General features: G+C 43.5%; 1 long non-coding RNA gene across 1 annotated transcript; it reads right to left on the bottom strand.

The window, feature by feature from the left end:
- Positions 1-12,528: 12,528 nt before the first annotated feature.
- On the bottom strand, positions 12,529-43,218 carry LOC310827015. The gene is made up of 3 exons (XR_014556135.1): positions 43,150-43,218; positions 13,794-13,916; positions 12,529-12,937 (listed from the first exon to the last, which is right to left on the bottom strand). It is a non-coding gene; the product is annotated as an uncharacterized lncRNA (long non-coding RNA).
- Positions 43,219-72,089: the final 28,871 nt, after the last annotated feature.

Below are 72,089 nucleotides of genomic sequence, written 5' to 3'. Positions count from 1 at the left end.
GAGCGCCGCAACCCCAGAGTCAGTCACGACTGGACCTAATGGTCAGGGGTCCCTTTACCTTTACCTCGGGTTACATACGCTTCAGGTTACATATGCTTCAGGTCACAGGCACCGCTAACCCAGAAATAGTGCTTCAGGTTAAGAACTTTGCTTCAGGATGAGAACAGAAATCGTGCTCTGGCGGCACGGCAACAGCAGGAGGCCCCATTCGCTAAAGTGGTGCTTCAGGTTAAGAACAGTTTCAGGTTAAGTACGGACCTCTGGAACGAATTAAGTCCTTAACCTGAGGCACCACTGTATTTGAATTTCTATACCGCCCTATACCCGGATGGTCTCAGGGTGGTTCACAAAATAAGATCAAGATATAAAACCACAAAATACATAATAAAAATAAAAACAACAACCCAATAGCCCCCCCCCCAAAAAAACCCCACATTTTAAAAGGGCATAGGATGAAAATTAGATCAACCAAATGCCTGGTTTAAATGGAACGTTTTTGCCCGGTGCCTAAAGGTGCATAATGAAGGCACCAGGCAAACTTCCCTGGGGAGAGCATTCTACAGACGGGGAGCCACTGCAGAGAAGGCCCCGTTCTCGTGTGGCCACCCTCCAGACCTCTCGAGGAGGAGGTGCATGAAGGAGGGCCTCAGAAGATGATCTCAGGGTCCGGGTAGGTTCATATTCTCTAATCATACACTGCGCCCAGGTCTGGGAGGCATTTCTGTGAAATGGAATATAATTTCAGCACTTGAGCACTTGAGCAAAGCAAATGTTGGCTTTATTTAGGGTTGCCATATTTCAAAAAGTAAAACTCCTGTTGTTGAGCACTTTTTCAAAGGAAGAACCCAAAATTCTTAAGCTTCTTGCCAGAACAAAACCAAATTGTTGTAATTTTAAGCTTTTTGAACTGCTTCCGCTGCTTTTCCCATCGCGTTGCCATCCATCCAGGTTTTTCCTGACAGTTTGCTGATTTGGCAAAATCCCCCCGTGCCATTTTTGCACCCGAAAAACAGGACATGTCAGGATTTTTCCAGACATATGGCATTTGTACGTGTTCCGCTCTTCATACAACCAGCTTATTGTTCTTATTACTGTGCTCTCAGTGCTAGTTATGACCCCGCAAAGTAATTCAATATCCCATTCTCATGTAGATAGCAGTCGCTTTTAAAATAAAATGTGTGCAGAAGTGCACTCCGGTGCTATAAATATAGCTTTCAGAGTACTAAAGAAAAGCAAAAAAATAATTGTAAGGCCACTTAGAAATGTGGAAAGAATGAGGTGTTGTACATCATGTATTTTTTTTGGTGTGTCTCATGCATTAATTGATAATTGTTTTCTTTCTTTTACGTTCCTTTATGTAATGCCTTTGGAAATCTAGCCATGGAGTGGGGAACATTACTTATGAAATAAATGGAAAAAAATAAGAAAAAAGTTGAAAAGCCAAAGGTTTGTGGGAAAATACAGAAGAGGGTCACTTTTTGGTGTTTGGTGTTTAAAAAAAAGAAAGAAAAAAGAAAAGACTATATTAAGGCTCCTGCAATGTTGTGGCAAAATGGGAAAGTGGAGATCAGTGCAAAAAACTACTACAAAAATAAACTTTTTCAAAAGGTCAGGAAGTGGCGTGAGTGAGGGATTGTGTCCTGGTCTCTAATGATGTTACAGAAGTTATCCTATATGTTCCAGCGAGAGTCCCTCAGCAATATTCCCCAAGGCAATCACAATAGATGTAATAACTGGGGAAAGGACTTACATTTTTCTCAGCGACAAAATTATGGGAAAATACTGTATCCCTGCGGCATGAGGGCTTCCTTATGTTTTATACAACAAACGAAAAAGAACTGTGTGTTTATTATGTGATGAAATTCATCCGTAAAAGCCCTGAGGGAGACAATGAGGAAGGCCCTTTTCAAACTATAAATACCCAGTTTTCTACATGGCAATTAGAAGAATCCAAAGAAATTACTCTTGCGTAAGTCTTCAGTATTCATAAATTCCATCTAATCTGATTACACACTTAGATGCCTCTGGTGCAGAAGGAGCCTCCGCAACTTTATAAATTAGTCATTCTTTTGTTTCGCTCGAGAGGAAGAAAACGCTTTTGTGCAAGCTTCCTTGTTTGGGTGCTTCCTTGTAACTGAAAACTTTGAAAACGTACGTGGGCGATTGGGTCTGAAAAGAGACATTTGTCGAGTGTGCAGCGTGTTAATGTATTATAACATTTTGAGCTGGAACCAGAGAGCCACTTGTCTTTGCCTAACAATCCTTGGGGTGACACCCGAACTGCTCATGTGACAGCGCTCCAATATGAAAAGAGACAATGGGCATTGTTGGGCGTGCATATTAATAAATAAAAGAGACACCGTGTGGGCAAACAAAGGCTGCTTCCTGGAACACTGTGTCACAAGATTCCCAGGCCGAAAGCCTCCTTGGCTCGCTCACATAAGAGGCATCATAGAACTCATAGAACCCAATGTTTGGTTCTCTATAGGGGCTGTTCCGTGTTGGCTAAAGTCAAGTGATCATTGTCTGATGTTTCTGCATGTTTCTTTGCAGCTATTTGACATTTGCAGCACAGTAGGGCTCAACAAGCACTCCGAATCCTTCACAAAAGAGGTGAAGACTCTCCCTCCACAAGTTGGAGGGGTAACATCTGAGGAAGGAAGCCAAAACACGTCTTTTTCATGGGAGCTGAATAGGATTTGCCATTAGCATGCATGCAATAGCGCCACGGACATTGCCAGCTCTCTAATGTATTCCCAAACACCTGTTTGTCATTACAGTGGTACCTCAGGTTACATATGCTTCAGGTTACATACGCTTCAGGTTACAGACTCCGCTAACCCAGAAATATTACCTCGGGTTAAGAACTTTCCTTCAGGATGAGAACAGAAATTGTGCTCCGGCCGCTGGGCGGCAGCAGGAGGCCCCATTAGATAAAGTGATGCTTCAGGTTAAGAACAGTTTCAGGTTAAGTATGGACCTCCGGAACGAATTAAGTACTTAACCCGAGGTACCACTGTATTACCATCTGCATCAGGCCCCTCAATTCAGCTTTCAAGACTCTTCCCAAGCCATGTCTTTCTTACACGGTGAGAAGCTTTCTATACTGGGAGTCTTGAACACCTGGGGAGGCATCATCTTCATTGCTTTGAGCCTCACAATGGTGGGTGGACCTATCAGTGATTGTGTGCTTGTTTATTCAGGACATGGGTGGAGCTGTGGTCTAAACCACTGAGCCTCTTGGTCTTGCTGCTGAGAAGGTCAGCGGTTTGAATCCCCACGATGTGGTGAGCTCCTGTTGCTCTGTCCCAGCTGCTGCCCACCTAGCAGTTCGAAAGTATGCCAGTGCAAATAGATAAATTGGTACTGCTGCAGCGGGAAGGTAAACGATGTTTCCGTGTGCTCTGGTTTCCGTCATGGTGTCCCATTGCACCAGAAGCGGTTTAGTCATGCTGGCCACGTGACCCGGAAAGCTGTTTGTGGACAAATACCAGCTCCCTGAACCTGGAGTGAGATGAGCACTGCAATCCCATAGTTGCCTTTGACTGGACTTAACCGTCCAGGGGTCTTTTACCTTTACCGTTTACCTTGTGGCAGTTATTCTATACATCAAAACAGCAAAAAAAATCTCTAAATTTCTTTATAGCTTAACCTTAAATATGCAAATAGCAAATTGAATGGAAGGAACATGCAAGCTGTTTCACACCTGCCTGTTTTGCTTTGGAACAGTATGTTGGAAACATGGCAATAAGGACTATTGCTACTTACACTTAAATTTTGTCCTTAAAAATGTAGTCATGTCGTCTATTCATAGAAAAGAGTTACTTTGAGATGGGCAGTAGCGTTTTAACATGCAACTTATATTAAAATCTAAGTTCCATGCTACTTCCAATTAGAGCTCATCAGACAGTATTTTGGTGAGCATAAAGAAGCACGCCAGTTTCATATGAGAAAAATGCTCTTAATTTGAGATTTCCAGCATCTGTTTCTATTGTATGTATGACTTTGGAGATATTATAAACATGTTCTGATAACATTGTGCGTGAAATGTTGCATGTTTGTTGTATGATAAATCGGAAGAATATGCTGTTTAAACTAGAAGCAGTGTATTGAACTAAGAAAGGTTTGACGCACTTGCGAGTGAAATGGTCCTTTTAGATACCATACTGCATACCTTGCAGAAATATTTCTTATAATTTTATTTCCTGTTTTTATACGTCAAGCACTTTACAAGACATTCCTTTCGCAGGCAGGGATTTTCCATGGCTGGCGTCAGTGACATATAGAAGAAAGTTTAAAGGAACGTCTTGCCAGCAATCAAAGAAAGAAAGAAAAAGAGAGAGAGAGAGAGAGAGAGAGAGAGAGAGAGAGAGAGAGTTGTGTCTCTCGTAACTTTGCACATCACAGCCAATATACAGTGGTACCTTGGGTTACATACGCTTCAGGTTACATACGCTTCAGGTTACATATGCTTCAGGTTACAGACTCCGCTAATCCAGAAATATTACCTCGGGTTAAGAACTTTGCTTCAGGATGAGAACAGAAATTGTGCAGCGGCGGCACAGCAGCAGGAGGCCCCATTAGCTAAAGTGGTGCTTCAGGTTAAGAACAGTTTCAGGTTTAGAACAGACCTCCAGAACGAATTAAGTTCTTAACCCGAAGTACCACTGTACAAGGGTTGCATGAGACTGACATGTGCAACTGTAATCTACATAGTGATGGCAGTTGTTGTGCTGTTGTCGTTAAATCGTGTCCGACTCTTCGTGACCCCATGGACCAGATCACGCCAGGCACTCCTGTCTTCCACTGCCTCCCACAATCTACATAGTGATGGCGGTTGTTGTAGCTATATGCTATTTGGCAGAAGAATCTCACTTCCCCCCATATAAAGAACTGTGCCTAGAATATCAGAAAGGTGAAATGTGAGGGTTGTTGATTTTATTTTTGTTAAGTTGTGCGTGAACATATCAGACGACACAGCGATTCTTCAAACAGCTCTTCTTTATTCATATGCCAGAACAGAACTGAACTGAAGGGCTCAGTCAGCCTGCCTATATAGAGCTCCAGTACCATGTTATTGTAACAACTTTCTAAAACTAACCAATCACTGAACGTCACTTTCGATCCTTCATTTGCATAACTATCTACAGTATCCCCCTGCTGGCCCAGGGTGAGAATTTTGATTATAAATTTTGTGGTTTTATATTTTGATTTTGTTCTGTGGACTGCCCTGAGACCTCCAGGTATAGAACGGAATATAAATTCAATTAATAATAATAATCATCCTCCCCCCACACAGAAATTATTCTTAAGAGGATATGCTTGGCCCACGTGCTAGAAGAATAAAGATATAGCTTGAGTGCCTCACTTGTAGTTCTAGAAACCATTTAATGTGTCAACACAATGGAAGTTATTAATATTGCAGTTGTTGTATAAGGGATTATTATTTTGACCGGAATGTAACTGAAATTAGTAAGATTTTGGAACGCAGAAATAAAGAAAATCATCAAACCATCAAATCTAGCACGTGGGGAGCCACCTAAATTCAGTATTTGAATGATTGGTATGAGTAATTGTATTACAATTATGTATTGTTATAATGAGGCTATAATTGGATTGTAATTGAAAATAATAATAATAATTCTCATAAAAAAGAGGAGATGCTTGGCCCATGTACACCAAAAGAGTAAAACCATTGTTGGATTTAAACATTTTAACGGAAAGTGTGTGTTAGGACAGGAAAATCAAGTTTTTGCGTGTTGCAAGTCAAGTTCATAGTGTCAGATCAGAGTTGGTGACCTCAGGTCTTTAAGTTTGGCCTTGGGGGCTCTCTCTAGCCCGCCCCTGTCACCACCTCCTGTGTTTCATACCCTTTGAGTGTTTTTGCCTGGCTGGAATGTGTTTTTCATCTCTGATAAGGATTCCTGCTTGCTTGGAGGGATAGAGGCAAGAGTGTCTGACTGTGCATAGAAACTATGCTACTATACAAAGGCAAAATTTGCCTTCATTTCTCTGCCTGCTTTTGCCTCTAGACACATCCTTCACTCCTCTCTTCCTGTATGCAGGATGCCAGAACCCTACGCCCACCAGATCTGTTTTTCACATGTGGTGGTCCTGTAAAATAATTCAGGAATATTGGGAAACTATATATCATGATTAGGGATGTGGGTGGCGCTGTGGGTTAAACCACAGAGCCTAGGACTTGCCGATCAGAAGGTCAGTGGTTCGAATCCCTTTGACGGGGTGAGCTCCCGTTGCTTGGTCCCTGCTCCTGCCAACCCAGCAGTTCAAAAGCACGTCAAAGTGCAAGTAGATAAATAGGTACCACTCTGGCGGGAAGGTAAACGGCGTTTCCGTGCGCTGCTCTGGTTTGCCAGAAGTGGCTTAGTCATGCTGGCCACATGACCCGGAAGCTGTACGCCGGCTCCCTCGGCCAATAAAGCGAGATGAGTGCCACAACCCCAGAGTCGGCCACGACTGGACCTAATGGTCAGGGGTCCCTTTACATTTATATATTATGAATTTTAAAAGATACTTAAAAAAGCTTTCCCCCAAACACCCGAGACTTTCCTCTTGGGGATGGTAACAATGGAGGTCCCCCCAAAAAACAATAGAGTTTATTACTGTACGCCACTGCTCCAGCTGGAAGCTTATTGGCACAAAGGTGGAGAACAAGTATAGTACCCACCAAGGAAGAATGGCCGTGTAAAATGTTTGAATACAGTGGTACCTTGGTTCTCAAACTTAATCCGTTCCGGAAGTCTGTTCCAAAACCAAAGCGTTCCAAAACCAAAAACCAAGGTGTGTTTTCCCATAGAAAGTAATGCAAAATGGATTAATCCGATCCAGGCTTTAAAAAACAATTTAACAGCAATTTAACATGAATTTTACTATCTAACGAGTCCATTGATCCATAAAATGAAAGCAATACAGTGGTAACTCGTGTTAAGTACTTAATTCGTTCCGGAGGTCCGTACTTAACCTGAAACTGTTCTTAACCTGACGCACCACTTTAGTTAATGGGGCCTCCTGCTGCTGCTGCGCCGCCGGAGCACAATTTCTGTTCTCATCCTGAAGCAAAGTTCTTAACCTGAAGCACTATTTCTGGGTTAGCGGAGTCTGTAACCTGAAGCGTATGTAACCTGAAGCGTATGTAACCTGTGGTACCAATGTAATGTACTGTGCTATAAAATAAATAAGAGAAGTATTGTAGATGATAAAAATAAAAATTAATTCTTTTTCTTACCTGCACTGATGATAGTCATTGTTTGGATGGGGGGGGGGGGCTTTTATCCATTTCTGCATTCACACAATCAATCAATCAATCAATCAATCAATACTGTAGCTGAACTGGGTTCCACACAGTCACAAAAACAACTTAACCGAAAAAGCCTCAAAAACAAAAATGCAAAATAAATAGCAAAAACAAAAGTGTGAAACTTCATACAAAGTCCATTTGACTTCCGAAATGTTCGAAAACCAAGGCGCAGCTTCTGATTGGTGCAGGCGCCCTGGAAATAATAGCCAACAGCCGCATCGGATGTTCGGCTTCCGAAAAACATTCCAAAACTGGAACACGTACTTCCGGGTTTTCTGCATTTGGGAACCAAGGTACCACTGTGGATTACGCGCAGTTGTAGAAAAGGAAAGGAACTAGGAAAAGGGTGGAAGGGAAGTCATATGGTATATGTATACATGCTGTATTTGGTACAAAGTTGTCAGTGGGACAGGGACAGGGGGGTTAAATATGCTCTCTGCTCCTGTTTTTGAAACGGCAAATAGAATATAAAATAGAATAAAGGACCCTACCCCCACCCAACATTGTTGCTTGACCATTGTGGCACCCATGAAATTAATTTATTCCACTCCTGTGACATCCAGATATTCACACCATGTCTGATTATAATATACCATTGTACTATTTGCTGTAATCTTCCCCTAGGTTGTAGTACAGTGGTACCTTGGTTTAAGAGCAGTCCTGTTTACGAACGATTCGGTTTACGTAGTAATAATAATAAAAATAAATGTTATTTATACCCTGCCGTCCCCAGCCAGAGCTGGGCTCAGGGCTGCTAACACCAGTAAAATTACAATAGAAACATAATAGGGGAGGGGGGGACCAATTTAAAATACAGGTTAAAATGCAATTTTAAAATGCAACCTCATTTTAAAAGTAGCCCATAGATCAAAACTGTAAGGGGAGGGAAGACATGAGGGTCAGACTGAGTCCAAACCAGCTCTGTCTTGCAGGCCCTGCGGAAAGATGTCAAGTCCCGCAGGGCCCTAGTCTCTTGTGACAGAGTGTTCCACCAAGTCGGGGCCAGTAATGAAAAGGCCCTGGACCTAGTTGAGACCAATCTAACCACCCTGCGACTTGGAACCTCCAAGGTATTGTCATTTGTGGACCTTAAGGTCCTCCGCAGGGCATACCAGGAGAAGCGGTCCCATAGGTACATGGGTCCTAGGCCGCATAGGGCTTTAAAAGTCAAAGGTAAAGGTAAAGGGGCCCCTGACCATTAGGTCCAGTCATGACCAACTCTGGGGTTGCGGCGCTCATCTCGCTTTATTGGCAGAGGGAGCCGGCGTACAGCTTCCAGGTCATGTGGCCAGCATGACTAAGCCGCTTCTGGCGAACCAGAGCAGCTCACTGAAACACCGTTTACCTTCCCGCCGGAGTGATACCTATTTATCTACTTGCACTTTGACATGCTTCTGAACTGCTAGGTTGGCAGGAGCAGGGACCAAGCAACAGGAGCTCACCCTGTTGCGGGGATTCGAACTGCCGACCTTCTGATCGGCAAGTCCTAGGCTCTGTGGTTTAACCCACAGTGCCACCCACATCCCTTAAAAGTCAAAACCAGCACCTTAAACCTGACCCTGTACTCCACCGGGAGCCAGTGCAGTTGGTAAAGCACTGGATGAATGTGATCCCACGGCAAGGACCCCGTAAGGAGCCTCGCTGCCGCATTCTGCACCCGCTGGAGTTTCTGGGTCAGCTTCAAGGGCAGCCCCACGTAGAACGAGTTATAATAATCAAGCCTGCAGGTGACCGTCGCGTGGATCACTTTACCTCAGTCTACAAATGGAAACTGAACAGTGGAAGGGCACCGGCGGCGGGAGGCCTCATTAGGGAAAGTGTGCCTCGGTTTAAGAACAGATTCAGTTTAAGAATGGACTTCCGGAACGGATTAAGTTCATAAACCGAGGTGTCACTGTATATCATAGCAGCTCAGGTGCCCTGTTTCTGTCTCTGTGTCAAATCTGGCTTTTGCGCGGCATTATCGCGGACAAGTAAGAATGTTGAAAATGCCTGTTTATGTCATGACAATGGGGCACTGGTCTTAAGGGGAGCTTTACAGACTGGCTGGTGGAAGTATTCTATTTAGGTCAGTGCCCATTTAGATTGTTTTCCTTATGTTTCTTTGCAAACTCGACTCTATGAAAGCCACAGGATATTTCAGCTGGTGCATTTCTAGAGGATTATTGTCCTTGCTGGGTGGTTAAACATCATCCCAGGCATGCAATAATTGCCCAAAAATGCATTGCCTATTGTGTTTTAAAAAGAAAAGCAGATCTAGTGAGAACAACTTTGTTTGAAGTTGGGTATTCTCAGTTAGAATATTCAGATGTGAAAGCAGCATTAAGCATTCTTTTGTTCAAAATAATGTTTCCCTGGTAGCATTCTATACCGATATTTAGCTGGGTGGAGAATCGCAAGAATTCTGGATGTTAGACATGGAAAATACCCTAATAAATCTAAGCTTATTTCCCAGTAGCAGCGGAAAGCTCACTACAGATTAATGTTTTGTGCAGAATTCACTTATGCGGCTAAATTTACTCACAGTGGGATCGTGCAAAAGTTAGCCCTGTTGAGCTCCAGGTAATTAAGTATCAGATTTCAGCTTAAATGGCATTTGTATTTGATGCAAACATAGTTACATTTTATTTTTGCTGAATGGGAACAGGCAGACAACCCATAGGAGATGCATAGGCAAAGAATGTGATGGATTCCTTTTTTTAAAAAAAGGCTATTTTGAGAATATTGCATTCATTTTTTTTATCCTTACCATGAAAGTTGAAAGGTTAAGGACCTCTGGAAGGTTAAGTCCAGTCAAAGGCGACTATGGGGTTGCAGCGCTCATATCACTTTCAGGCTGAGGGAGCCAACGTTTGTCCACAGACAGCTTTGCGGATCATGTGGCCAGCAGGACTAAACCACTTCTGGTGCAACGGGACACTGTGACGGAAACCAGAGTGCCCAGAAACACTGTTTACCTTCCCGCTGCAGCGGTACCTATTTATCTACTTGCACTGGTGTGCTTTCGAACTTCTAGGTTGGCAGAAGCTGGGACAGAGCAACGGGAGCTCACCCCATCATGGGGATTCGAACCGCCAACCTTCTGATTGGTGAGCCCAAGGTAGTTTAGACCACAGTGCCACCTGTGTCCCACCTTACCTTACCTTTTCCATACCATGAAACCAAGAGCAGGCAATATAGCAGACAACAACACATAAAAAGATAAGATAAAAGGATACATGTGACAGTTGCAATGTTTCATATGCAATATTTATACCAATGAGTTATATTATTATTAGTAACTACTACTACTACTGATAGTTGAAAGAAAGGAAAACCAAGCCAATGCAATTTTTATTTTGCCGTTTGCATCCATTTATATCTGACGTACATTGCTGGTGCCTAACTCACATCCACACTGAATTGTCTCGATAGACAACAGGAGTATAGACAAGGGCCTTACTGAATGGGGGAAAGATTGACTATTGCACTAATCTGTGGCCTCCACACCAACGTGTTGGCATAGTCCTAAGATCCTGTGATCTGCATAGGAGTTACCAGGAATGTTGGCACAGAACTTTCTGCGTGGGGTGAAAACTAAGGGATGGAGAAGGCAAGTCAGGAAGAGGGCAGCAACAAGCTCATGTGAGCATTTTGATAGGCTTTTTTCGCTAATGGAAGAAGTTTAGATTGGGATCGTACAGCTTATTACCCCTCTGGCACAGTATGAGCATATACAAACAAAAGCAGATTTCTGGATCGTTTCCCCATCAAAACATGATTTCTTAGTTGAGGGTTAGGGTTAGGTGTTTTCCCCCCCATTTAATATGCCATGAAACTAAAGGAAGTTTCCAACGCAGCACTATGACAAACATTCCATCTGTGTAAGCCGCTCTGCTCCCCCTTTCTTCCTTAATGTGATTTTCTGGGGGTTCTCGTGACCCAATTTGGGGTATGCAATGGAAAGGGACGCGGGTGGCGCTGTAGGTTAAACCACAAAGCCTAGGACTTGCCGATCAGAAGGTCGCAGTTCGAATCCCCGTGACGGGGTGAGCTCCCGTTGCACAGTCCCAGCTCCTGCCAACCTAGCAGTTCGAAAGCACGTCAAAGTGCAAGTAGATAAATAGGTACCGCTCCGGCGGGAAGGTAAACAGCGTTTCCGTGTGTTGCTCTGGTTCGCCAGAAGCGGCTTAGTCATGCTGGTCACATGACCCAGAAGCTGTACCCTGGCTCCCTTGGCCAATAAAGCGAGATGAGTGCCACAACCCCAGAGTCGATCATGACTGGATCTAATGGTCAGGGGTCCCTTTACCTTTACTTTAATGAAAAGGAGAGGGGCAAAGAACCCCACTGCATTATAAGAAGTATTTGTACAGGCTCCCACTAGCAGTACTCATTAGCTGACTCCATTCCCTACTGTTTATATTTTTTAGGAACTGAAAACAAAGTTTGGGCAAACAAACGAATGGTTGGAAAGGAAGAAATGGTGGGGAAAGGGGGAAGAAACATGTACTGTGGAAAAGACAGTGGAAAAAGGGACTACCCACTAGGGATGCTAGAGATTGCATCAACGATTTGGATGAGTTTCACTGGACAAACAGAGATTTTTTAGATCAGGGGTCAGCAAACCTTTTTAGCAGGGGACTGGTCCATTATCCCTCAGACATTGTGGTGGGCCGGGCTATATCTTTTGGGGGGAAATGAACGAATTTCTATGCCCCACAAATAACCCAGAGATGCATTTTAAATAAAAGGACACATTCTATTCATGTAAAAACACGCTGATTCCTGGACTGTCTGCGGGCAGGATTTAGAAGGTGATTGGGCCGGATCCGGCCCCCGTGCCTTTGTTTGCCTACCCATGGTTTAGATGTAGAATTCTCTGCTTGAGCATCTGAGCTTGGACTAAGCAAACCATGGGGATATCGTTCAACTATGGGCTGTATTGTTGAAGAGGTTTCATTCATCCTTAACCAACAGCTCTGGAAAATAACTAGCCCAAGTAAGTCCTGGAGAAGCTTTGGGTAAATAAAGACTTTGTGTTTCAGAGGATCTGGCTCTACTTAATTTGCCCCTTTATCTCTCTTCCAAGCACAATGCTGGCAATATTTGGACCATCACATGAAGCAAATGGAAACAACAAATATCTGCTACAATGACATTATTGTTATTATTATCAAACCGAAATGGTGTTTGAGAAATGTATGAGAATGGAAACTTGATTTACCTGTGCAAGCATGGTGAACTTAGAACAGGTATTCTGAAGCATGAACTGTTCATGGAAAACCTATTAGTCTAAACTTCCCATTTTTACACGGAGGCATGCCTTTTACAAACAGGTCATCTATTTTGTAGGGATATTGTTTTTATTACCCAAATAACTCTGTAATCCATGAAAGATAGTGCCCTTGAGTAAATAGCATCATAAGGTGTGCAGTGACCAAAACGATAGCAAACACAGTATTTGATTGTAATATATCAGTGGTTCAGTGCTCATTTCTTCTCTTTCCAAAATGGATTATTTCTTGAAAAATTGCAAACGAAGTAATAAAGGGTCCACTTGTGATATACCAGTGGTTCAGTGCTGGGACGTCGTTCCGGTAATCCGACTTTTCGACGCTATAGAGTTTAGTCATCGAGCTGTCAAAATCAATTGTAACAGAATTGCACTGAATTGACAAATAGAATAAGGAAAATTACACTTAAAAATACATTGAGAATGCAAGAAGTAGAATAAGGAAAATTAAAATTAAAAATATGTTGAGAATGCAACAAGTAGAATAAGAAAAATTAGAATTAAAAATACATTGAGAATGCAACAAGTAGAATAAGAAAAATTAAAATTAAAAATACGTTGAGTGCATTCTTTCTTGGTCTGTCAACACTGCATTGCCTGCAGCTTTGATACAATTAGAGCCACCCTCCTCCTTGCCTGTCTGAGCCTGACGGCTGCAAACGTCAGACATGATGGGGCTTTCCCTACAGCTGTATCCTTAGCTGCCCCCTCTCTCATCCTCAATCCCACGCCATCCTCTCAGTGTTTCTGTTTTATCTTGCATGCTAAGAGAGGAGGCATGCCCTCCAGCCCAAACATGGTTGCTGGGGAAACTTCCGGCAAATACTGACAACATCATGAGCTAATGGCAGGCACCTCCTCTCAATGACCTTAATTAGACCCAGCTCAAATGTTGGCACATCATACAATCATCACCAGCCTCTGCAATCCTCACAGACCTCTACCACCTCCCAATGCATGGATAGAGATCATGTAGAAATGAGAATCTACCATTTTTTAAAAAAAGTAAGCTTTTTTCCAACTGCACCATCCCTCTGCAAGCAGAAAGGTGGTGACATGAAGATATATTTAAATATCTAATCTTTCACATGTATTTTGAAGTCGTACAATCTTATGTGGGGATGAGTGATAGGTTTTTAAGACACTGCGGTGGTTAGAGTGTTGGGTTAGGACTGGGCAGACTCAAGTTTGTATCAATACTCAGCCTTGTAGCTCACTGAGTAACCTTGAAGACTTGCCGTCTCTGCCTTAACCCACCTCACTAGGTTGTTGGGAAGATAAATGGCGACTAGGGAGAGTTGCCATGTTCACCTCTTTGTGCTCCTGTATAAGCAACATGGGGCATAAGTGAGTATTTGCAGCTTTTACTTAAAAAATGGGAAGAGTGTGAGGACTCCTTAACACATTTCATATTTCATTAAATCATAGACTCTTAGAGTTGAAAGGGATCCAACGGTCATCTAGTCCCACCCCCTGCAATGCAGGAATCTCAGCTAAAGCATCCATGGCAGAAGGCCATCCAACCTCTGCTGAAAAACCTCCAAGGAAGGAGAATCCACCATTTCTCATGGGAGTCTGTTCCACTGCCGAACAGCTCTTACTGTCAGAGTTTTCCCCAATGTTTAGTTGGAATCTCCTTTCTTGCAACTTGAAGCCATTGGTTGGAGTCCTACCCTCCAGAGCAGGAGAAAACAAGCTTGCTCCCTCCACCATGTGACAGCCCTTAAGATATTTGAAGGCTATCCTATCTCCTCTCAGTCTCCTCTTCTCCAGGCTCAACATACCAAGCTCCTTCAACCGTTCCTCATAAGGCTTAGTTTCAAGACCCTTGATCATCTTGGCTGCCCTCCTCTGCACAGCATCCTTTCTAAATCATGGTGCCCAGAATAGAACACAGTATTCCAGGTGTGGTCTAAGGCAGAATAGAGCGTTACTAATACTTCCCTTGATCTGGACACTATACTTTGTTGATGCAACCTAGAATAGCATTAGCTTTTTTGCTGCTTTTTTGCTGCTGTTGACTCATGTTCATCTTGTGGTCCACCAAGACCTCTAGATCCTTTTCACATGTACTGCCAGGTGTCCCCCATCCTATATTTGTGCATCTGGTTCTTCCTGCCTAAGTGCAGAACCTTACATTTGTCTCTACTGAAATTCATGTTGTTAGCTTGCGCCCAATCTGTTAAGGTCATTTTGAATTCTGATTCTGTCTTCTGCGGCATTAGCTACCCCTCCCAGTTTGGTGTCATCTGCAAATTGGATGCCATCACTTTAGGTAGTGAATCCTAGGATTGAACAGATGTGTGTGTGATACATGATTGAATCATACATGCTGCATTCAAATTTCAAAAAGCTGCAGTATTACAAGCCAGTATGACAAGCCAACAAAGTTCTTATCAGCCTGTGGAAGATTTGGATGGGGAGATTAAATGGAAGAATGTTGTGCCAAATCCTTTTCTCCCTCCCCGCCTTCTTTTTATGGTCACTCTTGCAAAAAATAAATATTTGTTTTCCTTATTGGATCCTTCCTGCTCAACCTTCTGCTGTAGTCTCCAAGCATCCAGGCTTAATGGAGTGAAGCTTGCATAAGTTCAGAGCACTCAGCCGCAAATTCTGTCTGAAACAAGCAGATTATTATATTTTGCTTAAGACAAATGTTAAGATTTGCATTAGTCACAGGCAGACAAACAGCTATTTGTCCAAGCTCCAATAAAAGAGGATGCCACTATAGCAAATAAATGTAGGGGAAACACATATTCAAATTCTGAAGAGGCCATTGTTTGTGAACCAATTAATTTGCACCTAGCTAATTAATTCCCAAGGCTCAATTGAACTACCATCACCAAGAGTAAACAAGCAACATGCAGGGCTATGAATCAGACTGAGTTACCACAGACAGCTGATTTCTAGTTCCGGTTGTGGATCAGACTGTTGGCACAGTGGCGTTTTTAGCTCATTTCTCCGCCTCCCCTCCAGCTAACATGTTTGCCAATCTGGTTCATGCAGCTTGTGTTTGCAATTCTGTGCAGTTTCAGAAAGGATGTGTGTGTGACTTTTGGTCTCGGCATGCCACTCCAATTGCTTTGAGATCATACTTAAACTCTTGGGACTTCAGATTATTCATGTGTAATACTGGAATAATGCCTACCTCCCCGGAAATTTTTGCAAAGCTTCATTAGTGAGTCTGCAAGGTGAAAGCCTCTTTACTGAACTTGGGCCCAGTGATTCATAATCTCTCTCCCCAAATCTCAAAATGCAATTAAGGAAAGTTAAGTGGGAGGGGAGCTACAGGTGGTTAGTCAGGTTTCTACACTCCTTACTGACACCCCTTAAATCAGATCTCCCCCCCCCCCCTTCTGCCACTTTCTACATTACTAAGATATTAAACTCAGCTATGTCTTGCCTTCGTGCTGGAAAGCCAAAATGCACAGCAAAATCGCATGCGTAAGTGACGGGAAAATGACACAATGGAGCCTTATCACTGTAGGAAGGATGGGAAAAGGTGAAAGCAAGAAAGCTTTTGCAGACCTCATTAGGTGCACCAAAATGTAATTATAACGCGAAAGGCTTTCCTCATCTTATTTTTCATTCTTAAAATAATTTGCTAGAAGAAATACATACATTTCGCTCAGGGCCTTTCCAGGTGGTTATTCTTTTGCTCAGTAAATGTTACAAATTTGTTACCTGGTGTTCAGACTCTTCATGTAACATTGCGGTGCCAAATTTGTATAAATTGACCTGCAGAGATTGGGGACTGGCTGACGGCAGGTTTGCTTTGACCCTGCACTTGGAGTTTGATGCTTGGAGTCCATGGGTGTGTTCAGATGTGGGGAATATTATGTTAGTCTTCCTGATTATAATGCTAGTGCTTCTGTCCCGTTTTCTAATGTTTCTTTCATGTGGCAGTACTTGCTGTGTCGCGGGTTTTGTTTGGGCTGATATGCCAGCACGCCGCACTAAATTCCATTCACACAACAACTAATGCCATCAGACAACGTTTTGCGCACGCATGCTTCTGTTCCACCAGGATTGTCTCATCAAAATGGCAAGGAAGAACTGTGTGCGAGTATTCTGCCCTAAATTTCACCACTTTGCTACTGCAATTTTCCAGGTTGTAAAGGTAAAGGGACCCCTGACCATTAGGTCCAGCCATTGCTGACTCTGGGGTTGCAGCGCTCATCTCACTTTACTGGCCGAGGGAGACGGTGTACAGCTTCCGGGTCATGTGGCCAGCATGACTAAGCCGCTTTTGGTGACCCAGAGCAACTCATGGAAACGTCGTTTACCTTCCCGCCGGAGTGGTACCTATTTATCTACTTGCACTTTGACGTGCTTTCGAACTGCTAGGTTGGCAGGAGCAGGGACCGAGCAACGGGAGCTCACCCCATCGCAGGGATTCGAACTGCCAACCTTCTGATCAGCAAGTCCTAGGCTCTGGGGTTTAACCCACAGCGCCACCCACGTCCCTTTCGAGGTTGAGGGGACTACAAAAGGATTCCCCGCCACCACAGCCCCACAAAATCCAATAACATGAAATTGAGTGCTAAAAATGCATTATATTCCATTAGTTTCCTAAAAGTGGCATGGACATTGTGTGAATCTCAAATACAATGCTGAAATTAACAGTTAGGGAAACAGAAGGGAACTGGAATAAAATATGAGTATCTTCCTAGCTAAATAAGGAATCTTGCACAGAAATGGCTTCCACACTGACTTCTCCCTTCCTACCTGATCACTAGCCAATCAGCACATGTGCTGTCCTGCAAACTCTGAATATCTCTGATAAATTATTGGGCAGATGATTTCGTCACCCTTTTCATCCCTGCCTGTTGAACAATTACTGGCTTACATGCAGAGCTAGGATCTCATACTGCGCAGCAATTTGATTTCTCCTCAATATAGTCATAACAAAATTAAACATTATGACTTTTTATTTTAGTAGTGTTAGAGATATGTATTCGAAATTAAAAACTAATAAAAATTTAACAGTTCATTCTGAGACAAAAAGGGAGGAAGTATTTTTAGCTACCTATTGATCTTTTCCCATAGTACAAGAGGCTACAGGACAGAATGTTTGGAACAGAGTTGAGGGTCAATAGAAAGCCCTTAAACCATGTTAAGCCTCTAGTGTTTTGGACGGGTCCCATTAATAACAGTAGGCTAAGCATCTGAGAGCTTGTTCACATGACACTATTGGCACTGAGAATATCAGGCCTGAGTTTTAGCGCCTCAGCTACTTACAACACAATGCTCAATCCTGGTTTAGTGTGCTAGCATAAAGCTTCATGAGTTTTATTTGTCTGCTTGTATAGTAGCATCAGTGTACCTGCCATTTTGGAGAGTACAAGAGCATAGGTCTCTTTTCTTCATAGCTAACAATCAGAACAGTAAAAATATAATATCATTTATAAGTATACAGTAGAACCTCGGTTGTCGAACATAATCCATTCTGGAAGACTGTCTGACTTCCAAAATGTTTGACAATCTGGGTGCAAAGGGCTATCAGCAATTTCTATTGAGAAAATTGAAAAACACTCAGCGGAAGCCGTTTGACTTCCATGGCGCGTTTGAAAACAGAAGCATTTACTTCCGGGTTTTTGGCATTCGGGTTCTGAAACGTTCAGCTTCTGAGACATTCGAAAACTGAGGTTCCGCTGTACATGTAAAACATATAAAAGTATGCATGAGTGATTGCACAGTAAACATAGGTTCTGTTAAGTTGTGGGTGAACATATCAGATGACACAGCAATTCTTCAGACAGCTCTTGTTTATTCACAGGCCAGAACAGAACTGAGCTGAAGGGTTCAGCCAACCTGCTTATATAGAGCTCAACTACAACGCAACAGCAACAACTTTCTGTAACTATCCAATCACTGAACGTCACTTTCAATTCCTTATTTGCATATGTGGACCTGAGTGAAAACTATCTACAGTATCCCCCTGCTGGCCCAGGATGAGAACTTCAGTACATAACAGGTTCGGTTAGGATAACACAATCCTGCTTCCAGTTTAGTATATGTACAACTCAACCCACAACCTCATTCTATTTGTGCTGTCAGATCCTGCGCCAGAGGCATATCTATTTCTGTACTTCCTTCTTTCTACAGTCAAGATTTATTTTAAGCTTAAGCCACCCTAAGCAAATATATTTACCCTAAGCAAGCCATCACTGTCAAATATCACACCAATGGGTGCAATGGGACTTCCCCTTCCTCTCTTCCCTCCCTCCAGTAGCCTCCAACCCCCCAGTTTTTCTGGAGGCTGCCCTAGCCCTCCTCTAGAGAAGATTTTGGGGGGCATGCAAGTAATGCAAGAGGAAGGAGAAGCAGGGGAACTCCCATTTCTTTGAGCAGGATTCTGTTGTGCAAGCAGACCTTCAACGACACTGAAAAGCTTAACTGAGGAGCTTAACCCTGAAATGTGATTTTTGTTGTTCTTCTTAGCAGTTGTGAAATAGGATGCACCAAGGCTACACCTCCCCAGTCCAAGACTGCATGCACAAAGATACAGAGATTATTTTGTAAGCTTTATAGAAACTCTTTTTTAAAAAAATAGGGGGAAGTTACACTCAAGGGGAAGTTGAGGAGACCTCCCCCCCCCCAAAGATTAGGTTTCTAAACACAAAAGTTGCAGAATCCAAATGTTTACTCTGCACAGCTGCTTGTACTGGTGTTGACTGATTTGACCAACACAACAATGTGTTGGCAGCATCCCTCAAGCTAATGCCACAATTCCTACATTATTACTCCCACATGCCATATTACTAGCAAATACTTTTTAAAATACTCCTTCCCATCAGAGACAAAGGGCCCAGCCTTTACCGGATGTGTTATTGTTTTGTTTTATTTTTTGCATACTTCCCTATTCAAACACTATGGGACCTCTTACCCATGTTAATGAAGAAGAAGAAGAGTTTGGATTTGATCACTACCCTAAGGAGTCTCAAAGTGGCTAACAATCTCCTTTCCCTTCCTCCCCCACAACAAACACTCTGTGAGATGAGTGAAGCTGAGAGACTTCAGAGAAGTGTGACTAGCCCAAGGTCACCCAGCAGCTGCATGTGGAGGACCAGGGAAGCGAACCCAGTTCACCAGATTACGAGTCCAACCGCTCTGAACCACTACACAACAGTTTGATATCAGATCCACACAAAGAATGGACATTTGCAACTGTGAAAGTTGATCAGATGTTAACATGTGGTTTATAGTTTATTTCAGGAAAAAATAGGAAGCCTATCTGAAAACCTAGCGCAGCATCAGATTCATTCATTGTGTTAGATTTGCACTTGCACAATGGAAAGTCCCCTTTCTTGTCTCCCATCCCCGTCCCGGTCCATGCCCCATGTCACCCCCAGAAGTGCTTCAAAGATTTGGAACCCCTAGAGTAAATTTAGTGGTGTCGTGGGCAAAAGAGAGGGTGGCAGGCAGTGGCGTAGCGTGGGTTGTCAGCACCCGGGGCAAGGCAAGTAATTTGCATCCCTAACCCCTAACCTGCCGCCGCTGCCAGCTTCTTCTTGCTGCTGCCTGGGCTGCTGCCATAGGGCTCTGCTACAGCCTGCGCCCGAGGCTCTTCGGCGACTCCAGAGGCGGCCCCCCCTGCACCCCCAACGCTACGACACTGGGTGATAACGTTGCAGACAGTTCATGCAGTACTACTTTGGATAATCATTGGCAACTGAGTCAGCTAAGTATCTTGACTCTTAATTATCAGTACGCCTTTTGTCCCAATGGTTGCATTAAAATTAAATGTAGATGAGCACTGTTCTTCTTTGTTGGTTTTATTTGACTGTGAAACTCATGAAATTGCATATCTCAATGTCTAAAGAGCAGATCTTGGACATCATATATGAAATGATAGTCTTCTGGCAGAGGGGGTAGTATTTAAAATTCTCAAACACCATATAAATGGAAGAGAATTTGGAACAATATAATTATTTCTAAGCTGCATGCATACATACTTAATGAGTGGATTTAAACATAATCACCCCTTCCGACGACTTATATAGCAATTAAGAAATGTTAGCAATTTGCCAGGATTTAGCAGAATTTCTAAATTGCTACTCCTCGAATTTTATCCTTCCTTGCTGTAAACTCATTGGTTGCTGAGAGACACAATGATGAGCTGTCAGTCTCATTGTTTTGTAACACATTTTGTTACCGCTGATCTATGATGAAATCATGCTACCTTTAAAAAGTATGGCTATTGCCCGAGGAGCATGTTAAAAATGTGACTTCAGCATAGCAGAGAGGTATTCTTTAAAACCAAACAAACATCTACATCAATGTAATTCCTTTAAAATGTCATTTCAGTGCTGGGGTGACTGATCTTTCCACATTCTTAAGCTGACCAAATGACGGTCCATCATTTATCTTTAAAAGTTAAGGGTGGGGGGAGTAGATGCATTCAGAGTGTTTCCCCGCCCCCTCCTGGCAGTTATCTCAAGGAGAAAATCTCTCAGCCAGACAGTAAATCTCCTGTTTTCATTCTCTGTGGCTAAAAGCTCATAATTTAGCATTTCACTGTCTGGCTGGCACGTGGATATTTGGTATCTCATGATTATTGTTTTTAAAACTGTACTATAAAGTTACATATTTTAGCCATTATAAAGATTTCAGATTTTTCTTATACCTTTCAAGAAATGAAATCATTGCATTTTGGCTGTTACGAATTACAGGAAAATAAAAATCAAAAACATTAAAATTATATCAAAACTGGTAAATGCATCAAATTAAGTCTTGTGAGCTTCTGCCAGAGGTCAACAGCACACATCTATCGAGTATATGATGAGTAGACTGATGTTTGGCATTGATGTAAGAATTTGGAGCTCAGTATGCTCACAAATGCTTTGAGCAACTAGTAAGGGCATGATGATAAAGGCCCAGCCTGGAGTTCATAAATGCTTAATATCAGCACACTAACTGTGTGCAGGTGTTCAGTTTAGCTCATGCATCTCAGCTTCCGTTTGCCCAGAAGACCCTCACATGCTCAAAAGTGCAGAGGTGTTTATCTACAACCCATATAATAAATGGTCTAGGGCAGAGGTGAGGAACATTTTTCACCCCCTGGGAGCCACATTCCCACCTGGAGAATGTTCCAAGGGCCACATGGGAGTGGTGGCTGAGCCCCGAGGCAAATGTGAGCTGGCTACAGTCCAGCCATGCAAAAGCCAGTGGTTCCTGTTTACGAACGATTCAGTTTACGAACTCCGCAAAACCGGAAGTAGTGTCCTGGTTTGCGAACTTTACCTCAGTCTAAGAATGGAATCCGAATGGTGGAAGGGCACCGGTGGCGGGAGGCCTCATTAGGTAAAGCGCACCTCGGTTTAAGAACGGTTTCGGTTTAAGAATGGACTTTCAGAGCGGATTAAGTTTGTAAACCAAGGTACCACTGTATTTAGAGAGGTCTAAAGGACTGCATCCCCTGACTGAGATTCCTTACTCCTGATTTTTAGATGATATAGATAGATGGATAGATAGATAGATGAGAGAGAGAGAGAGAGAATAGATAGATATAGGGTATATATATAGGGATGCAGATGGCGCTGTGCTCTAAACCACTGAGCCTCTTGGGCTTGCCAGTTGGAAGGTTGGCAGTTCGAATCCGCGTGACGGGGTGAGCTCTCATTGCTCTGTCCCAGCTCCTGCCAACCTAGCAGTTCGAAAGCATGCCAGTGCAAGTAGATAAATAGGGAAGGTAAACAGCATTTCTGTGCACTCTGGCTCCTGTCACGGTGTCCCTTGTGCCAGAAGCTACTGTTAGGTCCACCAGCTTTCAACCATGGATACCAGCAGCCTTCAAGCAAGCAAACTTGCCTTATTATTGCTCCCTAGCATCCCACTGCCAGAGGATTGCCTCCTTCCATTCACCAGTTTGCCTCCTCCAAGTGGAGGAAACCTGGGCAGTGTTGAATGTCACATCCATGGCCAGGTGTGTCCTGCTGGAAATAGAATGGGGCTTTCCCCTTGGCCTGGCTTTATATCCACTCAGTTGCCAAGTGCTTTTGTGACATCACAAGAAACCCACAGCCAATGGCAACAGCTGGGGAGGCATCATCTTCATTGCTTTGAGCCTCACAATGGCAGGTGGACCTATCAGTGATTGTGTGCTTTATTCATGACACGGGTGGAGCTGTGGTTTAAATCACTTAGCCTCTTGGGCTTGCTGATCAGAAGGTCAGTGGTTTGAATCCCCGCAACGGGGTGAGCTCCTGTTGCTCTGTCCCACCTCTGGCCAACCTAGCAGTTTGAAAGCACACCAAGGCAAGTAGATAAATAGGTACTGCTGTGGCGGGAAGGTAAACAGTGTTTCTGTGTGTTCTGGTTTCCGTCATGGTGTTCCATTGTGCCAGAAGCAGTTTAGTCCCACTGGCCACACGACCCGGAAAGCTGTCTGCGGACAAACGCTGGCCCCCTCGACCTGAAAGCGAGATGAGCGCCACAACCCCATAGTTGCCTTTTACTGGACTTAACCGTCCAGGAGACCTTTACCTTTACCTTTTACTCCTGATATAGGGTATATATAGATATAGGTCCTGGTACAAGTGAAAATTTGGAGAAAGGCAACTGGTACAAATCTGATCTCTCCATGCATTCATAACCTCCATCGAATGTTTGCACTCTTGTTACAATTCATCTGGCAAACACACAATTATATCCCGCCTGTTTCTTGTGTCTATAATGACTCCATCAGCAGACTTCAAATGGCATGTGATTGAGGGAGTACCGTTTTTGGGGGGGATGGGTGGGAATAGGTTAGTTTGTATGAATTGTTAAGATCTATGTGGCAAGAGGGACATGGGTGGTGCTGTGGTGTAAACCACAGAGCCTAGGACTTGCCGATCAGAAGGCTGACGGTTCGAATCCCCGCGACGGGGTGAGCTCCTGTTGCTCGGTCCCTGCTCCTGCCAACCTAGCAGTTTGAAAGCACGTCAAAGTGCAAGTAGATAAATAGGTACCACTCCGGCGGGAAGGTAAACAGCGTTTCCGTGCGCTGCTATGGTTGCCAGAAGTGACCAGGTCATGCTGGTCACATGACCTGGAAACTGTATGCCGGCTCCCTCGGCCAATAAAGCAAGATGAGCTCTGCAACCCCAGAGTCGTTCACGACTGGACCTAATGGTCAGGGGTCCCTTTACCTTTACTTTTACCTTTACCTTATGTGGCAAGAAACAGACATCTTCAGCAAGACCACCCTTATATATTTTGATTCAGTTTCAAACAGTAACAAGTCTTCTTCTCTCCAGATAATTTGTATTGCATCCCCTCGTGTGGCTCTGAGGCTCAGTGACCAGACTTCCCTGATACATCTTCTTCTCCCCATTCTCTCTGCTTGGCATGGAAGGATCTGTCAATTTCCATTTTCCTGGTTTCCAGGCTTTCCAATCTAAAACTCCGCTCTTCACATTTTGCAGAAAGTTGTAATTAAAAAAAAAATCTTGTGATAAACCACCAGTATTTTAGTGTGAATTTCTCCCAATAAGCACATTTTTATATGCAGTTTTGGCAAATGTACACATTTCTGCGAGCAAATCCCCCTAATGTAATGCATTTTTGTATGTTATTTTTCATGAATGACTTCATTTTTATGCACACACTCTCCTCATTTTTGTAAACATTGGTTGGGGAACTGCACAGGAAAATTCAGATAAATGTGAATTTCAAAGGATTGCTGTGTTTCGGTTTGCATATTATTTCAGAACATGTAAATTTGGTAGATTCGATTTTAAATGCCTTCCAAACTGACTTTCTCCTCCAACCCTACTGTCAGCCCAGTCTTTCTGCTCCCATGTTGACTGTGTCTTTCTGGCAGCTTTCCATCCTTTCGTTTCAGAGATTTTACAAACTCAAAAGGCAAGGGGTGAGGAACTAAGATACTGAGATGCAACGGAAGACTATCAGATCCCCTGTACTTTTAATTAAGTATATAGAAGGTGAAGCTGTAGCACATTTAGTGTTTTTATCCTTGCATTACCCTTCATCTCAAGGGTTCCAGCATCTGCTTGAAAAATAAAATCCATTGTTTCACATTGCCATAATATTTGTGTTCAATATATTTACCTAGACAGAGAAGAGCTTTGTTGTTTGGCATCAAATTATCTCCCCTTGGCATTAACTCACTTAGAGTTTCATTGCTGTTTACTCAGCGTTATTTTATAACCTTCCGTTAAATCTGCTTTTTGTTTGCCACTCGCCTTTGGGCTTGTTTATTTCCTCATGAAGTCTCCTGTTGAAGGGTTCCCAAGCACTGTTTGTTTTGTCAAGACAAAGGAACATTGAATAGGACCTGGCATAGCATATAGCTTGAGGGACGGAGCCTGCAAATCATGAAGCTCCTGGTTTGAATCCTGCCTCTGCTAGAAAAACTCTCTGTGGCTGCAGTCCTAAACAAACTTGCCAGTTAAGTCCTACCAAGAGCAGTGGGATATCCTTCCAAGATTAATGTAAACTGTTTGGAGGGTTTTTTATGATTAAATAAAATAAATAAATAAATAAATAAATAAATAAATAAATAAATATATATAAATATGCATAGCTGTGGATCGTATGTTCTCTTGGGCAAGCCAGTCTCAACCGTAGACCTACTCATTCACAACATAACTCCATCTAATGGCTTCCATTACACTGGTAGGCCCAATTCATGGTTCAGGTTCTGACGCATGAAAGCCCTGTATGACTTGTGACCCAAACAGTTGAAAGAGCATCTTCCCAAGTACCTTCCCACCCAGGTTTTGAGATCTATAGGGGATGCCTTGCTTCTTGTGTCTACTAGGAACATGATTGGGGAGGGGCACTAGAAGACGCATGACCTTATCAGTGACCATCTATGGAACTCCCTCCCAGTACAGATTTCATTCCCCCCCCCCATGTTACATTCATTCAGACTGCAGCTTAAGAACCATTTATTTTTGCAGGAGACCCTATAAAGGTCTCTCTTTTCCAGGGACGGTCCCAGATTCACAGAAGCTGTCCCGGTGACAGATTTGATTCTGGAATGTACCACTTTTCCTTCAGATGTTCCTATCATCACCAGAGAAACGTTGGAGTCTATCGAGTTATGCAACCCTCAAGCCAAAGAGATAAGCAATTATACAACCTTTAGAAGGCATCTGAAAGCAGCTCTGTATAGAAAAGTTTTTTAAAAATATTTACTACTTTATTCTTACTTTCGTATGCTGGAAGCTGCCCAGAGTGGCTGAAGCAACCCACTCAAATGGGCAGGGTATCCATAATAAAATGATGATGATGATGGAATACGATGTTCCTATTTTCATCAGAGAAATGTTGGAGAGTACATAGCAGGAGTGGTTCTTGTCTAATTTGTCTAAAATACTCTCTGTTCCAGTGTCTTAAATACCACTTAATGTTGCATGCAGTTATTATTGTATTTTATTGTAAATTGTGGTTTCAACTTTGTTTTTGCTCTGTATTATGAAGGTTGGCGTTCCCCCAAGCCTACTGATACCCGCTTCTTGGGCAATGGACTGTTGACATTTTGGCTACATAAGTGGCAGCACTCATAGCCTAAAGATTTGAAATACAATAAAGGATTCTAAAGAATAAATATTGGTTTTTTAAATTTTTTTATTAAATTTTCCAACATACATTTATAGTATCCAATCTAAATTTATCACATATTTTCTCTTTTAGACTTCCTTCAACCTCTCTGACAATCATCCACTATTCAATTTTTTAAAATACGCATTTCCTAATTTTATATTGCATTTTATAAACCTTCACACACTTAGTTTTCATCAATACAATAGTCCTCTATCATTTACAGAACTTCTTGAAATCCTACTAGCGTTCTTTGCTCATCACATACACATTTCAGATAGTCTGAAAATTTTCCCCCGTCTTCAATGAACTTTTGATCTCATATATATCTGATCTTTCCTGTTAGTTAGTTTGTTAGTTTGTTAGAATAATTGTTTGCCTTCATTTACATATTTTAGTTTAGTTAGTTTGTTTGTTAGTTTCTTTGAATAAATATTGTTTGGCTTCATTTACACATTTTAGTTTAGTTAGTTTGTTTGTTAGTTTGTTAGAATAAATATTGTTTGCCTTCATTTACACATTTTTCACGATGGTGCCTAAATCTAAGTATCCAAGAGCCATTGAAAATTGCACTCTAGAATGGTGTAGCCAACTGTTAGCGCCATCATCAGAAGCAGAAAGAATTAATAAAAAAATTAAAAATGCACATTTCTAATTGCTCTCAGGTCTCTCTATATTTACTGTTGGTGTTACCCAAGTAAATCATACTCAGAATATACTCATAGTGGATATCACCCAGTGAGAGAAAGTTAGTGAGCCCCTGCCATCTTCCAGCTGATTTTGAAGAAAATAGATAATTTCAACAGCTTGGCTCATCAATACAAACAGTTGCTTGTTACAAGGAATTAATTTTGACTTTGCCTAGAAGGAGGGCATAGCATTCTTGTCCTTGACCAATCACTGTTATTTATTTTTTACTCATTTGCTAGTTCCTTTTTAGGAAAGTGAGAATTTTGGGTTTGATGCTTTGGGGTAACTGATTCAGTGTGCCAGCAATAGTCACTTACCCAGATATAAATTATACATCAGAAGCACTCGTTAAAGGCTTTAATCAAACATCTGTAATTCTGCATAAAATTAACACCTTCCTCATATTTAGGCTGTCAGGCTGAAGGCAAAAATCAGAGATAAATGTAGGATGCATTAGATCAGATTCTCGCCTGACTGACACCACGCATAATTCCAATGATTTCTTTCAACACATGCAAATATGCAAATAAGCACAGGAAGCTTTGGGTTTCCTGGTTTTTGAAAATCATTCTCATCTATCTGAATCTAAGCAGTAGTGATCTGGAAATTCTTAATTTACGTTGGATCATTTTGAAAATCAGAAACGTAGGAGAACAATATTAAGCGTTAGTCGGTCTTGTCAATTATAGCTTCAGATAGTTGCCAGAGTACTTTTCCTAGGGATGCAGGTGGCATTGTGGTCTAAACCAGTGTTTCCCAACCTTGGGCCTCCAGCTGTTTTTGAACTACAATTCCCATCATCCCTGACCACTGGTCTTGCTACCTAGGGATGATGGGAGTTGTAGTCCAAAAACAAGAGTGGGGGACCACTGGACCTCCAACTTTTGATGGAATACAACTTCCATCATCCCTGATCATCTATAGTGCTGGCTGGGACTTGCTGTGTCCAAGTACATCTAGAGGGCCACAGAGCAGCCAATATGGCCAGACCTTAATTTTTGTCTCAGAAGTAAAATGACAAGAAGTCCCCTTCCATCTCTTCTTATTGACAAAGGGCATAATTAATAATAAAACTCTTCTGAAACATGAAATGAAGAAGGATACCCTCCTAACTGGGATTCTGGTGACAGGTGCTCATTAGGACATGAGAGGCAGAAGGAAGAGAAGGAAGAGAGTGAACACTGTTGTGTGACATTTATTATTATTATTATTATTATTATTATTATTATTATTATTGGCTTTACATGCTGCCTAAAGGTGATAGCCTCCCGCAGTTTTGTCAAGTTTATGTTCGTAGCTTCGAGAACACTGTCCAACCATCTCATCCTCTGTTGTCCCCTTCTCCTCGTGCCCTCCATCATCACCTTGCCAACAAAGGTCCGTATAGTTAAAGCCATGGTTTTCCCAGTAGTGATGTATAGAAGTGAGAGCTGGACCATAAAGAAGGCTGATCGCCAAAGAATTGATGCTTTTGAATTATGGTGCTGGAGGAGACTCTTGAGAATCCCGTGGACTGCAAGAAGATCAAACCTATCCATTCTTAAGGAAATCAACCCTGGGTGCTCACTGGAAGGACAGATCGTGAAGCTGAGGCTCCAATACTTTGGTCATCTCACTAGAAGAGAAGATTCCCTGGAAAAGACCCTGATGTTGGGAAAGATGGAGGGCACAAGGAGAAGGGGACAACAGAGGACGAGATGGTTGGACAGTGTTCTTGAAGCTATGAACATGAGTTTGACCAAACTGTGGGAGGCAGTGGAAGACAGGAGTGCCTGGTGTGCTCTGGTCCATGGGGTCACAAAGAGTCAGACACGAATAAATGACTAAACAACAACAACAACAATGGTGATAGCAACAGATCCCTTGGGGTGGAGCTGGTGGAATGAGGAGAAGCCATTTGTGGTGCGATCCTATTCATATCCAAAAGTTAAGCCCTAGTGAGCTCAATGGGATTTACCTCAAGCAAGTGCTTAAAGTAGGGGAGGGGATCCATTTTTAGTCTGTGGGCCTCATTTGCTTCTAGGCAGTCTCGGGGGGGGGGGCTTATACCAGTGGTGGGGGCCAGAGGTAAAAGGGGACAGAGCAACAAATGAAAACTTTACATTTGTACAGCTTCTACACACCTTTGCACACCTGCACACCGCTCTTTATCATTCAGTGTGGCAAATTTGCAGATTTCAAGGGCACATTCCAGTCAGACAAACACATTCAAGGAGAGTGCAAAGCAGGATGAGAAGAGGGGCATTACAAGGGAGAGAATGTGGCCTGGAGAGAGAGTCCGGAGGATCAAATAGGCTGCATTTGGACCCTCTGATCTGAGGATCCCCATCCCTGGTGTGTAATATTGAACCCTCACAAGCAGATTCTGTGTACACCTAGTTTCTATATATTTTTCCCTGAGTGCAGGGTCAGTCCTTACCTGGAAGACTACTGTGTATTTTTCCATCCATTTTGAAGATGCCCTTAAAAGATTCGTAAAGGATACGAAATCCTTCTACGTTTCTTGCTTTCGCCGCATGGTGCTGTGAGGAGCCTGACCTAGCCGCATGTCACACACAAAGAGATCTTATGCTTCCTAAATCCTGACATCTATCTCAAATCTTGGGAACTAGGTTCACTGGAACAGCATGTGTTTCCATCAGCTGGATAACAGATAACCTTGAAGCCTACGAGCCTACTGCTGCTTATATCCTGTGATGCAGTTCTGAAAGGTCTAGTGTAGATTTTTTTGTACAGACTACACTGCTCTTCTGTTCTCCAGGCTTTAATCACTGTCAAAGAACTAGGTGAGGCAGAGAGGAAGAACGTGCTGTACAGTGGTACCTCTAGTTACAAACTTAATTCGTTCCGGAGGTCCGTTCTCAACCTGAAACTGTTCTTAACTAGAGGCGTGCTTTCGCTAATGGGGCCTCTTGCTGCCACTGCACAGCCAGCACACGATTTCTGTTCTCATCCTGGGGCAAAGTTCTCAACCTGAGGTAACTCAAGGTTAGCGGAGTTTGTAACCTGAAGCGTTACCTGAAGGGGTGGAGGGAAGTCCAAGAGATTCATTGGAATCTTGTTTTTATGATCTATGTTCGATATATGATTGTAAAACTTTAATCTGATATATATATATATATATATATATATATATATATATATATATATTTGCTTTCGTAGATTTTCACGGGTATAGGAATGCAGGTTTTGGTGTCCTCGGGTGTCTTCCCGTGTAAAGAGCAACAAATATATATATATATATATATATACAAATATATATATATGAATGAATGAAAATGCCAGATACTCCTGAATTTATGCCATATACAAGAGCTGCCCTTGCAGGTCTACCCCATAGCTCCTAAGACCAATTTGATTAATACTTTAGCCAGCCAGCCAGCCACAGCTTAAGTTCCATCTGCACTATACATTTAAATCCTATCATCTGAAACAGTCACGGCATCCTCAAAAGAATATTGGCAACGATAGCTTGTTGTGATGCAGAGTGTTGTTATCAAATCCCTTTCCAGACTTACAGTTCCCAGAAAGTTCCCAGAGAAGACGGATTGGTTGTTAAATCACTCTGTTCGGACACTGCTTTTAATACATGGAGCCTAACACTCAACTGTAAAATCACCAGCAAACTGGCATGCCATGTCAAAATACTTACAAACGGGCCATCTGGGGAGGGTGGGCCTTGCATTTAATGCAATAAATCCTGCCTGTCCCTAAATCAACTTGAACTGGCATATTTCAGTTTAACAAGAACAAAAACAACAACACAAAAGGTAGTCACATAGACCCATAGGAAAATTCTCCAAATCTAGAATGGAGAAATACAGTGGTACCTTGGTTTAAGAACAGCCCTGTTTACAAATGATTCAATTTACGAACTCCACAAAACCGGAAGGATTGTCCTGGTTTGCGAACTTTACCTCAGTCTAAGAACGGAAGCCGAACGGTGGAAGGGCACTGGCAGTGGGAGGCCTCATTAGGGAAAGTGCGCCTCGGTTTGAGAACGGATTCAGTTTAAGAACAGACTTCCGGAACGGATTAAGTTCATGAACCAAGGTACCACGGTTCTTATTTAGGCCAACCAAAATGTGACAAAATTTTGTGGTTTGTTCAATGGTGTGCTGGGATCATCCCTTTCCTTGTTTCTCCTGTCGCCAACTTCAGTTGAAAACATTGGTTTGTTGAGACTACATCTGATGTGGGAACATGTAGTTTCTTGCATATTTCCATCACTGATGTCCAATCCAGGAGAAATGACTTCTCAACCAAAGATGAATCATTGCTGCTAATTATCATGGAATTGTTAATTTGGAATGCCATAAAGGTGAGTTGCTTCTTCTCATCTTCAAACTGCCTTCTCCCTGAGCTATGATGGCCCATTTCCATTAGCAAACAAGAGGCTGTTAAAAGAATCATCCTTGTACATTTCCTGAGCCAATTCACTCTCTGAGAGCAGATTCTTCTCCCTCCCACAGGAAAGTTGGGAGGATCATCTAACAGAATATGCCGAAATTTTCCATTGACTGGAAACATTTTGTTCCAGCCAGCAAAGAAATCTGGCCAGCAAAGAAATGCAAAGATACCGTTGGGGAAAATAATTGAGTATGAGACATTAGTGTAGCAGACATAGAAATATGATTGCATTGTATAACAACAGTGAAATCTTTGTTGAAAGTTCTCGTCTCATCCTGTCTGGTGTCCTACCTGGTTTTAAAGCTTTTCTGATGGGCATTCAGGTTTTCTGTTGGCTGAGAGCCATAGCTGTCAAGCGTCCCTTATTTGGCGGGACAGTCCCTTATCCCAGCGCCATGTCCCGCTGCTATCCCTTATTGATGATGTCCCTTAAATAAGCTACTGAAGGTAATGGGGCCCTTTCTATGTCCAGCTGTCCTTTGTCAACAACAAATTGTTGCTGTTTTTTGTGTTGAATATATGCTATATGGTAATTTATGGAACTAATAGGTATAGGCAGCATTTTTTCATCTCCGCCAAGCTAAGCAGTTGGCCCCTTATCTCTCTCGCCCTGACCTAGCCACTGTGATCCACGCGACGGTCACCTCCAGACTGGATTATTGTAACTCGCTCTACGTGGGGTTGCCCTTGAGACTGACCCAGAAACTCCAGCGGGTGCAGAATGCCGCGGCGAGACTCCTTATGGGGTCTTCGCTGCGAGATCACATTCATTTGGTACTATACCAGCTGCACTGGCTCCCGGTGGAGTACAGGAGGTGCTGGTTTTAACCTTTAAAGCCCTATATGGCCTAGGACCCTCGTACCTATGGGACCGCCTCTCCTGGTCTGCAAATAAAAACATCCTGAAGGTCCCAGGCCTCAGAGAGGTTAGGCTGGCCTCAACTAGAGCCAGGGCCTTCTCGGCTGTGGCTCCAATCTGGTGGAAGGCTCTGTCACAAGAGACTAGGGCCCTGCGGGACCTGACATCTTTCCGCGAGGCCTGCAAGACAGAGTTGTTCCACCAGGCCTTTTGTCAGGGCGCAGCCTGACTCCCTCCTCTGGCAACCTGCACAGAATTTTGCTTAACGGTTGCCATTAATTTGATTTTAATTAATTTTTATAATGAAATGTTTTTAGAATGTTGGATTATTTGATTATTTGATTGTTGTTAGCCGCCCTGAGCCCGGCTTCAGCTGGGGAGGGCGGGATATAAATTATTATTATTATTATTATTATTATTATTATTATTATTATTTACCCATTTGCATGCAACAAAATATGTATTTTATCAAAGTAATTGTTGATCCCTTATTTTGGCTGCTGATCCCTTATTTTTGAAGCTGCTGGTCCCTTATTTTCAAATCTGTAAGTTGACAGCTATGCTGAGAGCTAATGTTGTCTTTCTAGAAAATACTTTCTTCTATGGCAGTGTAAACTCTGTTAGGAATTTATTTAAGAATGGGGCCTTCAAATCCTCATTATTATAACTGTTGTAATTGTTGTAATTAATGCTATTTATTATAACTCACCTTCAACCTAGGGCAGCACACACACGATTCATGAAAGACCCACACATTAGGAGCACATATAAAATTCATAAAGTCAGTTTTAAAAAACCCAGTTATAACTGTGTACAGCTGAAAATGCTGGCAGCATTAAGATAAATTAAACAGTGTAAAGAAGTTGTGATGGATGGAATAATGGAATAATGAATGGAATAGTTTCTGTAAAATAGACAGGGATTTATGATATGTAAAATGAACCATGGAAAGAGAAGATCGGAAGTCATTGATATTTTAAGGATGTAAAAAATGAGTACTTTAAATTGTAAAACAGAAAATTTAATAAAAACTTATACAAAAAATAAAAAAATCAGAATAAACCAGTTCCAAATCAGCCATCTCCATAGGCCTGAAGGAAGAAATACATTTTAACTTGGCATCTAAACATATTATTCTACCCTTCCTGTTCTCAGTTCTAACCATACCAAATACAGAGCCATTTGCTTAACAATATACCAGAAACTTCCTTTTGCCAGTTAAATGGTTTTGATTGGCAACCAGAACACCACTGTTCATGGCTGAAGTTATTCTCTACTATGTATGTCTGGTTTATATTCCATTCAGTAAGTCTGGAAAAATTTGGCATCTGCCCTGGCTTTCTGGAAGGAACCAGTTTTCCATGACCATTTTTGCCCACAATATTAAACCATGTGTTATATCTTTGAATCATCTGTTTCTTTATGCTTCCGAGAGTTCTTATATTTTTGCTTGATTGGTTTTAGGTTGCATTTTTGTTCTTGTTTTAATGTCTAATGGGTGTTTTTTTTAAAGACTCTATCACTTACAGATTCTTGAAACGTTAAGCAGTTTATACATACTGTTAGATAAACAAATAATAATAATTTATTATTTATACCCTGCCCATGTGGCTGGGTTTCCCCAGCCACTCTGAGCTGCTCCCAACAGAATGTTAAAAACATGATAAAACATCAGACATTAAAAACTTCCCTAAACAAGGCTGCCTTCAGATGTCTTCTAAAAGTCAGGTAATTATTTATTTCCTTGACATCTGATGGGAGGGCGTTCCTCTGGGCAGGCACCACTACCGAGAGGGCCCTCTGCCTGGTTCCCTGTAACCTCACTTCTCACAGTGAGGGACCTGCCAGAAGGCCCTTGAAGCTGGACCTCAGGGCTGAACAATGGGGGTGGAGACACTCCTTAAGGTATACTGGGCTGAGGCCGTTTAGGGCTTTAAAGTTCAGCACCAACACTTTGAATTGTGCTTGGAAACGTACTGGGAGCCAATGTAGGTCTTTCAGGACCAGTGTTATATGTTCTTGGCGGCTGCTCCCAGTCACTTGTCTGGCTGCCGCATTCTGGAATAGTTGTAGTTTCCAGCAAAGGGCCCCACAGATCATCAAGTCTCTCTATATTTTCTTAAATGACTGGTGGCTTAACACCTAAATAATAATCATAGAGTTGCAAGGTACCCCAAGGTATCCAGTCCAACTCTCTACAATGCAGGATTTTCAACTAAAGCATCCATGACAGATGGCCATCCAAACTCTGCTGAAAAACCTCTAAGGAAAGAGAGTCCACAGCCTTCTGAGGGAGTCTGTTCCACTGTTGAACAGCGCTTATTGTCACAAAGTTCTTCCTGATGGTTAGCTGGAATCTCCTTTCTTGTAACTTGAATCACAACACACTATGGTGTTTCTTCACCCCCTTACAGAAGTGTTCTTGTTCAGGATGTCAGCCAAAAGCCATGCCCTCCTCCAGGATTCTGTAAGCTAAGTGGGGCTCCAGCACTTCACATCACACCCCTCGTGGTTTCCCATTTATTTTTCCCAACTGACACTTAATACTCCATATGTCCTGGAGACCATGTAGCATGCTTCGTTCCCACTGGGTAGTTTGGTTTGGAGATGGAGTTCCTCCTTCTTTAAAAAGAAATGTTTTGTAGCTCTGCATACCTTGTACTCTGATCCCTCCCTCTTCCAGGTACACTGATCCCTCCCTCTTATTTGCTGTCACAGATGCATGATGTGCAGGGAAGACCAAGGCAGCGGTCCAGGCATTAAAGTGCCATATCTGAGTGTTTTGCCACTGAATCGGGGCAAACAGCAATCAAGTTTCCCAAAGGTTCCCATTTGCTCTGATTCAGTGGTAACACACTGATTTCCCCATATTTTAAAAAGTAAAAATCTGGACACAAAACTTGTTGAGACAACAACATATGCTCAGACACAAAGCTTTAAAGTCTGGATGAGCCATACATCTTACCCCAGGTCCCCCTACATATGCGGGGATTGCATTCTGGGACCCTGTGCACATAAGTGAAAATGCATAAAGTGGGGAGTACCCTCTGCTCTCTTTCCACACAACTCTCTCTTCCACCAAAACTGAAGCTCTGGGGCTGGCTGGAAGATGTGCCAGAAAGCGGCTGCAGCTTCTGCGCTACCCCACAATCAGCTGAAGAATGCAGCTTCTGTGCTACCCCACAATCAGCTGTATCTGAAGAAGTGTGCATGCACACGAAAGCTCATCCCAAGAACTAACTTAGTTGGTCTCTAAGGTGCTACTGGAAGGAATTTTTTTTGTTTTGACTATGGCAGACCAACACGGCTACCTATCTGTAACCACAATCAGCTGTTAGGCGGGAAGGCTGAGCAGCATAAAACCCCACTGCACCTCTGCAGTCTCTTCAGGGCTTCCTCCATCCTCACTGATGTCCTCTTCGGGTCCAGGGAGGGTCTCCTTGGTAAGCCACAAGGACTCTTCAGTTCTTTCCCACCATTTCCTGGCATGATTCTATTTATGTAATTATTTCTCATATACGCAGCCTCACACAAGTGTAACACACACATGGGGAGGGATGCCCGTAAGGCAGAATTCAAGTGCAATGAATAAGCAGCATTGAATGTTTCAGCAGGTGCATTTCGTTTGATTCTTTTGCTCTGGTGGGCTATGCTTTGAACAGATGCTCTCCCTTCCCCTTTTCAATGCTCCTTTAAACCGAGCAAGGAGAGACAAAGAGATTTTGCCACAGACAAGTGCAAGGCGGGCTGCCGACAGGGACACTGCTCTTTGTGTGTTCCCTGGGTCAGCCAGCCAAGCAGCCAGCCGGTCAGCAGCCAAGCCAGAGGCCCTGGACCTTTGCTTTGTTTGTTGCTTAGTACGATGTGGTGCCGCCAGCGACTCTGGCAGCCGACTGAGTCAGCAACAGCCACAAAACACAGAAGATCTGAAGTGGAAAAGTAAATAGGAGCTCAGGACTTGGCAGGAAGGCTGCCACCATTTTACATCCTTGCAAGGTGACACTGAGCATATGCGATACCTTTTCCTGCCTCTCTCTTTCAGAAGGTCCTCTGATCTGGGCACCGATAACTTTCAAAGAGTACTGAGGGACAGCTTTATATTTCTGTATATTTTGGAACACCTACCAAATCGAGCGGCCTTATTAGATTACCATTTCCTGCAGCACCAAACTATTTCATCAGTACTTTATGTAGTTTATTTAGATTCAATTAGATTTATAGAGCATAGAGTTCATAAAACATATGACAAATGTTTTACTCCCAACTATCAAACGTGCTGAGGTGACAAAAGAAAAGGTATAATACTAATAAAGCGAAAACAGTGAAATGACAAAACAGCAATAAAATCAATAAACGCTCCAAAAGAAGCAAAATATTATCAGAGCCATGAAGCCCCACTGAATTCAACAAAACATGGTAAGGGTGGACTCTTAGGCATGCTTATGGCAGGACTATTTCAGTAACTAAGGTTGCATACACACCAATTGACTCACATTTAGGGAACTGCAGTTTGTTAAGGGTGCTGCAAGATTATATTATCTGTGTCCTACCTTTCCTCTGTGGATCTCAAGGTGGCAGCACATGCCAGAACCCATAAGGAAAGACCAAAAAGATGCTCAGCTTCATCTAAAGCTCAGATATCCTGCCCTTTGGCTTCCTTGACATTCTTCTGTTTTTTTAGCTTCATGATGCCACCAGAACTCAGGTGCATCCGTTCTGTTCTCACTGTGTACAATTTACATAGACATTCAACAATATACAGGTGAAACTTGGAAAATTAGAATATGGTGGAAAAGTTCATTTATTTCAGTAATTCAACTTAAAAGGTGAAACTAATATATGAGGTAGACTCATGACATGCAAAGCGAGATATGTCAAGCCTTTGTTTGTTATAATTGTGATGATCATGGCGTACAGCTGATGAAAACCCCAAATTAACAATCTCAGAAAACTAAAATATTAAATGAAATCAGCAAAGAAAGGACTGCAAATAGAGCAATATTGAACCTCTGAGAAGTAGAAGCATGCATATGTACTCAGTACTTGGTTTGGGCCCCTTTTGCATCAATTACTGCCTCAATGCGGCATGGCATGGATGCTATCAGCCTGCGGCACTGCTGAGGTATTATGGAAGACCAGGAAGCTTCAATAGCAGCCTTCAGCTCTTCTACATTGCTCGATCTCATGTCTCTCATCTTTCTCTTGGCAATGCCCCATAGATTCTCTATGGGGTTCAGATCAGGCAAGTTTGCTGGCCAATCAAGCACAGTAATCCCATGGGCATTGAACCAGGTTTTGGTACTTTTGGCAGTGTGGGCAGGTGCCAAAGTCCTGCTGGAAAATGAAGTCAGCATCCCCATAAAGCTCATCTGCGGAAGGAAGCATGAAGTTCTCCAAAATCTCCTGGTAGACGGCTGTGTTGACCCTGAACTTAATGAAACACAGTCGACCAACACCAGCTGATGACATGGCTCCCCAAATCAACACAGACTGTGGAAACTTCACACTGGACTTCAAGCATCTGGCATTGTGTGCCTCCCCATTCTTCCTCCAGAATCTGGGTCCTTGCTTTCCAAATGAGATGCAAAAGCTGCTCTCATCAGAAAAGAGATTTGGGGAGCCATGTCATCAGCTGGTGTTTCTTCAAAATGATGTGAAATAGCATGCTTAAGCATTCCAAGTGATATGTCGGAAAATTCCCGTCTCTCATCATTTGGAAAAATTCCAGTTTATCTGTGTATAGAAACAGTACTCCCCCCCCTTAAGGGGCACTGGTTTCATTCATCATTGAGATGACTAAACAAAATGAAAAAACCCATTCAATATAATATTTAAATAGTCACCATACATTTTTCCATGGCTGATACATAAATTGTTTTCATTGAATGATGCATTTCTATTTTTTTTAAAGCCTCATAAAAGATCTTTCAATAGCTACAGCATTTTTTAAAATGCTAAATGTACATTGCTAGCATTACTTGTTCATAGGATTCTAATAGCCTGTGCATCTTTTTGTTAGATATGCATTATTTGGGCATCTTGAAAATTAGCCTGTGTTGCCATTTGCTTCCTCTTGCATCTTCAGAAGGACTTCTGTGTGATGTGTTTTCCAGCAGATTCATGCTGTGTGTTTTCCACTAACCATGTTTATGGAATGGAAATGACATTTGGGTGGTGTGCGGAAGTGGGCAATTATGCCACATTTTTGTATGACGTGTCCAGGCAAATTCATTTCTGGTTATCTTTCGGACATGTTCTTGCTGCATGTGAAATAAACACGTGACACTAAATCAACTAGACAGCGACTGCATGTGAGCACAACAAACAAAAGTAGTTTTTTTTATTAAAAACCTGATACTCAGCAGGGTTGTATCCTGGCTTGTGCCCATGTGATCAGCTCCTCAAGGAGGTGATTTTCACTGATTCTTCCTTTCCCCTGCAATCCCTTGCAAGCACACTATCCTTCAGCTTTGAATTTTAATGATGTCTGTGAGGACGTTCACGCAGGAAACAAGGAATGCCTGTGACTAGTAATGATATGACGTATAAACAACTGCTTAATTTCCCCCCAGTAATATTGATGTGTTCCAGTTATCATTTGGAAGAGCAATACTTTCCTGTTCAGCAATTTGCATACTCAAAGAAGGATCCCCAGGTTATCTGGGGGACAAGCCTGGTAGCCAGGACCCAGCATGACATGGGATAGCAATGTTCAATAAATCCCACCCTCAGGCTGTGTGCATCCGTCAGGCTTCAGGGAATTGGCTTCCTCCCCCCATGGTAGCAGATAAGCAGAACAAAGGAAAAGGAGTCTTCTTACCAGTTAGAAACTTTAATAATCACAGCGAGAGGACAAAGAACCCACCTCCTAGAAATGGCGGTGCTCCCAATTAAGGCTCACACCCCTTTGCATCCCTATTAATCCGTGTCACTTCTACATCAGGTAATCTGAGCTTGGCCTGTCTGTGCATTGTGTGCTTTCTGTTCTGCCACTTTCTAAGCTCTTCTTGACCTTGGGTAGAGTGGATGAATGCTTTCCAGAGACAGTGAATCTGTTAACTAACACTCTCTCTCTCTCTCTCTCTCTCTCTCTCTCTCTCTCTCTTTCTCTCTCTCTCTCTCTCTCTCTGTGTTTTCTCCTAGCTGTTCCCCATCCAGGATTTCCCAGCTTCTGCCTTCTGAACTATGCCCTTCTGCAAACGACAGTTCCAAATCTATAATGTCCTCCTGCTCCTGGGAAGATGCAGGATTCGGATCCTGATCAGAGGGGAGGGGGAGGCTCCCACAATTCTTCCTCGTTGCAGCTCTCCTCAGCACAGTCCCTGACCGTACCTTGAGAGCCAGTGTGGTGTAGTGGTTAGGAGTGATAGACTCGTAATCTGGTGAACCGGGTTCGGGTCTCCGCTCCTCCACATGCCGCTGCTGGGTGACCTTTGGCTAGTCACACTTCTTTGAAGTCTCTCAGCCCCAGTCACTTCACAGAGTGTTTGTTGTGGGGGGAGGAAGGGAAAGGAGAATGTTAGCCACTTTGAGACTCCTTCGAGTAGTGATAAAGCGGGATATCAAATCCAAACTCTTCTTCTTCTTCTTACAGCTTAAATTCCCTGAAAGGATTCTGAGCACTGTAGATTATCACACACGAAGTTGGCAACTCTTAAACAAACTCCAGGGCCCAGATTGAGGGAAATAATGTGCTTTAAAGGATATAGTGAAAGTGCCTATTGTAATTTATGTTAAGGAAATCAAAATCAACACAACTTGCAACTTGCAAAAAAGCAAGCACACTTTTTCAAATCATTTCAAAACAGACACACCAAGAGAAGCAAGATAGCTTAGTTCTAAGTGTCTTATGAGCAAGAGGAATTTCCTGCTTCCTGCCAGTCCAACCAATTACCATCGCAGGGAAAACCAGAGGATTCCTGTGTCTCCCGTATTTATCTCCTTCATCCAGCTGTGAACTTCAGTCTCTGAGAGTGAGTAATGAGTAATGACTCAGAGTCCTAGGAAGCTGCCTCAGAACATCAGTCCACCGACTGTTGAAATTGACTGGGGGTGTTTCTCCAGGGTTTCAAATCAGACCTTACCTGGAGATGTGGGAGATTGGACCTGGGATCTTTTGTGTGCAAAGCACATCCTCTGCTACTGAGCTACAACCGTTCTCCCTAGAATGCAAGAAGGAGCATCCAGTTGGCATTTTAGCAGGCTGGTCTCTGAATGAACCTTTGTCCTCCCTGTCAAAGATTTGTCATAAAGGTAAGGGAGGGGAAGAGAGAAAACAATGCAGAGAGTCTCAAGCTGCGTTTCTTCCAATACTACTAAGAGGGATAGTAAGAGGCAGCTGCACCTATGAAGCTGGAGCCCTTAGGGGGAAAGAAAGAGAAAAGCAGAAAAACCGAATTCCATTCTTTTGGCAGGTTCATTGGGGCAGAGGAGGTTCCTAACATGTTCAGTTCACAATCTTTTGAATTTCACTGACCTGCAAAAAGCCTTGCATATTTCTCAGTCTCAGGTATGCTTCGTGTCTGGGGAAAAAAATGAAGAAGTCACAGGGATTCCCAATCCGCTTTAGACCAGTCTGCTTCAGCAAGGGAGCCATATAATTTGTTTCCAGATCATATCCACAGATGCACGCCATGTGCATATTGCTCCGGCTCCAGTGCTGGTGTCTGAAGCTGGGGATGCATAATGTTGGCCACAATCCATCTGTATCCTGTAACTTATTGAGAAATACTTTTAAATGTGTTTCCCCTCAAAAAAAAACTTTCATCTGATTTGAAAATCTACAGCATGGTTAAGCCAAGGTGTGTACATTTCAGGCAGCCATTGTGCACACGCAATGCACACATACAGACAACAGTTTCATTTTTATGAGAGTTTCAGGAGGTTGTCAGGGTGGAGAAACAAATCAAGTATTGTGTATCAGATGCAGAGACATCCCTAGCTCCCTTCTGGTGTGTGCAACAATGTAAAAATGCAACTGGAAATGACCCTGCTGAATTTCGAGCTGCTAATTTGTATACATAGCCTCAGACACCACAGGCAATAACTAATAAGTACAGTGGCACCTCGGGTTACATACGCTTCAGGTTACAGACACTTCAGGTTACAGACTGCGCTAACCCAGAAATAGTACCTCGGGTTAAGAACTTTGCTTCAGGATGAGAACAGAAATCGTGCTCCGGTGGCGCAGTGGCAGCAGGAAGCCCCATTAGCTAAAGTGGTGCTTCAGGTTAAGAACAGTTTCAGGTTAAGAACAGACCTCCGGAACGAATTAAGTACTTAACCCAAGGTACCACTGTAGTTGTTGTTCTCTTTGACATCTGGTGGGAGGACTTTCCACAGGGCGGGTGCCACTACCGAGAAGGCCCTCTGCCTGGTTCCCTGTAACTTGGCTTCTGGCAGGGAGGGTACCGCTAGAAGGCCCTCGGCATTGGACCTCAGTGTCCGGGCAGAACAATGGAGGTGGAGATGATCCTTCAGGTATACTGGACCAAGGCATTTAGGGCTTTAAAGGTCAGCACCAACACTTTGAATTGTAGGTCTTTTAAGACCGGTGTTATATGGTCTCAGCGGCTGCTCCCAGTCACCAGTCTAGCTGCCACATTCTGGATTAGTTGAAGTTTCTGGGTCACCTTCTAAGGTAGCTCCACACAGAGCGCATTGCAGTAGTCCAAGCAAGAGATAACTAGAGCATGCACCACTCTGGCGAGACAATCTGTGGGCAGATAGGGTCTCAGCCTGCATACCAGATGGAGCTGATTAACAGCTGCCCTGGACACAGAATTGACCTGCGCCTCCATGGACAGCTGTGAGTCTAGAATGACTCCCAGGCTGTGCACCTGGTCCTTCAGGGGCACAGTTACCCCATTCAGGACCAGGGAGTCCTCCACACCGCCCATCTCCTGTCCCCCCAAAACAGTACTTCCGTCTTGTCAGATTCAGCCTCAATCTTCAACCTCAATCTGTTACATTTTCTGATTTGAAAATGTACAGCATGGTTAAGCCGAGGTGTGTACATTTCAGGCAGTCATTGTGCACATGCAATGTACACACACAGACAACAGTTTCATTTTTATGAGAGTTCCAGGAGGTTGTCAGTGTGGAGAAACAAATCGAGTAATGTGCATCAGATGTAGAGACATCCCCAGCTCCTTTCTGTTGTGTAAAGCAACGTAAAAATGCAACTGGAAATGACCCTGCTGAATTTCGAGCTGCTAATTTGTGTACATAGCCTCAGACATCACAGGTAATAACCAATAAGTACTCTTATGTTCCCACAACACACAAACGCACACAAAACACATGGCTATTGCGTAAGCGATGAAAATGCCAACAGGAAGAATAATCACATTTTGCCGGCAGCTGTGAAATTCCAGGGATGTGTGTGATTTGCCTGCAATGATGGGAGGAGTGCTATCGGAGGGAAGCAATTTGGACTCCCCACTCGCTATGGTTGGGCTACCTGGGAAACATCATTTGGATCCCTGGCACTGATTTGTGAAGACCAGATTTTCCATTTTTTTTATATTTCACTGGGGGCAGGATCACAGCAAGGTTTAAAGGCATGCTCTTGGATGCATTCAATATTAAATTGTGGGAAAGCAGTGTACTTCAAGGGCATTTTTACTGCAATTTCCTTTTCACACCTAATTGTACGTAATTATGGTATTGTTCCCAGCACAGATTTAATACTCACTCACTTTTTTCTTTTTTCTTTTTGGTCTTTGGAATGATATATGAGCCATATAATCAGAGACAAAAACCCACAGGACTCAGCAGGGCCCAGTATCTCCTGTCTCTAACAGTGTGGGACAGAGATTTGGTCATGCATAGTGTTATGAGTTTGGGGAAGGGGTGGTACTGTGGACTAAACCACTCTGGCTTCTGTCATGGTGTCCCATTGTGCCAGAAGCTACTGTTAGGTCCATCATGAGACGTCCGCCAGCTTCCAACCACAGATACCAGCAGCCTTCAAACAAGCAAACTTGCCTTATGATCGCTCCCTAGCATCCCACTGCCAGAGGATTGCCTCCTTCCATTCACCACTTTGCCTCCTCCAAGTGGAAGAAACCTGGGCAGTGCTGAATGTCACATCCATTGCCAGGTGTGTCCTGCTGGAAATAGAAAAGGGCTTTCCCCTTGGCCTGCCTGTATATCTACTCAGTTGCCAAGTGCTTTTGTGACATCAGAAGAAACCCAATGGCAACAGCTGGGGAGGCATCACCTTCATTGCTTTGAGCCTCACAATGGCGGGGGGACCTATCAGTGATTGTGTGCTTATTTCTATGGGACACGGGTGGAGCTGTGGTCTAAACCACTGAGCCTCTTGGGCTTGCTGATCGGAAGGTCAGTGGTTTGAATCCCTGCAACCGAGTGAGCTCCTGTTGCTCTGTCCCTGCTCCTGCCAACCTAGCAGTTTGAAAGCATACTTCCTGTGGCAGGAAGGTAAACGGTGTCTCCGTGTGCTCTGGTTTCCGTCACGGTGTTCCATTGTGCCAGAAATAGTTTAGTCATGCTGTTGGAAGCCGCCCAGAGTGGCTGGGGAAACCCAGCCAGATGGGTGGGGTACAAATAATAAATTATTACTATTATTATTATTATTATTATTATTATTATTATTGGCTCAGGCTCATTGTAGACACAGCTATGTACCTATATTCGGTATAAAATGTAGAACAGCCTAACATGAAGCATGTAAAGAGTTTGTGTGCTAGCTTCTTCTTCAGGAGAAGGTGATAGCAGATGGGACTGAAAATAACCATGGCTATTTCTTAAATAGGATAAAAGCAAGTTGACTGATGCCATCACTGTCTGTCTTTTAAGAAGCGGGAGTATAGGCTGGGATCCAAAAAGTTCCAACCTTCCCCTCCATGGGTCCTATTATCAACCTTCTCAACTGCATATTATTTCAGCATTCAAATTTTATATCTCTCCATTTTGTCCATAACATTTTCTACATTACAAGTGTTATTGTAATCCTGCTAATGTTTTCATCTGCTTACAGTGGTCTTTCAGGTAGATTGTAAATTTTTCCTATTCTTTATTAAAGTTTTGGTCTTCTTGGTCCCTGAGCTTTCCAGTCGGTTTTGCCATTTCGGCATAATCCAACAGGAACTTTGTCTTCTTTCCATCTTTTCAAAAGTCATTATGGGACACAGGGTCTGGGGGGAGGACAGACTACTGCAAAAGGGGAACTGTGTTTCATCACTCAGAAATTTAGCAAAGTCTTTGCAGATTTTTATATTATGGATGTATGAGTTGTAATATTTTATTAATGCTATTCCTTTGGTATTATGTCATGGCCTTTAGAGCAATAAGCTTATTAACTGAGCTGAGTACTGCTAAAAGCCCTCCTGGATGTCCGAAATGAATTGCCTACTAGTTCTTTCAACCTTTTGTGGATAATGTCATTACATGTCATCACTAGGTGGCATTCGACAAGTTATTTCTACATGGAGTCATGAGTTTCCTGTTGCTATTTTGCTCTTGCTTGAGAAAGACAATAAAATCACTGTCTAGTTTTCTGACTGGTGTTTCCTCTAAGGGTTAAAACTGTGCATCGATGCTTAATGTGTAGCATGCAGCCACATCACTTTTTTTACTTAAATTTATTATCTCTGCATCAGGGGAGGATTATTATTGGGAGTTAAATGTGTGAGAGGGAAGATTTAGCCCTTCCCTTCCCAGATAACCTGGTACTCTCTCACACACACCCCTTCCCATTTACTCTCGTGAAGTTTTCGGGCTTAGTGAAAAATGTTCCCTTGGGCACTAATGGGAATTTTTATATTAAGCCTTCTATCATAGCTTGCAGACATGGTCAGTCAGATTAGGTTCCCGGAATCTCAGAAGGGCCTTCATTGCCCAAGCCTGACCCTGCCATGCCAGTTGCCACTCACTCACCACTTGATGAGATCCGTATTTGCAGGCAAGCATGAGTCCAATCCGAGCTGCGCCTGCAGCAACCACATTCACTGACATGGCTGGGGTCCTCACCAGTGGTGTAGCCTGGGTTGGCTGCACCCGGGACCACGTGGAGGGGCAGGTGGGAGGGAGGGAGGGAAACAGACCGAGTACGCATGTGGATTCAAATGCTTAATGGCGTCCATGTCACCTAGGACATCGCAGCTGCAGAGATAAGAAAAGAAGAGTGGTTCCATTGTCTGGAGAGGTCGCATCCTGGTTTGCAAGGACAAGCCATTTTCTTTCTTCTTCTTTTTTTCAAATCCTTTATTATTTTATTCACAAAATATACATTCTTTACAGCAAACAACTCCAAAATAAGCAGACAGATCCAAAATAAAATTATATGTAACAAAACCATAAGTCTCATGTTTTCATTTACACTGATCTCCTCTACGATACTTTTACTTGATATTTCCTGCTGCTTTCTGCTTTCCTTATAGAATTTTTATAAAAATTTAAATCTCTTAAATCCTATACCAATCTTTAACAATCTCAATTAATCCCTTCACCTCCCTCCCCCACAACCCAGTACCTCCCCTCCACCCGCGTGCGATCTTCTTTACCTACTATTATTTTTGTTATTGTTGCGTTATTCAATAAGGAGAAGCCATTTTCAACGGAGCCCAGTGATGGAAGTGCACAGCTGTACTGAGGCTGCACCAGGTGTCAAAATTTTGTGCCCCCTAATCTTTAGTAAAAGCTATGGTTTTCCCAGTAGTGATGTATGGAAGTGAGAGCTGGACCATCAAGAAGGCTGATCGCTGAAGAATTGAAGGAAGAGAAGGAAGAGAGTGAACACTGTTGTGTGACATTTATTATTATTATTATTATTATTATTATTATTATTATTATTATTATTATTGGCTTTACATGCTGCCTAAAGGTGATAGCCTCCCGCAGTTTTGTCAAGTTTATGTTCGTAGCTTCAAGAACACTGTCCAACCATCTCATCCTCTGTTGTCCCCTTCTCCTCGTGCCCTCCATCATCACCTTGCCAACAAAGGTCCGTATAGTTAAAGCCATGGTTTTCCCAGTAGTGATGTATAGAAGTGAGAGCTGGACCATAAAGAAGGCTGATCGCCAAAGAATTGATGCTTTTGAATTATGGTGCTGGAGGAGACTCTTGAGAGTCCCATGGACTGCAAGAAGATCAAACCTATTGTTATGTAGTGAAGTTTCACCCTGGGCCAGCAGGGGGATACTGTATATAGTTTTCACTCAGGTCTGTAGATAGTTTTCCCTCAGGTCCGCGTCAGTTATTTTAGGCGGGAACTCTGGGCTGTTGTTACAATGTTGACAGCCGGCTGCCTATAAAAGCAGGCCAGCTGAGCTGTTTGCAGTCAGTTCTATTCCAGCTTACGAAATAAAGAGCTATTTGGAGAAATCCCATCCTCGTCGCCAGTGTTAAGTTGTGGGTTGACATAGCCGACAACCAGCGATTTCTCCAAATAGCTCTTTTGCGAGGGAGGTGTAGGTGGGGCCTCGCCATCTGTATGTGTCTCTTCTGGAGCCGCAAGCGCAGTTGGGGGCACCTCGGTAGTGTCCAAGTCCCCAACCCTGCGCCTAAGCTGGTCTATGTGCCATCGCCACAAGCGTCCGTCTTTGAGTGCCACCTGGTACGAGCGAGGTCCAGTGACTCCCACTACTGTGGCTGGCACCCAAGGAATGTCCCCCACATAGTTCCGGGCAAAGACCTGGTTTCCTGGGACAAATGACCGTGGCGCGTTGGCACAGCCTGGGGGTTCAGCCACGGCAAAGTCCGGGTGTAGCCGGTCGAGCGGTGACCTGAGGCGGCGGCCCATGAGCAGCTCAGCAGGACTCCGCCCTGTAGCCACATGAGGGGTGATGTGTTGCACGAACAAGTATTCGGCGACCCGCTCATGCCAGTCTCCCCGGTCCAGGCGCGCCAGTGCCTCTTTTGCCGAGCACACCATTCTTTCCGCTTGCCCGTTGCTGGATGGATGAAAGGGTGCCGTTAGGGCATGGCGGATGCCCAGTCCCAAAAGATACCGCTCAAACGTGCCTGAGGTGAACTGTGGTCCGTTGTCAGAGACAAGGACATCAGGACACCCATGCGTTGCAAACAGGCCTCGCAGCACCCGGATGACAGCTTCGGTAGTGGTGGAGGGCATCAGGGCGGCCTCCAGCCATTTGGAATAGGCATCCACCACTACCATAAAGGTCCGGCCGTGAAAGGGGCCAGCCAGATCAATGTGCACCCTCGACCAGGGTGTCTTTGGCATCTCCCAGGTGTGTCCCTTAGCTGCCGGTGGTGTAGGCCTCGACTCTTGGCACGCTTGACAGGCGGACACCCAGGCAGTGATGGCATCGTCCATATTAGGCCACCAGACGTAACACCGAGCCAACGCCTTCATTTTGACAATTCCCGGGTGGCCAACGTGCAGAGCCTCCAGGACGCGCTGACGGAGTCCCTGGGGAATCACGACGCGGTCTCCCCACAGGAGACAGCCGCGATGAGCTGAGAGTTCATGTTGTCTGGTTGCGAAGGGCTGGAACTCTGATGCAAAAGGCCCTTGTGGCCACCCCCTCCACACCCAGTTGAGCACCCGGCTGATGGTGCGATCCTGGGCAGACGTGGAGGCCACAGTGGCAGCTGATACAGGCGCTGCCGGAAGATCCTCAATCAGAAGGAGCGATGAAGCTGGAGATGGGTCTTCCACAAATGCTGGAAGAGGGCAACGGCTGAGGGCGTCGGCATGGCCCATCGATTTCCCCGGGCGATGGATGAGCTGGTAGTGGTAGGCAGCCAGGAAAACAGTCCATCGCAGCATGCGTGGCGAGAGGACCGGTGGAGTTGGACGATCACCGGCGAGGAGGCCCAGGAGTGGCTTGTGGTCAGTGATGAGGTCAAAAGTCCTGCCATAGAGGTATTCATGGAACCTCTTCACTCCAGCCACAAGTGCCAATGCCTCCTTGTCGAGCTGGCTGTAATTCCGTTCCATCGGAGATAGTGTCCTGGAAAAGTAGGCGAGTGGTGCTTCTCTTCCATCTGGAAAACGGTGACTAAGGACAGCACCGATGCCAAAAGGTGAGGCGTCGCAGGCAAGGACCAGCGGCCTGGATTCACTGTACTGTACCAACACACTGTCTGATGAAAGGAGAGCCTTGACCGCGTTGAAGGCCGCCGTCTCCCGATGACCCCAGGCCCAAGGCGTCTTTGTACTAAGGAGTCGGTGAAGAGGCTCAGCCACTGTGGCTTTGTGGGGCAGGAACATGTTATAAAGGTTCAGCAGCCCCAGGAATGCCTGCAACTCCGTCTTGTTCTTTGGGGTGGGGGCCTGCTGGATAGCGCGGATCTTGGATGTGGTCGGGTGAAGGCCGGAGGCATCGATAAGATAGCCCAGGAACTCTACCTGTGGAACGGCGATCTGGCACTTCTCCCTCTTTACCTTGAGCCCGGCCTCTTGGAACCTGGTCAGCACGGCACGGAGGCGCTCGAACAGCTGCTGGTGTGAGTCTGCAGACACCAAGACGTCATCAAAATATGGTACCACGCCCGGAAGCCCTTGCAGGAGACGCTCCATAAGGCTTTGGAAGATGCCAGGAGCCACACTCACCCCAAACTGCAACCGGCGGCAACGGAATGCCCCCCGGTGGGTGACGATCGTCTGGGCTTCAGCAGTGGATCCAGGGGAGTTGGTTCCAACGCCACCTAGGGTCGCACCACAGCCTCAGCAAGAACTGGGTGGCCCTCCAGACTTGACTACCAGTCCCCGGCGGTCTGGTAGAGTTTCCAAGCGCCCAACTTATTTAAAGGACTATGTTGTTGGACATGTATCACTGTTGGTCTAAGTATGGGAAATGTAACCAATATGCTTTTGTGCCTAATTGAACCATTACGCGTAGTGCTGTATATAAGGAAACCATTACGATTGTAACAAACGCCTTATCTCGGTGGGGAGGGGTGTTATGTAGTGAAGTTTCACCCTGGGCCAGCAGGGGGATACTGTATATAGTTTTCACTCAGGTCTGTAGATAGTTTTCCCTCAGGTCCGCGTCAGTTATTTTAGGCGGGAACTCTGGGCTGTTGTTACAATGTTGACAGCCGGCTGCCTATAAAAGCAGGCCGGCTGAGCTGTTTGCAGTCAGTTCTATTCCAGCTTACGAAATAAAGAGCTATTTGGAGAAATCGCTGGTCGTCGGCTATGTCAACCCACAACTTAACACCTATCCATTCTTAAGGAAACCAGTCCTGAGTGCTCACTGGAAGGACAGATCCTGAAGCTGAGGCTCCAATACTTTGGCCACCTCATGAGAAGAGAAGACTCCCTGGAAAAGACCCTGATGTTGGGAAAGATGGAGGGCACAAGGAGAAGGGGACGACAGAGGACGAGATGGTTGGATAGTGTTCTTGAAGCTACCAGCATGAGCTTGACCAAACTGCGGGGGGCAGTGGAAGACAGAAGTGCCTGGCGTGCTCTGGTCCATGGGGTCACGAAGAGTCGGACACGACTAAAATGACTAAACAACAACAATAATTCTGGGCCCCACACAGTATACCACTGGTCCTCACCACAAGCCAGACTGCACTGTGGGCTCAATCTCTCCCTTTCTGGTTCCCGCACTGAGGGCAGCCTCATTCATTGACCCATCTGCTCTCCTCCCCACCAGCTTGGTCCAGATAGAACATGTTGCCGCCATGGCAAAGTGCTTTTCGATGGGAGCTGCTCAGCAACCATGCATAGCAGCTGTTTGTCCACTTGGGGATTGCATGTAAGGTAATTTGATGGTGGATGCAGGAACTCCACTTGCCTCCATTGTGTTGCCTGTCCACCTGTTGCTCTGCATCTTTGCGGGAGATTGGCTCTCAAGGTACTAGGAGGGAAGTTCATTCTTCCTGGTTCATTGTACAGCTCCAATGTGGAAGTCCTCAGTCTTGGCTTTTGGCAGTAAAGTTAGCTGGCTAAGCAAGGAAGGAAAGGGGGAAAACCCTTCCCTTTCTCATGCTGCAATCCATGATGAAATAAAGCTCCCCCCCACCTCCTCCCAGACAGGTGTAATTCACTGAAGAATAACAGGAAGAACACACTACACATTGCACAATTTTCTACCACAGGGATTCCAAATTCATGAGGTTTTCAAATTCCAGAGTAGATGCAGGTGCGCCGGAGAAAACAATGCAACGCCTTAAAAAGTTCTTGTCCGATATCAAGTTTGCTCCATTTCAAAAGCTCAGCCGCCATCCCATTTTTGCACAGTGTGCTGAGTATCTGGACAGGGAAGAGGAAGAGGGAAATACAGTGGGTACAATAAAGAGAGATTAAAGTGATATGGGAAAAGGTTGTGCTGTGCTTGATTTGTTTGCTTTGGCTACTGTTGCACTGAATGTTTCGGCCGCAAAGACAAAGGTTACACACAAGTAGCAATAACTGGTAAAGGTAAATCTCTCGTGGCAGGGAGACCGAAAGCGTTTTATGAGTCTGTTTCAAGCTGCTGATCAGAGGGCAGCAGAGGCTCTTGCAATCACACTTTCTGTAATATTTTGTGGCAATAGTAAATCAGATCAGAAAGGCAATAAAAATCATTGTTTACAGGGTTTGGAATATGTTTCTCCCAGACTTACACACTATTACCCCTGTAATAAGTGTGTCTCTCCCCGTGTTGCAGTGATTCTTGAAGACCTTTGGGACTTAGGCTTTCTGCACAATCATCTCTGCACAGTGCACACTTGCTCATTTGTTGTGCTCAGTCTAGGCATCTTCTCTGAAGGTTGCACTATGGTCCTGAATGGGATAACTGTGCCCCCTGAAGGACCAGGTGTGCAGCCTAAGGTCATTTTGGACTCACAGGTGTCCATGGAGGTGCAGGTCAATTCTGTGTCCAGGGTGCCTGTCTACCAGCTTCAGTGGTGCATGCTCTGGTTTTCTCCTGCTTGGACTACTGCAAGGCACTCTATGTGGGGCTACCTTTGAAGATGACACAGAAACTGCAATTAATCCAGAATGTGGCAGCTAGACTGGGGACTGGGAGTGGCTGCCGAGACCATATAACACCAGTCCTGAAAGACCTACATTGGCTCCCAGTACATTTCCGAGCACAATTCAAAGTGTTGGTGCTGACCTTTAAAGCCCTAAATGGCCTCAGCTCAGTATACCTTAAGGAGTGTCTCCACCCCCATCGTTCAGCCCGGACACTGAGGTCCAGCTCCGAGGGCCTTCTGCCGGTTCCCTTACTGCAAGAAGTGAGGTTACAAAGAACCAGGCAGAGGGCCTTCTCGGTACTGGCGCCCGCCCTGTGGAATGCCCTCCCATCAGACGTCAAGGAAATAAACAACTATCTGACTTTTAGAAGAAATCTGAAGGCAGCCCTGTATTGGGAAGTTTTTCATATTTGATGTTTTATTGTGTTTTTAATATTCTTTTGGGACCCACCCAGAATGGCTAGGGAAACCTAGCCAGATGGTGGGGTATAAATAAATAATTTAAATAATTTTATTTAAATTATAAATAAATTATTATTATTATTATTATTATTATTATTATTATTATTATTATTGGAATATGGACAGTATTTTGTAGCCAGGAAAATGCAGTTATTTCCTATGAATATATATACATTCTACCCCAGATCCAGTGAGAAAGAGGTGTCACCCAACTGCTACCCCAAGACCAGCTATCTGAAAATCCTCTGGGGTGCACATGGGACAAAAAGAACTCCCGTTCACAGAAAGGTGCTATTTTTTTTTATTTTTTTTACATTAACCTGCTTTCTGAAAAATATTCCCAAATCAACAACAATTTTATAGACGTTTAACTTGCCTCATATTTGGTGAGGCTTCTTTCCTAGAAAGTATGCTTATGATGGCAGCCCCAGCTGTGCTGCTACAGGGACGAGGCAAAGAAAAAAAAGCCCATCGTTTCATTACCATAGCGAATAATTCCCTGAAGTGCTGTATCTACAAATGACCTGACCAATAGATACAGGACCACTGGCTTGCTGTATAGAAAGCCAGCCAGGCCTTTTGTACGGCTGAACAGTTTAGCAGCTTACGTCAACAATGGATTTCAGTTCAGAAGAGGAAATTCATTCTCTGTCATATCCCAGGGGAAAGATGAGAGAGATAATGAACCTCATGTGATAGGGTTGGTAATGCTACTTACTGCGCTTGTGAAAGGCAATCAGCAACCAAACCACAGGGGACCAGAAGCATGGATGCTCATGTTCATTTGACTCTGCACTGGCAACCATCACCAGGGCTAGGCCTGCCATTATTAGGCAAGGCGAGACAGTTGCTTCAGGCAGTTGGCTTGGGGTGTCATGAAATGGCAGCAAACATAATAGCCATTTAACTTATGATCGTTGCATTTTTACTGCCAGGGAGGAGGGAAAGTGCTTTTGGGATGTTCGGCCTCAAAAGTAATGAGGCTAAATTATATATAGGCTTTCCGTGGGTTTTCTTCTTTCCTGAAGCCAACGTAAGCTGCGTATATAGAATGAAGAAGATATCAAAAGCTATAGTGACAGCAAGTAGTTAAGAAGTTAAAAGAGTGGTCTTGGTTCACCACCAAAACTTTAATCAGGAATGGGGAAAGTTTATAATTTATCTTAAAAACCATTGTAAACAGTTAAAAGTGGGATTGGAATAACACTTGTAGTGTAACCATGACCTTTGGACATAATGGAGATATAAAAATTTGGATTATTATAAAAGATGCAGAAGGAAAGGATTAACAATAAGACCCACAAAGGGGAGGGGGGAAAGTCCAGGAGATTCTTTGGAATATTGCTTTTATAGATTATGTTGTTATGTGAATGTACATTTTAATCTGGAAAATCAAATAAGCAATTGTGAGTGTGTGTGTGAGTGTGTGTGTGTGTGTGTGTGTGAGAGAGAGAGAGAGAGAGAGAGAGAGAGAAGTTAAAAGAGTGAACTGTACAATTATGAACAGCTAGTGAATGCCAGAACTGAATCTGAAAGCTCAGGAGCAAAATATGGGCTCAATGTTCTTATGCGTAATTTTCCATCTTTCTTGTGGCTTCTTGAAAGAGGCTGCCAGTAAGCCCAAACAAGCCACTAAAAGGGGGTGGGATTTATTGGACATCTGACAGGACAAAGCTGAGCAGAAGAGCATGCAGACATCTCCAGCTAAAAGGATCAGGTCACAGATTATGGCACAGAACTCTGCTAGAGAGCGGCAGTCCATCAAAGCTGTCCATACTAGTCTAGACAGACCAATGGTCTGACCTGGTCTAAGACAGCTTCACATGTTCCTGTTATATATGTGTGTGTGTTATATATGTTCAGCACATGGCCTTCTGGAATGCATGTTGCCGAGGTTTAGGGATGAGGCCGTCCAAAATGTCAAAGGGGATAGAATAAATTCCTAGGAGTTTATCTCAGTGAAGACCTTACTTGGAAAATCAATACAACCCAGGTGGTTAAGGAAGCCCAACAGAGACTCCATCTCCTCAGAGTATTGCAGAAGAAAGATGCTCTCCTTCTACCGGTCCACAATAGAAAGCGTCCTCTCATATTGCATCACAGTGTGGTATGCTGGTTTGACATCAACTGATAGGAAGTGCCTATAGAGGGTGGTGAATACAGCTCAAGATATTATGGGCTGTCCCGTGAATCCGCTGGATGACATCACGGAAGAACGTTGCCTCAGGAGAGTGAGGAAAATTCTCAGGGATGATTCACAACCTGGCCGGCACTTTCTTGATCTCTTGCCCTCGGGCAGAAGATATAGAAGCATGATTAGTCGCACCGCAGGGTAAAGAACAGCTTCTATCCGAGGGCTGTTAGGCTACTGAATGAAAAGATAATAACAGGGCAACTGACTTTCGGGTTTGGTGGGTGTGCATCAGTAAACGAGGGGAATTAAGACTAAGAGAGCTGAGTGGGGGGTGCTCGTGTATCTCACTGTATACAAGTTGTACAAGTGACAATAAAGTATTTCAATTTCAATATTTAGGGCAAGGCCAGCTGATGGCATTTTGCTGTCTGAGGCAGAGCAGAAAATGGCACATTTTCCACAAACCAAGGTGCACCGCTGTAGTACCGAAGGCAGACCCACTTATTGTGGCACCTGAGGCGAGAAAAAGGTGCTTCTTCCACTCCCTGGCATTATAAATACAACAATAAATTAAATGATTAGCCCTGCTGTTATCAGACCAAAGTCCTTAATCAATTGTGCTATCGTAAAGTAAGGGGTCATTAGCCTACCAAAGATTAGATTATAGAAACAACAAAAGTTCCAACTGGCAGAGGTGTCGAAATTCAGTAACGCTTTGCCTTCTAAATAGCCACTTAATTTGACACCCTAAGGTGTGGGCTCCCAACTCAGACTCGAATGGTTGCTCTGAGTTGTAACCACAGATTTGATCTTACAAGCACATGGATGCTGAGCACTTTTTATTCCTAGAAGCATGAGGTCAAAGTGAAAGCAGACACTCTTATCCCAAGTTTCTAAAGTGGCAGACAAAATGGCTGTTACATTTTACAATAATAAATTTAATAATAATAAATTTTATTTATACCCCACCCTCCCCAGCCAGAGCCGGGCTCAGGGTGGCTAAAACCAATAAAAGTACAGTAAAAACATAATGGGGGGGGGACTAATTTAAAATACAGGTTAAAATGCAATTTAAAATGCAGCCTCATTTTAAAAGTAGCCCATAGATCAAAACAATAAGGGGAGGGAAACACAAGGGTCAGACTGAGTCCAAACCAAAGGCCAGGTGGAACAGCTCTGTCTTGCAGGCCCTGCAGAAAGATGTCAAGTCCCACAGGGCCCTAGTCTCTTGTGACAGAGCGTTCCACCAAGTCGGAACCAGTACTGAAAAGGCCCTGGCCCTAGCTGAGACCAATCTGACCACCTTGCGGCTTGGGACCTCCAAAATGTTGTCATTTGTAGACCTTAAGGTCCTCCGTGTGGAGGAGCACTCGGCGAGAGGGTGCTTTGTAAATATGTAGCTGTTGTTTGGGCCCCAAAATTTTAGTGTCTGTATTGGGGTTGTTGTTGTTTTTTTAATGACAGAAAATTGTTGTACAAAAATGAGATTTGGTAGCATCCTTTTGTTCAGGATGCCAGACTGAAACGTATCTTTTTTTAAAAGTGTGACTGGTAATACTACATTTGTTTTGCATTCAGGGACGTATCAAGGGGTTGGTGAGACTGGCTCCCATCAAGGACGCAGGCCCAGAGGGGTGCAAAAATTGCACCTCTCCACTCTACCTCAGCAGTGGCTAGGAACCTGCCCACCCATTCAAGTGCTCCTTGGGCTTGTCTTCTGCTGCTCTGGGCAGCCAGGAGAGGCATGTAGGCCTCTATGAGGACCTTGCTGGGGGAATCCAGCCACTGGCATAGGGCACTACCACAGCCCTGGGGGGGGCCTTACCCAAACAGCTGGTGGTGATATTAGAAGTGTGAGTGGATCACCTAGTGGGGCTCAGAGTAAAGAAAGGCAGAGAGCGCAGGCAAGAGTTGCAGGAGGATGAAAAGGAGGGGCGAGAGGAAGGAGGCAGAAGGGAAGGCAGACAGATAGAGTGATGGCGGAGGAGGGGAGACAGAGCATAGCAGACCCAACCCTGATGGCCGGGGAGGAAGTCACCGGTGAAGGTGGCGAAAAGCTAATTTTTTGAGTTTCTGGTACATCGTCTCCATACCCTGCAACATTTGTCTGATGAAAATAGCGACGTCCCATTCCATAAGGATAATTTTGCTACTGACACCCTCTGGGCAGCTTCCAACATATATAAAAGCATAATAACACACATTCATGATAATTTCACGCTTTATACCCCACACATCTGACTGGGCTGCCCCGGCCACTCTGGGCAGTTCCCAACATATATAAGAAACATTAAACATTTTTTTAAAAAACCTTCCCTATCCAGGATTGCCTTCAGGGGTCGGATAAGTCCATACCCTCAAACATTTCTCCAATGAAAATAGGGACACCCTAAGGAAAAGTGGGACATTCTGAGATCAAATCAGAAACCAGGACGGCTTCCCTAAATCAGGGACATCCATCGAAAATAGGGTCCCTTGGAGGGTCTGGGTCTCTCTCAGCTTTGGGGGCGCCGATACAGCTCCTTGCCAAGGACCCAAGGGAGTCTAGGTACACCTCTGTTTGCTTTAGTACCTCAGTGTGCTCTGTGGCCCCAAGGAAAGATACTCAGAGTGGAGAACAATTTTCTATCCATCTCATTATGTGAGGGCTGAAAATTATTCTGTAATTTTAACTACTGTTGGACCTAACACCTAACAGCAAAAGATTTTATTGCTGCATGTTTAATGCTAGAAAAGGGGGGAGGGACAGCAAAGGATTTTAAAAACAAGGTGGGCATGTACAAATCTTCACTTGCTGTCATCAAGTAAAGTAATGATGGGTGTGTATATATATATATATATGGGAAGTCCCCTGTATCAGTGTGATTGTCCCCAGAAGCTTCTGAGATGGTTGTCACAGCCAACATCACTTGAAGGTTGCTGATGGCACTTTTTTGATGGGCAGTGTCAAATGGTCTAACCATCAGTGGCATAGGAAAGAATAGTTTATGAGCTACTTCTGTTGAAATCTACAATTTAATACAAGGAATAAGGTAAAGGTAAAGGGACTCCTGACCATTAGGTCCAGTCGTGACCGACTCTGGGGTTGCGGTGCTCATCTCGCTTTATTGGCCAAGGGAGCCGGCGTACAGCTTCTGGGTCATGTGGCCAGCAGGACTAAGTTGCTTCTGGCGAACCAGAGCAGCGCACGGAAATGCCGTTTACCTTCCTGCCGGAGTGGTACCTATTTATCTACTTGCACTTTGATGTGCTTTCAAACTGCTAGGTTGGCAGGAGCAGGGACTGAGCAACGGGAGCTCACCCCGTCAGGGGGATTCGAACCACCGACCTTCTGATCGGCAAGTCCTAGGCTCTGTGGTTTAACCCACAGCACCACCTGCGTCCCTAGTATACCTTATTTATTCAAACGTACAGCCGGTTACGTTTTGTGTGTTTATTGAATGTGTAGCCCAGAAGTGTCATGGCTTAATTCAGCCTATTTCAGAATGGGAGAACTTGCTTCATGATACTGTGTAATATAGTGGCTACAAATGTCAAGTTCCTTTGCCCTCCTTAAAATTCATGGATTTCCCCTGACGTCACTGGTTTTAAGATTATGGCCCTGGTTTGTTCTCATAATCAAACTCTGTACGTAGTATTTTCTACAAAACTAAACTTGTTGATTTTTGTATTCCACATCGTCAGCAAAGTTTACAGATCGTTGCACATTGTTAAAGTTGAATTCAAGTTTACACATCATTAAAGTAACAGTTGTAAGGGCAAGTACTCAGAGGAGCTGATAAAAAACAAAATAGCACATTCGTAGTGAGTGACTGAGACAGTGGCGTAGCGTGGGTTGTCAGCACCCGGGGCAAGGCAAGTAATTTGCGCCCCCTAACCCATGGATTTGCGCCCCCTAACCCTAACCCCCAGATGTTGCGCCCGGTGCGGCTGGCCCCCCCTGCACCCCCCACGCTACGCCACTGGACTGAGACAAAATGTATTGATTTACTTAATTTTAAATGGTTCTTCGATCAAGGATAAAAAGTGGACCCGAAGAATTTTTTTGAACCAGGTGACATTTATTAGATAACTTTTCTGTTGCAGGCTATCCAGTCTTAAGTGGCCTTTTAACTGAAGAGCCAAATTGTTGAAAGGTAATCACCTTGACATCTGATACACGTTGGTGTAATTCCATTGGTGATAACGGAATTGTTGCCAATCTATCACAGGGAAGCAAAGGCACCAGGTGACTGCTCTAAACGACAAGCAGTTATACTAATGCACAATAGTTATGATTGTTTTTTGCTGTGGGACAAATGTGCCTCATCATTTTCCTTTCGAAGTAGCTTTATAGTACTAAAAACTAAGAATCAAAAGCATTTTTTGTACGATTTTGGTTTTTGGTTTTTGCATAAAAGGGCAGGAGGGATGCTAGTTTGTTGTTGCTTTTATGATTTTGTAGTAGCAAAGGACCGCAAAACCTCAAGGACCGCCTCTTTCCATATGAACCTACCTGGACCCTGAGATCATCTTCTGAGGCCCTCCTTCGTGTGCCTCCTCAATGAGAGGTCCGGAGGGTGGCAACACAAGAACGGGGCCTTCTCTGCAGTGGCTCCCCGTCTGTGGAATTCTCTCCCCAGGGAGGTTTGCCTGCCACCTTCATTACACACCTTTAGGTGCCAGGCAAAAATGTTCCTCTTTAAATCAGGCCTTTGCTTGGTTGACATCCTATGCCCTTTAAAAATATGTTGGGGGATTATTGGGTTGTTTTTGTTTTGATTATGTATTTTGTGGTTTTATATTCTGGTGTTTTTTTCTGTGAACTCCCTGGGACCTATGGGCATAAGGCGCTATACACTTTACTTACTTACTTACTTAATAATATATAATTAGTAAGTAATAATGATGTTGTTGATGATGGCAAAATCAAGCAGACAAACATTAGCTGAACTACAAAAAGAAAACTGGGGAAAATGAGGAACTAAGTTAGAACAGGGGAACTAAGAGAATTAAGTGACGGATGCAGCTGAACAATAGATTGTCAGTTTCAATCTACTACGTTGACCTTTTTTATTAAAAAAATAATCACAACTGACACTGATTTTCCACCATGGAATACCCTGCTAAATTAATTTAGAACGATAGGATTTCCCATTCCCCACCTAAGGATTTCCTGATTATCTAGCAATTCTATTGTAGTCACAGAAGGAGGAATGGGGGTGGCTGCATTAACCACATGATCTGAGTACCGCTTTCCAAAATTAGATGTCATGTTTTGCTTCCAGTGTGTTACGTGGCTTTCAACCATATTACTTATAACTGTGCTACTCTGGTGTAAATAGGATGTGGGTGGAAGATGTGGACTTTGTTTCGTTCAGGCGGGGCACCAGAGATACACAGTTCAGGGCTCTTTTTCCCACTACAATTGCGTTATCAGCCTCTCATAACTGTCAAGTTTCTTCCTGTGTCTCTTTTTGCTGCCACAGCCAATTCTGCTTTTAAGAATACCAGGCAGAAATCCAAAAGGTGCCGTTTTTCGAGAAACGGAGTGGAGGGAGGAGCTGTCTTCTTGTCACAGAACTCTTACATTTTCAGGACAGACAGATGCACAAACATGCAAATCGTATACCATAGGTTTGCACAATACAATGGTACCTCAGGTTAAGTACTTAATTCATTCCAGAGGTCCGTTCTTAACCTGAAACTGTTCTTAACCTGAAGCACCACTTCAGCTAATGGGGCCTCCTGCTGCCGCTGCACCGCCACTGCACGATTTCTGTTCTCATCCTGAAGCAAAGTTCTTAACCCGAGGTACTATTTCTGGGTTAGTGGAGTCTGTAACCTGAAGCATATGTAACCTGAAGCGTATGTAACCCGAGGTACCACTGTACTTTTTTTCTCCATGCAATCGTATGAGCAACAGAAGGCAGGATTAAAGCTTGTGTCCATAGCTGATTTATAAAAGCTATTGTTAATTTATAAAAGGAAGCTTAAAAACTTTGCATACAAGTGGTTTAACAGTCAGTCTCCCCTTCCCATGGGAGATAGGGGGTCTCCTAACAACTCTCAGCACTCTCCACAACTCCCATAATTCTCTGGGGGAAGAAGACATGATGGTTTAAAGTACTTTGGAGAGACACACTATCCAGAGAAGCCCCTAGGGGTAAGTACAAGTATAGTAAAATTAACCTATGGCATTCCACTATGGGGCTCTACAAATCAGCTGCAGCTAACAAATGCAAAACCTTTCCCAAAGAGCTCTTGAAGTTGTACCTGCTTCTTGCTGATATATATATATATATAAAGAGTTTTACAATTTAAAATACTCATTTTAACATCCTTAAAATACCAGTGACTTCCCTTCTTCTCTGATACGGAAGGGGGGGCATGTCTTCTTCACCTTCTTCTTCGCTACAATATATCCATTTATTTCCAATTGTCAATGTCAAAAGGGACTAAAATCTATAAAATTCATAGAAAATCAACGTGCCGATTTGCTCAATTTCTCTAGGACTCCATGACACCTCCCCTGTCCTCCATAATCCCTCAAGCAAGGTGTCAAGACCCTAATCCTGTCAAATCACTCTGCCAAGCCTTTCCTCCGGGCAATGCCAGTACATGGACCATTGTCTTCTCATCACTGGTACTCAGGATGTGCTTATCTGCGCATATCTCCAGCTCTGCATATTCCCCCCTCCCTCCTCCATATGTTAATCCTGTGTAACCCAACCTCTTCTTAATGTATTCATGATGTAACTGGGATGTGTTTTGCACTGTATTCTGGGGCATGGAGGGAAGTTTCAAAAGTTCATGTCACCCCTTTCTCGCTGTTCAATCTCGCCTTGAACCTGTTGCGCAATAAACTTGGATCTTCTGCAGCTTGCTCCTGTCTCAGGCTGAGCTCATTTTCATCCGCAGGGACCCGCGGACTTAGTCCGACGAGCTGGGTGGCAGAGCAGCCTCGCACCCAGATTTTATCGTAACATTCTCTTTCCATGGTTCATTTTGCATATCACATATCTCTGCATATTTTACAAAAACTAAACGATTATTGCACCCATCAAAACTTATTTACACTGTCGAAATTTTCTTAATGCTGCCAGCGTTTTCAGCTGTACATAGTTATTTCCCATATATTCAGTAAACATTTCCCAATCTTCTCTTCTCTAAACATATGTCCTTCTTGTTCTCTTATTCTATATGTTAAGTATGCAAGCTGCGCATATTCTGTCAGCTTAAGTTGCCATTCATGATTAGTTGGGACCTTGCTCGTTTTCCAACAAAACACGGGCCACAGACCAGCTCTCCCTGATTTCTGACACATACCAGCAACATCTCTGAGAGGTTACTGGGGTGAAAACGGAGCCTCTGGGGTTATTGTGACCCTGGGAAGAGCAGGTGAATGACCTTGAATGGGAGGTAAGCCTAAGGGCAACTCAGAATGAACAATAGAGACAAAGGCTACATTGTACAGCAGGTCTGCAGAAGAGAAAACAGAAAACCATTATTAACATGGAAGCAGAATTAACTGGCAGGTGCCAATGGCATGCAGAGAGAGAGAAACGGCCACCAAAGAGAGACAGGTCCACTGCTTTCAGCTCACAGCAGTGCCCACCTTTCATTGTAAGGAGGGAACAAAGACTTCACCAGCCCAGCAACTTTCCTGTTTACTATTATCTTCTGGCCAGAGTTGTTTATTCTTGCACTTTGGCCTCCCACTTGCAGGCAACAGCAGCTAATGCCCAGGGGGAAAGATGGGATACTGATTCTCTCTGGCAAAAAAAAAAAAAAGGTGAGAGGATAACAGCAGGCCTTTTTTGCCCTGCTTGGGGAAGGAGATGGGAGGGTTCTAGGACCCTGCCAGAGCCCTCACACTTTCTTCCTAAAGCCAACACAAGGACTGAGGGGGATGCCAAATTTTGGGCTCACTCAGGGTGCCATAGGACCCAAGTCCGCCACAGTGGGGGGAGAATAGCCTTGAGCTCCTGGGAGGAAAAATGGGACGCACACACCTTATTTATTGAACTACCTGTTAGACACCATCCCTTATATATAAACCACCCATTAACAATGTCCTCTGTGCAGAACACCCAAAACTGAAAGGAATAAAGTACAGTGGTACCTCGAGTTAAGAGGTTCTGGAGGTCCGTTCTTAACCTAAAACTGTTCTTAACCTGAGGTACCACTTTAGCTATTGGGGCCTCTCACTGCCGCCGGCACGCGGTTTCTGTTCTCATCCTGAGGTAAAGTTTTTAACCTGAGGTACTATTTCTGGGTTAGCAGAGTCTGTAACCTGAAGCATCTGTAACCTGAAGCGTCTGTAACCCGAGGTACCACTGTACAGTGACATACCCTCCAACATTTCTCCAATGAAAATAAGGACGTCCCATTCCATAAGGATAATTTTGCTACAGATACCCTCTGGGCAGCTTCCAACATATATAAAAGCATAATAACACATACTCATATATAAACATAATAAAACTTTTTAAAAAACTTCCCTGTACAGGATTGCCATGTTTCTGCTACATGGTCTCCATACCATCCAAAATTTCTCCAGTGAAAACAGGGACATCCCATTCCATAGGATAATTTTGCTGTTTATACCCCTCACATCTTACTAGGTTGCCCACTCTGGTCAGCTTCCAACATATATAAAAAGAGAATAAAACGTTTTTTAAAAAACTTCCCTATACAGGATTGCCTTCAGACGGCTGGGGGGCAGGATGGGATAACTCCATACCTTCCAACATTTCTCCAATGAAATGGGGACATCCTAAGGAAAAGTAAGGGACGTGGGTGGCGCTGTGGGTTAAACCACAGAGCCTAGGACTTGCCGATCGGAAGGTCAGTGTTCAAATCCCTGTGATGGGGTGAGCTCCCGTTGCTCGGTCCCTGCTCCTGCCAACCTAGCAGTTTGAAAGCACATCAAAGTGCAAGTAGATAAATAGGTACCACTCCGGCAGGAAGGTAAACGGCGTTTCCGTGTGCTGCTCTGGTTCGCCAGAAGCAACTTAGTCCTGCTGGCCACGTGACCCGGAAGCTGTACGCTGGCTCCCTCAGCCAATAAAGCAAAATGAGCACCGCAACCCCAGAGTCACCCGTGACTGGACCTAACGGTCAGGGGTCCCATTACCTTTTTAAGGAAAAGTGGGGCATTCCAGGATCAAACCAGAACAGCTTTTCTAAATCAGGGGACATCCCTGGAAAATAGGGGTACTTGGAGGTTCTGGAGTAAATAACAATCAAAACTAAAATCAGTTTAATTAATTGCACACAATAGATGAACTTAGAATCATAGAATTGGAAGGGACCATGACGGTTATCTAGCCCAACCCCCTGAAATGCAGGAATCTTTTGCCCAATATGGGGCTTGAGCCTACAGCCTTGAGATTAAGAGTCTCGTGCTCTACTGACTGAGCCATTGACCCAGTGATGCAATATAATTAAGCAAAACAGTGCAAACAACATTAGTATAAACATTAAATAAAGCAGTCTCCTGCCATCACACTGTTGTGACAGTCAACAAATGAATCCCAGAGTACCGTTGTGAAACTACCTGCGAAAATTCAGATCACTTACGCAATGTGCGATGAGTTGTATTTACATACCGTTTACAACGAATTGTCACGAGTAGTCAATATGGGAGGTCAGTACAATTGTCTTGACCTCCACAACTGGAGTTGTTTTGCAAAGGATGTTTACAGACTCCATGCTGCTTTAGAGATGATTGGACTATAATCACAGACAAAATAAAGTTTGTACATGCAATATTAACCTTGGTGTGTGGTATCACTTGCTTCTTAAAAATTATGTACTGAAATATTCCTATGGAAGCCCACGATACTTTGGCTTAACATATGGATGAAAAGAGGCGTCACTAGAGCGATGGGATATTTAACTTTTTGATTCTTGAAGTAACTCTAACCAGTTCCCAGGAGTTTTGATGCCCCTGGGAAACAGATTACCCTGAACCAGATCAGCTCTGCAGAGAATTTCTCCATTCCAACCCCGATTAAATGATCCTTTCCGTAAAAACCCTTAGATGTAGAGAATCCCCCTCAAGGACCGGATTTGGCAATCCTAGTCCAAATAACCCATTGCCAAATGTCACAATTGGTCAGGTCGTTTCTGGATATTAAGATTTTTTTTATTTTTTTTACTAAGACTGCAGTCAGAACTATTTGGACCCAACCCAAATCATTTCATGTACTTTTCATATGCAGCTGAAATAATATAGCTAGTAAGTACATTTTAAGGAATTGTGCTCTTAAAAAAGGAGCTAATTCAGCACTGTGGTGAATTATGGCCTTTTAAAAGTTTCTTGTGGGAGTGGCTGGTTTGTTTGTTTTTTACAATTTTTTTAGCATTCTCATTTTGTATTTTTATGTTGTGAACCAGCCTGTGATGTTCAGATGAAGGGCGGAATAAAAATATACATAATAATAAAAACTAGAGGGAATCAGTTAGAGCCATTCATTTGTGTAGCATGTAGGTCCCTGATTTTTACAGGAATTTGACATCTTTTAAGATTTCAATAGATGCAATATTACACTTAGAAATGTATTATGTAAAACAGGGTGGGGAATCTGTGACCCTCCCAATCTTGTTGCCATACAATTCCCATCATCCCTTAACCTTACAATTTATTTAATTAGTATTTGTCTACATCCCAATCCCAAAGAAGGGCAGTGCCAAAGAATGCTCCAACTACCACACAATTTCACTCATTTCACACGCTAGCAAGGTTATGCTTAAAATTCTACAAGGAAGGCTCAAGCAGTATGTGGACCGAGAACTCCCAGAAGTGCAAGCTGGATTTAGAAGAGGCAGAGGAACCAGAGACCAAATTGCAAACATGCGCTGGATTATGGAGAAAGCTAGAGAGTTCCAGAAAGACATCTACTTCTGCTTCATTGACTATGCAAAAGCCTTTGACTGTGTTGACCACAGCAAACTATGGCAAGTTCTTAAAGAAATGGGAGTGCCTGATCACCTCATCTGTCTCCTGAGAAATCTCTATGTGGGACAAGAAGATACAGTTAGAACTGGATATGGAACAACTGATTGGTTCAAAATTGGGAAAGGAGTACGACAAGGCTGTATATTGTCTCCCTGCTTATTTAACTTATATGCAGAATTCATCATGCGAAAGGCTGGGCTGGATGAATCCGAAGCCGGAATTAAGATTGCCGGAAGAAATATCAACAACCTCAGATATGCAGATGACACAACCTTGATGGCAGAAAGTGAGGAGGAATTAAAGAACCTTTCATTGAGGGTGAAAGAGGAGAGTGCAAAATATGGTCTGAAGCTCAACATAAAAAAAACGAAGTTCATGGCCACTGGTCCCATCACCTCCTGGCAAATAGAAGGGGAAGAAATGGAGGCAGTGAGAGATTTTACTTTCTTGGGCTCCATGATCACTGCAGATGGTGACAGCAGCCACAAAATTAAAATAAGCCTGCTTCTTGGGAGAAAAGCAATGACAAACCTAGACAGCATCTTAAAAAGTAGAGACATCACCTTGCCAACAAAGGTCCGTATAGTAAAAGCTATGGTTTTCCCAACAGTGATGTATGGAAGGGAGAGCTGGACCATAAAGAAGGCAGATCGCCGAAGAATTGATGCTTTTGAATTATGGTACTGGAGGAGACTCTTGAGAGTCCCATGGACTGCAAGAAGAACAAACCGATCCATTCTGAAGGAAATCAGCCCTGAGTGCTCACTGGAAGGACAGATCGTGAAGCTGAGGCTCCAATACTTTGGCCACCTCATGAGAAGAGAAGACTCCCTGGAAAAGACCCTGATGTTGGGAAAGATGGAGGGCACAAGGAGAAGGGTACGACAGAGGACGAGATGGTTGGATAGTGTCTTCGAAGCTACAAACATGAGTTTGACCAAACTGTGGGAGGCAGTGGAAGACAGAAGTGCCTGGCGTGCTCTGGTCCATGGGGTCACGAAGGGTTGGAAACGACTAAACGACTAAACAACAACAAATTTGCTGTTTGTTAAATTTATGTCCTACTTTCCCTCCCAAATGAACCTAGAATGCCAAACACAAAAAATTAAAACAATACAATTTAAAATAAAAACGTATTTTTAACATTTAAAAACAATTTTAAGCATCTACGTAATGTTCACAGACAAGCAAAAGCATCTAAAACCATTTTAAATCCACTGACTCTGCAGACTGCAGCTAATATAAAATTAGCCGATCTCTCCACATACATTGAAATAAAATGTGGTCTTTAAATCTAGAAATTTATGATTTTAAGGAAAACCAATCTGAAGTTTTAAGTGCATGATTTTTAGATAATTATTTTTAGATTATAACTCTGAGGAAGGTTATGCCCCCAAATCTGCCCTATTTATTATCCTCTTCCAATTATAAGTAATGTTACACCAGCAGCACTCTTTTGTTCCGACAGTGTTTTCTGTGGCCGCAGTCCCAGACCTCACAGTTTTGTATTTTGAATGAGGGTTTCAAAATTTTAGCTGGAGAAGCATATAGTATATTTATCTAAGGTCCAGTGCTCTTTTTTTGTGTGTTATAAAAGGGCAAGGAGTAAAAAAAAGCAAACACGGTTTCCTTAATCACTGTCTACTGCTTAGAGACTCCAGAAATCTTCCTCTTTTTCCTACTTTGTTGACGGGCATCTGGTCAGCGGAAGGTTTCTTAAAAACAGTGACTCTTTTGTTAACAACCACTATGGTGTTTGAGGTGACTCAAGAAAAGAGCAAAGCAAACAGAGAAAGTGATACGATATTCTTCTTGTTTGAAGAAAACAAAGACTAGGAAAGAGAGGACTTGGCATCTGTCCTAACTTTTGGGATAATCAATTTTTATTTCTTTCCCCAAAAAAGCTTCGCCACTCACATAGTAATCTGAAGCGGTACACTGGAGGAGGCAAAAGATCATTCAGGTTGGGGAGGAAAGACTAGCAAACTAGAACACAACACTGCTTCTCTGAAGCTGGGACCATTTTTCCTTATTCCCCTTGTCCAGTAGTCGGTTTTACAAAGTGCTGCCTTTGTTCTAAGTGGCCTGCCACCAAGTTCCTTCTTGGATGCTCCTGGCTCTAGGATGCAGGGTGATGGAGCTCTTATGGCATTTGGTTGTGATATCTATGGTATCTGGTTGCTGAAACTCATCTGCTCCTGGCCCCTGACTAAGGTCCAAATTCAGCATTCTCTGACTGCAAACACAACCTTCTTCTTCTTCTTCTTCTTCTTCTTCTTCTTCTTCTTCTTCTTCTTCTTCTTATCACTCTTAGCCAAGTAAGATGGTCTTCCACGAACACAGTTTTAACAGTGAGTCCATAAGTGACTGTGGAGGCCAATTCTGGATCCACACGTCCTTCCACAGTGGGGACATAGGTTTCCAGGTGGGAGTTGATCACGGTGAGGGTTTGCCAAGTGTGCCTTCCTCTTAGCGCGTTTCTCTCTTTCCTTCTGAGTTTGAGCGTCTTCAAAGACGATGATCAGGCATCCACACAACATGACCAGTCCACGTTGATGTTGAAGAATCATTGCTTTGACACTGGTGATCTTTGCTTCTTCCAGTACACTGGCATTAGTTTGCCAGCCTTCCAAAGTGATTTGTAAACATTTTTGGAGACACCGTTGATGGAATCTTTTGAGGAGTTGGAGATGCCATTTATAAGTGGTCCATGTTTCACAAGCATACAGTAAGGTTGGTAGTACAATAGTTTTGTAAACAAGCATTTTGGTTTCCCTGCAAATGTCCTGGTCCTCAAAGACTCTGCACTTCAATCGGGAGAAAGCCGCACTTACAGAGCTCAGGCAATGCTGGATTTCAGCATCACTGTCAGCTCTTGAGGAAAGATAACTGCCCAGGTAGGAGAAGTGATCAACATTTTCCAACGTTGCACTGTTGAGTTGGATTTGTGGTGTTGCAGAGGGGTTGTTTTGTGCTTGTTGGTGCAGCACTTTGGTTTTTTGTATGTTGAGTGATAGGCCGAGCTTTTCACGAGTTTCTGCGAAGATATTTACAATAGTTTGGAGGTCATCCTCTGAGTGTACCAACACAAGCACTGGGATAGCTCAGTCAGTAGAGCACGAGACTCTTAATTTCAGGGTCGTGGGTTTGAGTCTCATGTTGGGCAAAGGATTCCAGTATTACAGAGGTTTGGACCACATGTTCCTTGTTGTCCCTTCCAACTCTATAATTCTATGATGCTACAAGGGCTGTTGCACAAGCCTAAGAGTGAGAATAATGGTTGCACAATATGAAATCTAGTGCAATAGTTGAAGCATTATTTGTCCAGGGCAGGGTATTCTTACAGTACTTGAAGTCAAGAGAGTGTATTTGTTCTGAATGGAAAACAAATAATCTGTTGTTGTTTTTAATGGCAAGCCTGCTTAATTCTTTAATTAATGGTTCTCTTTTCGAAACAGCCTCACTTTTTTCTAATGAAATCTTGCTTTAAAGAAAGAAAATGTTGGTTTCCGTTACCCAGGCTTTGAGGGCAATCAGGTAAAAAAAAGTCTTGAAGAGTCTATTTCAAGGATTCCCATGATACCCGCAAATACGCTGAGCTAGGTTTTTCCCCCTGCTGATGGATGACATTGATCTGGAAACAAATGGGGTATGTGTAATTCAGAAGAATGGCAAGGACTACTGCATTTTCATTAATTGCTGACAGTGTAATCCCACACACAACTTACTTGCGAGTAAGTTTCACTGAACTTAGGGGAATGTACTGATCAATAAACATGTGCAGGCCTATTAGTTTCATTTCTGTTTTCTGATGGAAACTTTCCAAGACAGGAACCCTTTAGAAAATATTTTTTTGGTCTCAACAAATATACAAAAATATAATTCCTTAATTGTAATTCAGTGTCCTGTCTTCTGTACCCAGCTGAGATCAAGAAAGGGAGCGTATTTCTTCAGCAAAGCAGTTAACTAAAACCCTTTTGATATTCTTCTTCTTTGATCAGGGCTGGCGTCAGGGGTTGGCATGGCTCAGGCCACATTAGGGAGCCCACTGCCAATCCCTGGAGCCTCCTGGTTCTATTGCTGCTTCTCCTTGCTGATGCTACCTGTTTACCTGCAAGCAATGAAGTGAGATGATACAATACGATACAATACAATACGGTATCTTTATTGCCATTGTCCCATACAGAACAATGAAACTGAAAAATCTACATAAGACATTCAAACCCCCCTAAAAACTCTGAAACCCCATTTTAAAATACAATATACTATTGAGACTCCTTATACTGCATTTAAAACCAGAATTGCATTTGGGTAGAAACTGTTTTTCAGACGGCTAGTCCTGGTCTTTATAACCTTATACCTTCTTCCAGAAGGCAGAAGCTGAAAGAGATCATTTCCGGGGTGTGTACTATCCTGCGCTATCTCTGCAGCTTTCTTATGGCACCTGACAGCATAGATTTGATCTAAGGTGGGAAGAGTGCACCCAATTATTCTCTCTGCAGTCTTTACAACCCTGGACAGCATTGTTTTTTCCCCTGACCGTGCAGCTCACAAACCACACACAGAGACCATAAGTTAATACACTCTCCACAGTACATGATGGAGAAGAAAGAGCAGTAACTTATTTTTATTTTTATTTTTTTTATTTTGACAAAATAATAATCATAAATAAATAAGAATAAAAATGTATACCCCACCATTGAAACCATTCCATTGTAACTATCCAATCTCCCAAAATTTCAACCGCTCTTGCGATGGTTTTGCCTCTTTTCATTTTAACAGTACAAATTCTACGAACATTCTCCATTCAAAACCTTTATGGGGATCAAACCTGCAACCTTGGCGTTATCAGCACCATGCTCTAACCAGTTGCGCTACCCAGTCAAGGGCAAACAAATAGGCAGTGGCAATGGTATTGAGGAGGAGAGCACCCATGAAGTGCATCTTTCCCAAAGCCTCCCCCAAATCCAAAACTGGTAGTATCTTTAATGAACAGGGGATCTCATTTGTACCTGAAGGAGCGTCTCCACCCCCATCATTCAGCCCGGACACTGAGGTCCAGCTCCAAGGGACTTCTGGCAGTTCCCCTCCCTATGAGAAGTGAGGTTACAGGGAACCAGGCAGAGGGCCTTCTGAGTAGTGGCGCCCACCCTGTGGAATGCCCTCCCATCAAGGAAATAAACAACTATCTGACTTTTGGAAGACATCTGAAGGCAACCCTGTTTTGGGAAGTTTTTAATGTCTGATGTTTTATCGTGTTTTTAGTGTTCTGTTGGGAGCCGCCCAGAGTGGCTGGGGAAACCCAGCCAGATGGGTGGAGTATAAATAAATTGTTGGTGGTGTTGGTGATGTTGTTGCTAATGCCACAAACTGCTTCAGAGTTATCCATATATACCAAAACACAGGAAATAAGCACACAGGGTGAACTTATGCTTGTTTTCTGAAACATTAGCCTCATCGTGTTCATGGTGTGCATAGGGTCATATCCTTAGAATAAGCATCACATTAAATTGAATGCTCTTAAAAAAAATGTTTTTTTAAAAAAAATAAAACTCCATAAATGCAGCTGTAGGGGGCTGCCAAACTGCTTGTAGCAGCACTGGATGAAGAAGTGATTAACCTCAGTGCTACATGGTATTTCATCTAAGTCCCACCCTCCAATTGCTCTTGTTAACCCCACTGATAAAAAGCTTTTCCCCTGAAACTGCTGGGCTGGGGGAGCATCACTGAAAAAAATAATAGCCTTCGATTCAAAATAGCTGCAATGCTTCCCCAGCAGTTGGAGGGAGGGACGTAGATCAAATACCATGCAGCAAATAACTACAAACAATTTGGCACTCCATAAAGCTAAAATAAAATTTAAAAATGAGGATATCCAGTCATTCTTCCACAATGTACAGTTTGCCCCTGAGACATACTGCCTATTTAGCTAATTGGACTGTGGATTGATCCCAAACTGGTTTGTTTTTTTTTACCCATGCATTTTTATTTGCTATGCAATCACCTTTCTTCAGAGTAAATAACTGCCTGGAACTTGTAAGTGAAACATTCAGTTGAAAAGCAAACATCTTAAGAGGAAAACTAGCAAAACAGGAAACTTGGCTGACAGCTTCAGGTTTTATCTGTCAGTTTTTTCTGTGTGTAAATATCAGGAAGAAAAGGTGCTGCCACTATGTAAACTCTGTGGGACAGACCCAAGGAAAAATGAACATAAGCTGAGTTTAGTTCGGAGACTTAAACTAAGAAGAAGATATTGAAAACTTCCTCTCTCCCTGGAAGAAAATACGGAATATTATCAGATATGGTTGGCTGGCATCTGTCTCAGGAGACAATGGAAGAGGGCACCTTTGAGGGTGAAGTCAACCCATTGGAGAATTATAGCGCCTACTGTGGTTGTAGAGACAGATATGGGAGAGACATGTTTTGTGGCAGCTGGAGCAGGTGAGGGGTTGTCAAATTCTTGGGCTCGCGTTGAGCTTTGTGAGACACTCTTATCTAAAGCTGAATTTACCTTGCACTCTTCTTCGGCGATCACTCTTAGCCGAGTAAGGCTGTCTACCATAAACACAGTCTTATGGATCCACATGTCCTTCCACAGTGGGGACATGGGTTTCCAGGTGGGTGTTGATCATGATGAGGGTTTGCCAAACATGCCTTCCTCTTAGCACCTTTCTCCCTTGTGTCCTGAGTTCGAGCGTCTTCAAAGTTCATGACACCTTTGGTAAAGAATGTTCTCCAGTTGAAGAGCTTACAGACCAGTGTTTCCCAGTTGTCGGCGTTTATACAGTGGTACCTCAGGTTAAGTACTTAATTCGTTCCGGAGGTCCGTACTTAACCTGAAACTGTTCTTAACCTGAAGCACCACTTTAGGTAATGGGGCCTCCTGCTGCCGCCGCGCCGCCAGAGCACGATTTCTGTTCTCATCCTGAAGCAAAGTACTTAACCTGAGGTAATATTTTTGGCTTAGCGGAGTCTGTAACCTGAAGCGTATGTAACCTGAGGTACCACTGTACTACATGTTTTAAGATTTGCCTTGAGAGAGTCTTTAAATGTCTTTTGTTGACCACCAGCATTACGGTTTCCATTTTTAAGATCGGAATAGAGTGGTTGCTTTGGAAGACGATAATCAGGCATCCACACAACATGACCAGACCAATGAAGTTGATGCTGAAGAATCATTGCTTTGACACTGTTGATCTTTGCTTCTTCCAGTACACTGGCATTAGTTTGCCTTCTTCCCATTGATGGAATCTTTCTAGGAGTTGGAGATGAAGATTTTTAAGTGTACTTTGCACTACAATGTAGACCTACAAGAAGAGCTGGGAGCCAGGGCTGCTTACTAGACAAGTGGTTTACCCAGATTTGGGGGAGCAATGCTCAACTCTCTCCCCTGCCACAAACCTACTAAGTTGTCCTGATGGAGCTACTTTCCTATTTGAAGATTATCATCTCTTGTCTCTTCCTTTAACAGAAGCCTGACACGAATAAATGTCACTAGGGAAGTTCTTTGCTAGGCTGTAGATAAAATGGTAAAG

The sequence above is a fragment of the Podarcis gaigeae genome (assembly GCF_964106915.1).
Source record: "Podarcis gaigeae genome assembly, chromosome: 11".
Lineage (NCBI taxonomy): Eukaryota > Metazoa > Chordata > Lepidosauria > Squamata > Lacertidae > Podarcis > Podarcis gaigeae.
The sequence above is the reverse complement of the archived record's forward strand: the minus strand, read 5'-3'. Positions and strand labels throughout refer to the sequence as shown.